The 72,089-nt window shown below is 35.7% G+C and overlaps 4 protein-coding genes across 4 annotated transcripts in view; 3 read left to right on the top strand and 1 right to left on the bottom strand.

The window, feature by feature from the left end:
• The first annotated feature begins 6,816 nt into the window (after positions 1–6,816).
• On the top strand, positions 6,817–24,578 carry LOC130218519 (uncharacterized). Its single transcript, XM_056450723.1, has 7 exons — positions 6,817–6,877; positions 8,411–8,465; positions 9,696–9,889; positions 13,944–14,098; positions 19,935–20,398; positions 22,506–22,714; positions 23,783–24,578. The coding sequence occupies exons 2-7, from the start codon at positions 8,450–8,452 to the stop codon at positions 23,963–23,965; spliced, it is 1,221 nt and encodes a 406-aa protein (XP_056306698.1). The 5' UTR covers positions 6,817–6,877; positions 8,411–8,449; the 3' UTR covers positions 23,966–24,578.
• A 3,673-nt stretch (positions 24,579–28,251) lies between these two features.
• LOC130218605 (uncharacterized) lies at positions 28,252–35,482 on the bottom strand. Its single transcript, XM_056450844.1, has 7 exons — positions 35,422–35,482; positions 34,432–34,481; positions 33,993–34,186; positions 31,948–32,102; positions 31,339–31,859; positions 29,422–29,630; positions 28,252–28,737 (listed from the first exon to the last, which is right to left on the bottom strand). The coding sequence occupies exons 2-7, from the start codon at positions 34,445–34,447 to the stop codon at positions 28,540–28,542; spliced, it is 1,293 nt and encodes a 430-aa protein (XP_056306819.1). The 5' UTR covers positions 34,448–34,481; positions 35,422–35,482; the 3' UTR covers positions 28,252–28,539.
• Positions 35,483–38,601: 3,119 nt separating this feature from the next.
• LOC130218552 (uncharacterized) lies at positions 38,602–58,385 on the top strand. Its single transcript, XM_056450765.1, has 7 exons — positions 38,602–38,772; positions 43,936–43,994; positions 46,465–46,658; positions 48,025–48,179; positions 56,938–57,401; positions 57,495–57,700; positions 58,111–58,385. Exons 2-7 carry the CDS (start codon positions 43,979–43,981, stop codon positions 58,300–58,302), a joined length of 1,227 nt encoding a protein of 408 aa, XP_056306740.1. The 5' UTR covers positions 38,602–38,772; positions 43,936–43,978; the 3' UTR covers positions 58,303–58,385.
• A 3,420-nt stretch (positions 58,386–61,805) lies between these two features.
• The window catches only part of rheb (Ras homolog, mTORC1 binding), a 30,629-nt gene continuing 20,345 nt past the window's right edge, over positions 61,806–72,089 (top strand). Inside the window, exon 1 of the mRNA XM_056451223.1 lies at positions 61,806–62,062. Coding sequence (XP_056307198.1) covers positions 62,011–62,062 — 52 coding nt within the window. The 5' untranslated portion in view covers positions 61,806–62,010. The remainder of the gene's footprint in view (positions 62,063–72,089) is intronic.

Below are 72,089 nucleotides of genomic sequence, written 5' to 3'. Positions count from 1 at the left end.
ATTTTGAAAAACGTTTTTGAGGATCGCATAGGAAAATCTGCTAATACACTCGTCCAAATACGCATGCATTGGACAGAAATACTCAAGCAGGGAAAAACTCTCTCTTCCTCCTTCTAAGAACTTAAAAAAACAGTGTGCATTGCATGCTTTTATATCAGAAACATGTGTGAATGCAGATTGCAGGCTCCCTAACAGAATCTAATTCTTCCAATGGCTAGCAAAAAACCCAGTGAACACAAAACTTTTGCACATGCAATATAAGCCTAGTTTAAAAATGTGCATTGCTGTATGCAATAGGTTCACAATAGCTTGCAGTTTGACATTCAGATTTCATTTGCCTATATACTGTGTGTGTATATGTACAGTGTCCATTCTACAGTTCACCTGAACTCACTCCTGCTGTTCCTAGTTATTTTCATTTTCAAAGACTTGCATAATCTAATCCTGCAGTGCACATCATAAAGTATCTGTTCAGTAAACAACCTGGTTTTGCACTATTGCCTGTCTCCCCACATAGAAACACTTTGATTGACATTCTCCCTTTGTATGTGTCATCAAAGGGGGAAAGCCCCGCCCACTAGTGCCCATCTCATTAGCATAAACAGCAGCCCTGAGTGAGAAGCAGCCGTCTGTCCATTAGCCATTAGAGTGTTTGAGCTGCTGAAGGCAATGTCAGCATAGACTAAGAGGATTATAGATGTGGAGTTTTAGATGAAGCACAAATGAACAGTGCCAGGAGTCTCCATAGACTGACAGAAGCATGAAGCACACACTCACACTGAAGCACACATACACAGCACTGACAACACACACACTGCTGTTTTACATCTGTCACTATACTTATGCATCTGTAGCTCCGCCCTCTTCTAAAAATCTCATTTGAATTTAAAGCCACAGTCACCAAATCACCACAATTAGGATCAAAGCCTAAAAGGGTCCGTTTCAGAGAGTTAAGGCCCGTGCACACGGGACGCTTTTTGCTCACGTTTTCCGGCACAAAACGGCAGGTGCAAAATCGTCATTTTTAAGAAATGCCTCATGCTCGTTTTTTTGTTTTGACGCGCCACATCAAAACCTTCTCCTCCAATCAGATTGCCACTTTTATTTCACATGCACAGAGCTGCTGAAGTTACAGTAAACAGCACTTGAAGGCGCTCAAGTGCAAAACTGTCAATGCGAGCGAACATTGAAGAAGATGCCCAGAGGCGACATGAAGGTGGAGCTGCTTATTGCTCTGTGAACAGTAATCATTTCTTCATTACTAGAGCTGGAGCTGCTACTTGAACCCCGTGCTTGTTCGCCAGTAACTTTAACAACAAGCATGTTAACTCTCTCTCTTCTTCTTCTTCGGTGGGTGTCAGAAGCTTAAAGTTGTGTAGCGCCACCTAACGTCAAGGAGCGATATTGCATACTCTTCTGCTCGACGCCAGTGAAAATCGTTTGGGTTTGAATCCAGAAAAAAAAGTCTTGTAAAATGCTGACGATAAACGCAAACGAAAAGCGTCCGTCCCGGTGTGTACGAGCCTTTAAAAATCATTATCTGTGTGCTATTATGAGCTGAAACTTCACTACACACTCTAGAGCAGGGGTCACCAATCTCAGTCCTGGAGGGCCGGTGTCCCTCCAGGGTTTAGCTCCAACTTGCCTCAACACACCTGCCTGGGTGTTTCAAGTATACCTAGTAAGACCTTGATTAGCTTGTTCAGGTGTGTTTGATTAGGGTTGGAGCTAAACTCTGCAGGACACCGGCCCTCCAGGAACAAGTTTGGTGACCCCTGCTCTAGAGACATCAGAGACGCATGTTACATCTTGTAAAAAGAGCATAACAGGTCACCTTTAGGTCAAACCTGATTTGTGAATATGTTCACAATTGTATTTTATTTCAGTTTGTTTTTGTTCTGCCTCTGTTTTCTGGTATAATTATGTCATTTGTGGTTGTTTTGGTGAAGCTGATTCCAAGCATACACATAAATAACTTTATACCTTTAATAAATGATGCAGAGTTTTGGGCTTTGCTTCATTATGTGTGGGTTTGCTTCACTATATGCAAATTCTCCTCACTCCTGCCTGCGGCTACACATGGGCTTTTCAGCTGCATTCTTTTCATACAACAGAAATGAAGAAATTCCTGAAGTACACTAGAACTTAAAGGTGAAAACGTGTGACACTGTTACATTAGAAATAAGCTATACATTATGTATGATTTCTATATTACAATTTTAATAGGTTAACAGGTCAGTATTGTCATTTTTGGCTATGTTATTCCTCGATTATGTCACACGTGTGTCTGTGTACACATCTGCCAAAAGTTACAATAGTTCGGTCTTCCCTGATCAGTTTGGTATGGTGGCCGAGAGAGCTTAATGCTCTGCAATTTAAGAAAGCACATGCAATTACAAAAAACACCAGCAAATTAAGAAAAGATCCTCATTGATTTGAGAGCAAACATGTTGCAAATCCTCATAATAAGCAAATATATATATATTAAGAAAGCATGCTGCGAATTCTCACAATGCAAACAAATTAAGAATACGTGCTGCATTTTCTCACAACACATGCAAATAGCACTTATTGAGGAAATTACTAAGATAGATAAAAAGGTAGTTGGAATTTTTATAGATTTAAAGAAGGCATTTCATACAATAAATCAGTGTTTCCCAACCCTGTTCCTGAAGGCACACCAACAGTACACATTTTCAACCTCTCCCTAATCAAACACACCTGAATCAACTCATCATAACATCAGAAGAGACTCCAACACCTGAAGTTAATGGGTCAGAAAAGGGAGACATCCAAAATATGTACTGTTGGTGTGCCTCCAGGAACAGGGTTGGGAAACACTGCAATAAATCATAATATATTGGTAAATAAATTAGAAAGGTATGGTATTAGAGGAGTAACCTTGGACTGGATAAGCAGTTATTTAAAAAAACAGGCAACAGTTTGTGGAGATTGGCAACCATAAATCCTCATATCTAAATGAAATTTATAAACAACAAAAATGTAAACAACTCATTGTTTATAATTTACATTAATGATATGTGTAAGATATCAGAGTTGTTTAAGCTTATTTTATTTGCAGATGATACAAGTATCTTTTGTTCTGGGGATAATTTACCGAAACTTATGGAGTTGATTAAAACTGAAATTAATCAATTGAAATTGTGGTTCGATGTAAACAAATTGTCATTAAATATGAGTGAAACAAAGATTATGTTATTTGGGAAATTAAAAAGTAGTCATAATAAAGATTGACAAATTGATAATGAAGTTATAGAAAGAGTATTTGCAATTAAGTTTCTTGGTGTTGTATTGGATCATACAATTAGTTGGAAACCGCAAATAAATAATGTGATGACAAAATTTGTAAAAACTGTAGCAATAGTGTATAAAGCAAGATTTATCCTGGACAATAAATCAATGTATATATATATATAAAACACACTTATGCTGCCATATATGAGTTATTGTGTTGAAATTTGGGGGAGTACATATAAATCTAATTTACGATCCGTATGTACAATGCAGAAAAAAGTAATTAGATAGATAGAACATGTGGGGTATTTGGAGCATACAGATCCTTTATTTTTTAAATTGAAGATAGCTAAGTTCAGTGATTTGGTTAAATTTAAAACTGCACAATTTATGTTTAAAGCTAGGAATAAATTACTTCCGAAATGCATGCAAAAGTTTTTTGTCGAAAGACGAGGGGGAAATAATCTGAGAGAAGATCTCAATTTTAGGAGGTTGAAAACAAGCACAACTTTAAAAAGTTTGTGTACGTTTGTATGTGGTGTGAAATTATGGAACAGTCTAGATCAGACTCTCAATGTCAGGATAATAATCAATTTAAAAAGTTGTATAAATATATATTATTATATATATATATATACATTACAAAATGTAAAGGTACAAATGGAATCAAACATATAATGTCAAAGATGCTAAAAGGATAAAATATGTCTCATGTAAAAAGAAGAGATAAGTAAAAGAAGAAATAGGTTGAAGTAATAGACGAATGATGTATGTGGTAATGGGGTGGGAAAATAATAAGCTTGTGCTTCATCCCACTCCATTTTCGACCATGTTGAAATGTATTTTTTGTTAATGATATGTTGTGTATGATATTTCTGTTCAAAAATAAATAAATCAAATCTAAATAAAAAATAGCACAGAACACAATGGAAAGTTTCAAGGGGACCCTAAAAGGTGATGAACTCGGCTATTTAGGTTATGTTTATTGAGGCCAATAATATACAGAATACAAGGGAATGGTGTAATTGGGATATCAAAAAAAACCAAACAACTCACCTTTTAAACATCACCAACACTTGACTGAGAAATAGTCACGGCACAATAAACAAATTCCAGCTGCATCTGTTGCATTTTAGGGTCCCCTTGAAACATTTTCATTGAGTTCTGTGTTACACTCACCGGCCACTTTATTAGGTACACCGGACTAGTACCAGGTTGGACCCCTTTTTGCCTTTAGAACTGCCTTAATCCTTCATGGCAGAGATTCAACAAGCTACTGGAAATATTCCTCAGAGATTTTGCTCCATATTGACATGATAGCATCACGCAGTTGCTGCAGAAAGGTGCTCTATTGGATTGAGCTCTGGTGACTGTGGAGGCCATTTGAGTACAGTGAACTCATTGTCATGTTCAAGAAACCAGTCTGAGATGATTGAAGCTTTATGACATGGTGCGTTATCCTGCTGGAAGTAGCCATCAGAAGATGAAGACACTGTGCTCATAAAGGGATGGACATGGTCAGCAGCAATACTCAGGTAGGCTGTGGCGTTGACACCCTGCTCAATTGGTACTAATGGACCCAAAGTGTGCCAAGAGAATCTCCCCCACACCATTACACCACCACCACCAGCCTGAACCGCTGATACAAGGCAGGATGGATCCATGCTTTCATGTTGTTGATGCCAAATTCTGAGCCGAGCATCCGAATGTGGCAGCAGAAATGGAGACTCATCAGACCAGGCAACGTTTCTCCAATCTTCTATTGTCCAGTTTTGGTGAGCCTGTGTGAATTGTAGCCTCAGTTTCCTGTTCTTAGCTGACAGGAGCGGCACCCGGTGTGGTCTTCTGCTGCTGTAGCCCATCCGCCTTAAGGTTGGACGTGTTGTGTGTTCAGAGATGCTCTTCTGCAGACCTCGGTTGTAACGAGTGCTTATTTGAGTTACTGTTGCCTTTCTATCAGCTGGAACCAGTCTGGCCATTCTCCTCTGACCTCTGGCATCAACAAGGCATTTGCGCCCACAGAACTGCCGCTCACTGGATATTTCCTCTTTGTCGGACCATTCTCTGTAAACCCTAGAGATGGTTGTGTGTGAAAATCCCAGTAGATCAGCAGTTTCTGAAATACTCAGAGCAGCCCGTCTGGCATCAACAACCATGCCACGTTCAAAGTCACTTAAATCCCCTTTCTTCCCCATTCTGATGCTCGCTTTGAACTGCAGCAGATCGTTTTGACCATGTCTACATGCCTGAATGCATTGAGCTGCTGCCATGTGATTGGCTGATTAGAAAGTTGTGTTAACGAGCAGTTGGACAGGTGTACCGAATAAAGTGGTCGGTGAGTGTATTTACATGTGTTGTGAGAAAATGCAGGAGTTTTCTTAATTTACTAGTGTCTTTTGTAATTGCATGTATTTTCTTAAATTGCAGCGAGTTAAGCTCTGAATTGTGACATTAACAAATAACCCAATGCACTAAGCCAAAAAGAAAATGAATGATTGAATGTAGGATACTTTGGATATATTTTCTTTATGTATCTTGATAATTGGCGACGCAGTGGCACAGTAGGAAGTGCTGTCGCCTCACAGAAAGAAGGTCGCTGGTTCGAGCCTCGGCTGGGTCAGTTTGTATGTTCTTCCAGCGTTCGTGTGGGTTTCCTCCGGGTGCTCCGGTTTCCCCCACAGTTCAAAGACATGCAATACAGGTGAATTGAGTAGGCTAAATTGTCCGTAGTATATGAGTGTGAATGAGTGTGTGTGGATGTTTCCCAGAGATGGGTTGCGGCTTGACGGGCATCTGCTGTGTAAAAACGTGCTGGATAAGTTGGCGGTTCATTCCGCTGTGGCGACCTAGATTAATAAAGGGACTAAGATGAAAAGAAAAAGAATGAATCTTGATAATTTTTTTAATAAGCCACTGAAGTGTTCACCATAGCACACATGGATATTGGTGCACAAGTGATTTGTTTTTCAAACATTTGCTGAATAGCTTTTGATATGTATGGTCTTGGTGCAGGAGACTGTTACCCTAAAAACACATATACACCCCAGGAATGCTATAACAGAAAATTTGAGCAGTTTTTAACCTCAAAATTGCTTATCAATGCATGCCTAAAGGGCACCACAGAGTAGATGCAAAATGAAACTGAAGCGCAAATGGCGTGACATGCCATTCACATTCCTTTACCTTCCGCACGCAACTTAATTTTAAACTTTATGACCCTTTAAAGAAAGCGTGTGACACTGTTGCATAAGATATTAAGAACAGTAGGGTTGTCATTCATGGGGGCCCACACATTCCTTTACCTTCAGCTTGCGGCAACACACGCCTTTTTTGAGCTGAATTTTAAAAACAGCAACAAACAAAAGAACGAAAATGTATATATAATCAGCAAAACCGCTCCCTTCACTTATACAATCAAACAAGTTTTTCCTCTAAATACGCTGGAAATCACGTGGTTACAAATAATCAATGTGTTGAGATTTTTAGATGTGATTTACGTAAAGTTGCAGGTCTGGATTTTTTCTTAGTGCCACGTGTTTCCTCACAGGAATATATAAATATGTATGTCTGGTAGCTGTAGTCGCAGGTGGACAGTTGAAAAAGAAAACTGGAAACAGACTATGTGAGTAGATCAACTTTTGCATTGTAGAAGATGATTCAATAAACAGCTCATTTGTCTTAGAATAGAAAATGACATGCATAATAATAAAAGTGCAGTGCAATTCAAGATAACTAATAACTTATTACAACTTTATGGCTGTGATCTTATTACTTTATATTCTATTAAATACATTATTCCAAAAATCAGACATACAATTAATAATAATTATGAAACTAACCATTAGATTGCATAATGTTGGCATTATGGTAAGTTAAATAGGGTGTTTACATCTATATGTGTGGGTTTATACAGTATATATATATATATATATATATATATATATATATATATATATATATATGACGGGATCAAAAGATAATAGATTAAACATTTAGAAGCATACAATAGGATATAAAGATTAAAATGTATTAAGGACCCCCTGAATATGCATCTCTTTTTAGTTTAAAGTGTATATTGTGAAATGTGCTGCATATGTTTGTAATGAGGCAGGAAACACATGTAGACTGTGTTTAATATAGGTTTATGCATCATGTCATATCACTCAGCTCTTGCTGTCATTTCTCTGGAATGAAAGGATGCCAATAAACTTGATTAAATGTCTTCTGTTTATGCAAGTGTTGATATTAAGTCCTGCCTGTGTTTTCATATACATCAAAACTTCAAAATCTAACTCTAAATACATCTCTGTCAGACACTTTTGTTGAGTATAATTCTAATTTAGCGTATGTTTCACCCACAACACCATTCAGGAGCAAAATAGGTTACTCTGGTGGCTTAAATACATCCCACTCTCACGTTCTCCCTGTGCTCACGTGGGTTTCCCCTACGTTCCCCGGTTTCCTCCCACCGTCCAAAAACATGCAACTTAAGTCAATTGACTAATCCAAATCAGCATCATGCTCCTAGTAAGTAGTTATGTCTTAAAAGCAATCGCTGTCTGTTCATTAGCTACTACAGCAGGGGAGTTCTCCAGATCTACCTGAGCTCAAACTCCCCTCTCGCCTTGCAACAGGAGGGAGCCCCGGGCTCGAGGATCTGATGAGCTCAGGGCTCTCTCCCGGGACAGCATGACAAAGTAGCTGATAATTAATCATCAGCTCAGTGTGAACTCTTGAAATGAAGTATGATTATTTTGCACATGTGTGAAAGAGAGTGAGAGAAAGAGAGAGCAGATACTGGTGAGCTGCTGGGAGCGCTAGAGCAGAGCTCATTAATATTCATGACCATTCCAAATAGAGTCAAAGCCAAGCTTTTCAGTCTTTGTGTAATTCTGTGGTAGTAAATAAGCATATAAAACAATTTCAGGAGAATTTCTGAACTTACCCAAACCACAGACCTACTGTGTCGATATCAGAGAATCAATGCACTATATGGCAGCTTTAAAATAGAGTTATCAGATAACTTACTGAATATGCAAGATATAACTCATCAGTGAACACATTTTTTCAATTGTCTGTTGATTCTACTTCACATCACATCTCTTGACATAAATAAATAAATAAATAAATATATATATTTTTTTTTCCCTATTAGAGAGAGATCTTACAGTTGGAGGCATTACCAGTGTAAACTATGGCTAACAGCAAAGGTAAGAGACTTTTTTTATAAACTCAAATGTTTTCTTAACATTACAATTTCAACATGATTGCATGATAGCTACAAATGTTATGCACTAATATGAAATGAATATTACGATTAAAAAATGTTAGGTGCTGAAACAAAAACAACCCAGGGGTGTCGATAAACCGGCCTTTGATTTTTTGAGTTTTTCATTCATTCATTTTCATTCTTTTTATTTTCGGCTTGGTCCCTTTATTAATCTGGGGTCGCCACAGCAGAATGAACCGCCAACTTATCCAGCACATGTTTTACGCAGCTTCCAGCTGCAACCCATCTCTGGGAAACATCCATACACACTTAATTACACACATAGAATATGGCCAGAAACCCACGCAAACATGAGGAGAACATGCAAACTCCACACAGAAACTCCAACTGACCCAACCGAGGATCGAACCAGCGACCTTCTTGCTGTGAGGTGATCGTGCTATCCACTGCGCCACCGCGTCACCTATATTTTTCTTTTTTGACATGTTGATTTAAAATGATCAGGTTGAATGTACAATGTGCTTCTAGAAATACAATCAGAGGAAAGCTTTACAAATGTCGTGCCATGGGTTATAGTCCAATTGTCCTACAAAAGTGGATCTAAAAACATTCAATTATTCATTTTCCTTCAGCTAAGTCCCTTTATTCATCAGGCATCGCCACAGCGAAATGAACCGCCAACTATTCCAGCATATGTTTCACTCAGCGAATGCCCTTCCAGCCACAACCCAGTATTGGGAAACACCCATATACACTCATTCACACACACACTCATACACTACAGCCAATTTAGTTGATCAATTCCCCTATAGCGCATGTGTTTGGACTGTGGGGGAAACCGGAGCAACCGGAGAAAACCCACGCCAACACAGGGAGAACATGCAAACTCCACACAGAAACACCAACTGACCCAGCCAGGACTTGAACCAGCAACCTTCTTGCTGTGAGCCGACATGCTAACCACCGAGCCACCGTGTCCCCTGCATGCGTAAATTCTCATGTAATAAACGTCATGTGTCATTAAATACATTTCCCTCATGTTTTGTGCAGTATTTAATGTTCCCAGTGCCTTTGCACATTCTGAAATTAGTTTTACTTTTTTTTTTTTCAACACACTGCTATTATTTTGAACAGAACTATAACACAGTAGCCTTTCAGATGTGATGTGTTACTTACTTATAACTGAGTCTCCACTAATATTTGCTTTCAGAGCTCGTCCTCAGTGATTCTGTGGGCTGTCCAGAGTTCATTCAGGATCTTCTTCCATCTGCGGAGCGAACGGCTCTTCTCTATCATCTGTCGTATCTGTGTTTGGGTGGATTTCCTAGATTGGAGAGTCTGATCAGAGAAAGAGCTCTGGAGACTCAGACATTGTTTGCATCGTCTGGGGCCGTTCTGCTGAAGGTACACAGCTCATCACTACATCAAAATCAACAATCAGAAGAGTCCAGTCCTGATTTAAAAGCTTTGTTTTACACTGTATCATATAAAGTCGAAGTCAAAATTATTGGCCCTCTTGTAAAGTATATTCATTCATTTTCTTTTCGGCTCAGTCCCTTTATTAATCTGGGGTCGCCACAGCGGAATGAACCGCCAACTTATCCAGCATGTTTTCATGCAGCGGATGCCCTTCCAGCCACTCTGGGAAAACATCTATGGGAAACAACCATACACACTCATTCACACTCATACACTACGGACAATTTAGCCTACCCAATTCACCTGTACCGCATGTCTTTGGACTGTGGGGGAAACCGGAGTACCCGGAGGAAACCCACGCGAACGCAGGGAGAACATGCAAACTCCATACAGAAACGCCAACTGACCCAGCTGAGGCTCGAACCAGCGGCCTTCTTGCTGTGAGCCGTCAGCACTACCTACTGCACCACTGCGTCGCCCTGTAAAGTTTTAATTATTTTTTTAATATTTCCCAAGTGCTGTTCAACGGAGAGATTTTCTCAATGCATTTTTAAACATAATAGTTTTAATAAATAGTTTCTAATAGCACAATTCCTTGTTGTTGCCATGATAAATAATATTTTCTAAATATTTTTCAAGATACTACACAGCAAATTCACTAGTGTTAAATTTCGAGTGTTGATGTAATTCAAGTGTTCAAATTCTAGAATTAGATAAAAATAAAGTAACCCTCTGAGTGTTGGAAGCTGATTTGCCTCCTTGTCGTACAGAGTTACATAAATTGTTTAAGTCCAGTAAAATAATTTCAAGAACATAACCAAGTCCCTTGAAGTGAAACACCAGATCGCACACCATCAGCAGTCACTCTTTACAAAAGGGTTTGAATCTGGGCCTGTCAAGTCAAAGAAACTGACTGATGTTGACGATGGTAATTTGATTGCAGAACATTTTCAGATTGATACGTTCATTCATTCATTTTCTTTTCGACTTAAACCCTTTATTAATCCGGGGTTGCCACAGCGGAATGAACCGCCAATTTATCCAGCATGTTTTTACGCAGCAGATGCCCTTCCAGCCACAACTCATCTCTGGGAAACATCCACACACACTCATTCACTTCGGACAATTTAGCCTACCCAATTCACCTGTACCGCATGTTGTTTCAACAGAATTGTTTGTATATTTCTGAGGAATGAAGTTTATTTTTTGGTAACAGAAATGGAGACTGCATTTGTGGAACATTTCCATGCATTTGAAGTTTCTGAAAACATGCCTAACGTTTCAGTTGTTACGCCTCATGACTTGAGATTATTTAAGCACTTTGCTATCCAAATGGCTTTTGGTGCAGACTCGTTGTTTTATGCTGTACCAGACTGCTGCGTTGTGTAGATTGTAAGACAATGTTTAATGTTTTGTTTCAGGAGATTTTTTGTACAAGGTCATTGTACAAGTGCCATGTAAAACCCTGTTTAGTGAAGTTTATTTATAAGCTAATGTGAAGAGGATCACGTGCTTATGATTGCTTGCAGCCGGTACCACATTATTCAAATTTATGATTCACCAATCAGACAATTCCTAAGCCACTATAAACACTCTCAGTTCCATATAACAGCTTCGTTTTGAAGAATTCCCCCTCCCACCCCTACTCCTCCTCCTTTCCTAGATGGGCGGGACGGTGGTGGTCAGCACTGTTGCCTCACAGCAAGAACGTCACTGGTTCTAGTCTTTACCAGGCCAGCCGATGTTTCTGTGTGGAGTTTACACGTTCTCCCTGTGCTCACGTGGGTTCCCCCTGCGTTCCCTGGTTTCCTCCCACCGTCCAAAAACATGCAACTTAAGTCAATTGACTAATCCAAATCAGCACCATAGGCATGCTTCTAGTAAGTAGTTATCTCTTAAGAGCGATCACTATCTGTTCATTAGCTACTACAGCAGGGGAGTTCTCCAGATCCACCTGAGCTCAAACTCCCCTCTCGCCTTGCAACGGGAGGGAGCCCCGGGCTCGAGGATCTGATGAGCTCTCTCCTGGGACATCATTACAAACACGCTTTATAATCAGTCATTAGCTCAGTGTGAACTCCTGAAAGAAAAAGTAAAATGTATTCATTGCAGCACATAATTATTGTGTTAGCAGTGAATTGAAATAGTACACTGTAATTATAGAATTAACGGCAGGGGATAATGTAAGTACAAATGAAAAATATTTCAAATGAGCACTGGTGCAGTGTTGAAAATTTGACATAAGAGTGTTAACACATAACACCTGAGTGCAGGGCCGGAGTGGAACTTCTTTTCAGTCCTGGAGTTTCAAGCCTTACACTGGCCCACCCCAGTTCACGACTGACTATATTAAAATAAGGTCATTTCCAAATCCGTTTCTAATGACACTAACACGACTTTTTCAAGGAAACAGCTGCTTTAGAACTTCAAATGTTTTTCATAAATATGAGAACATTAAAGAATAGCTAAATCTCCAACACTATACTTTAAAACATCACAATGTCCTTTCCTGCAATATCTGAATATATATTCTGTGCAAAACTCTTTATAGAGATCCAGTCCTTTGTAACGGTGGTCACACAAATAAATAAAAATAAAATTTGTACACCTATATAAGTAACCCAACAGTATTATATGTCTTAACACTAAAAATGAAATAATATATATGCATACTTCTCAGGTGAAGTTCGAAAACAGGTCGGCGGCATCGTAACGTAACGTGCTGACCACTGAACTTTACTTTCTGTTGATGGCTTAATTTTTTCTCCCCTTTTAGATTTCTGATCGAGTTATGTCAGATTTGTTATTGTTGTGAATCATCAGATTTTCATTAAGCAGGTGCAATATTCATTAATATTAATTATTCAAATTCTTATTTTCACTAAGGTGCCGCTGTTTGGGGTCGAATGATAGTCATCATTGACCTGCAGGCTGCATTTTGCTCACAGGGCTGCAAGAAAAGAAATAAATAGAGCAGGGCTGCAGTAAAATAATGAATAAAAAGAGTGAGGCTATGGTCAAATAAATCAATAGATGAAAAAGTGCGACTGCTTAGAGTGCTAGCAGCTAGGGACACCGGCCCTCGCGGCCAAAAAATGGACCTGCTCACTGGGAGTTCTCCCGGTCCTCCCGATTAGCAAATCCGGGCCTGCCTGAGTGGTGTTCATATGATCCTTTGTGGTGTTAATATTTTACACTATAAGAGTTTGCTAATTAACACTCTCTGAGTGTTGATAATGTTAACTCTTTCAAAAGTGTTATTTCAACACTTTTTTAGTGGGTCCCATATAAACTATGATGAAGTGTTAATTTTAACACTAAGGTAGGCAGATTATCTCAAATATGCAGCGTAGTATTCAGCTTAAAATGACATATAAATGTTTAACTACACTAAAAAAAATTGACTCAACTTTAGGGCAACCATCTTACGCATATTTTTGATTTTACTCAACTTCAACCCAAGCACTGCACTTCAGTCGATTTAAGTTGAGTAAACTCAAGAATGTGCTGAAGCTGGTTGCCTTAAAGTTTTAAGCTGTCAACTTTTTTTTTAACAGTGTAGGTTAATTAGGGTAAAGTTAGGGTAATTAGGCAAGTCATTGTATAACAGTGGTTTATTCTGGACACAAACCAAATCTAATATTGCTTAAAGGGGCTAATAATATTGACCCTATTATTATTAATTATTAAAATGGTTTAAAATGATTAAAAGCTGCTTTTATTCTAGCTGAAATAAAACAAATAAGACTTTCTCCAAATGAAAAAATATTATAGGAAACACTGTGAAAATTCCTCTGCTATGTTAAACATTGTTTGGGAATTATTTAAAAATTCATAGGAGGGCGAATGATTTTGATTTAAACCTTCAGCATAAACATTCGGCATAAACTGCAGACTATCAGATTTCTGTGTGGGTTAGCAACTGCTGGATCTACTATTATAATACTGTTGTGGTATTTTCAATGTTTTTACAGTAATGTCGTAGGTGTGATTTGGCATTTTGTACAATATTAAATGCATGACTGCTGTTTTCCTGCAGTGTGTCAGCACCAGTAATAACCTGGTCAAGTCTCTGTTCCCGATGTTGATGCATGCTGTTGAGAATAATGAACCCAGTGTGGCTGTGAAACACCTGGAGAAAGCCAGAAGCTGGATTCACGACATCATTAAAGACGTTGAAGACATGGTGTACAGGTATCTGTATTATTTAAGCCAAAATTACAATTAGGAGTAATGAGAATTTTTGTGTTGCCATTCTTCAATGGAATCTGCACCATTGTTTTTGAGTTATACAGAAGATACTGTGACTATATAGAGACATTATGAAGATTTAAGCCACACCCACAAAAACAAAATCCAATCAGCTCCACTGATTTTCTACAGTGTTCTTATACCTTTTCCAATGTTAAATTTAGAGATCTTCTGAAAGTACAATCGAGTTTTTTAGATTTTAATATCAGTATGTTTGTTTTTAGGATATCTATAATGTAGTGTGCTCTAAAATATTCACATTTAGAAGAAATAAACCTGATATAAACATCCAAAGTTTGCAGTTTGTCACTAAATGGATCAATGAATTTATTTTGCTTTGACGTCACCTCATATTTCAGTTTCTCTTAAAATCTTCTGACCAATCAAATGCTCTGTAGTATCTGACGTGCCCCGCCCCCTTCTCATTGGCTTTTCATTTAATGTGCTTGATCTCAACCACTCTCACTGGCAGAGATGTGATAAAAATAACATGCTATTGTTTTTTTGTTTTTTTAAAGGGGAGGAGCTACTCTATGTCCCGACACCTCTTAATGTTTCAGTTCAGATTATGTCAAACATTTAATAAAAAAGTGCACATTTCAGAGTACTTCCCAGGACCATTACACCCTCTTCGATTGTTATCACTCGATTGAATGGGCATTATCAGTGGTTATCAGCAGATAGATAAGGGCCAGTAGCGGCCTTCTGCGCCTACCGGTAGGCTCAGAAGGCTGTTTTCATCCATCCGCATGGTTAATTAGCTATACTAATAGAGAAGACTCCAGATCCAGATGTGATTCTGCATTAATGTGAGGGTTGGGTTAGGGTTGGAGTAGGGGTAGACGTTAATAAATATAATCATTTGGAAAATTCATAAATAATATAAATAATTCTCATTAACTTCCAGCCATATGTATGATAACAGCCTTCTTTGGATACCGATAAGCACAGGAGGTCCCTACTGGCCCATTACTATCAGTTGATAACCACTGATAACACCCATTCAATCGTGTGAAAACATTCGAATCGGCTGAACTTTAAGCACTTTTCAAGCACTTTCTTTTGATTTACTTTGGTTAAGTTATTAGTGCATGTGTTGTCTAACAGTAACCATAGAGTAGCATCTAATAATTCATGCATTCACGTTTTTTTTAGAGTGGGTCGACAGCTTATAAAAAAAATACTGTTCCGATTTTTTTTTTTATCTTGTTTACTGTTCAACTCAGATTTTAGACATTGCAGATAGCAGATTTTAGACATTGTTCTGTTTTTGTTATTCATCAGAAACGTGAAGCAATCAGCTTCCCACAGTAATATGAACTTTATCAACCAGTTTGAGTTTTTTAGTTCTGTTAACTACAAAAGAAGATTTACTAAAGTAAACATTTAACATTCTTCAGTATATCTGCTTTTGTGTTCAACAGAACAAATATTTTTTTTTAAAGTTTGAAACTAAAAAAGGTAAAAGTAAATGATGACAGAATTGTCATTTTTGGGCAAACTATCTGTTTAAGTGCTTACTTTAACATTTAGACAAAGACATACCTACACTGAAGGGACAGAAAAGTCCTTAGGCGTTGGAGTGTCTTAAGACCATGTCTGTCAGTGTTTTAATGTCATGCCTGTCAGTGTTGTCACGAATGTCATGTTAATCTGCTGATCATCATCTGACAGACGTAGCTTTCAAACACTCAATTCACACTGCGTTCCATTCAGAAGGGCTCATCCCTGTGCCCTCATTCCTTCTATTCTCAATAGTGACAGTTTTGAATGCACTTCTGCATCATCTTAACGAGACGATCAAGCTGGTGTTCCTGCCTTATATGTGTGTATGTTCATGTTTATGTACATGTGTGAACAAATGCATAGGCGCACAGACACACACACTTGTAAATGTATTTATTTATGGATGAATTGTGTATGCATGTGAGTAAAAAGAGTTAATTTATTTTATAATTATTTAACTTATAACCAGAGCCAGACAGAATCTGCGGACGTTTTTTGCTATTTCTGCTGAGAATTTTGGTAAAAATCTGAGGATTTCTGCTGAATTATTTTGGGAGTATCATAACTAAAACTTTAATATGTGAAATAAAAAATGATCTCTTTTAACTTTTATTTAATGTTTAAATTGTAAATCCAATTAGATCCACTTTATTTGGTAAACAAAGCAAGTCTCTCATATAATATCTCTACTAAAAGACTGAAAATATTACTGTACAAACTGCACTGTGCTTAAATCAGATGAACATTTTCATATTAGTCAATAATAATACTGTAATTAATTTAAAAATGAATAAATACAGATTTACACACATTTACTCAAGTAAATAAACAGAATTAATGATGGGCTAAAAATCTGCAGAATTCTGCGCACTCAGACTCCGTGTGGGCCTACTTATAACTGTGTTTTTATGTATAATCTTATTTATAAATATTACAGCAGTTGCTATAGATCAGTGTTTCCCAACCCTGTTCCTGAAGGCACACCAACAGTCCACATTTTCAACCTCTCCCTAATCAAACACACCTGAATCATCTTATCATAAAATCAGAAGAGACTCCAAAACCTGAAGTTAATGGGTCAGATAACGGAGACATCCAAAATATGTACTGTTGGTGTGCCTCCAGGAACAGGGTTGGGAAACACTGCTATAGATAAAACTATATAAGTCAAACTCTTAGCCTCCTGTTGTCTTTCCGTGAAACCAAAAAATATAATAATAATAATATATATATATATATATATATATATATATATATATATAGTTGAAGTCAGAATTATTAGCCCCTCTGTTTATTTCTTTCCCCAATTTCTGTTTAATGGAGAGAAGATTTTTAGGCATTTTAAAAGATTTTCACATTCCTAAACATAATAGTTTTAATAACTCATCTCTAATAACTAAATTAAATAATAAAATAAACTTCAACTGTATATATATATATATATATATATATATATATATATATATATATATATTTAAATATGGCCATGAAAGTATAACTAATCTATTTAAACATATAAGTACATATTTATAATAAGGGATGCTCCAATACCATTTTTTTAGAACTGATCCGATCTCAATACCAAAAGTCTGAGTATCGATCGATTCTGATCCGATCCCGATACTGTGCTTTTTTTTTTTTCCCCACAAGTAGGGATGCTCAAAATAACCGATTAACCGTTAACGGAAAGGATGCGTTTTTAACCAATTAATGGTATCAGTTAAACAATTAAAAAATATTGTTTTATATGTTTTTAAAGTTTATCTGCATAAGGGGCCGATCACAGCCAACGCTCTTTTTGCTTTGAGACTGAGTGGTGCATCTTTTGAATGGTTTACTAATGTTTTGCCGTTGCGTGCTATGTGCGCTCGAGTGGAAAAAGCATGTTATCTCAGTCGCTCTTTTTCATTCTCAATCAAATGAAAGCAAAGGCAGGGTATCCTTCGACGTGACAGCAGTGTTTGTGTTGTCAAGACGACTATGGCGAACTTTTAATGATGGAGGAGAGACTTGTGGTCGCGGTTTCAAGTCATTCAAAACTGTAACACTTTACAAATCTTGATTATCATAATGCTATTAAACATTACAATTATAACAACATTGACAGAAACACTCACGCACAATACGGATCAGCTGATTATGCGCTCCTTTTTTTCTTGTCATCAATAAAGGCAGAGCGGTGCACCTCGCGTTTTTGGAATGGAAAAGCACCTGCAGAATCAGTAACGTGCAACCACATGTGCCTATGTATTTTGTCAAAGAAGCAAAATGATAGAAAGATATTTCTGGTCACAGTTTGACAGACGAGTTGCGCTGATGCTGATGGCCTCTGTGCTGCCTGGAGCCACGTCATAAACTCAATAAATAGATTGTTGATGTTTTAGTGTTCAACCAACAAACCAACCTTTTTCCATTTGGAAAATTTGAGTTATTAATAGTTCTTATATAATATAATTTTGAAATAGCCTACATAGCCTAATCTACCAATCAATCTAATCCAAAGTTTTTCTTGAAATTTTCATAATAATATCTTCGCACCAAACTGAAGCTTTCATTTTACAGCTTATAAAACATGTATGCAAATTAATGCAATATCATATGTAAACAACAGAATTGTTATATGCTATGTAGTGGCCAATACTTTACAAAAAGTCAACATAGAGCCTTAAGATTCATTGTCATTGTCTATCATTACACGCAGCCCGCGCACACATGAACCGCGAGTGAGACAGAAGAAATAGGTCATAATCATAATTAGACATAATCTTTAAACTATGACTTCTATTAAAACTGTTAAAAGAGGTTTTGTCATTTAATACTAACAGCGGAGCAGTAATTAAATGCATATTTGTATTTGTAAATGCATAATAGCGATTTATTTGTAGTAGCCTGATATTTTTATTTGTAAAGAAGAAAAAAACATGATAGGACAACCAGCCTGTTCCGGTTCTTAAAAAGGATCCAGTCAGTGTTTTCGTTTTGTAATCTAAATTTGTCATTTAGTGAAAAAGATCTAGAGGGGGGGGAGGTACGTCCCTCGCACTTTTAGAGACAGACCATTTAGAAACAGGTGATTAAAAATGTAAACCTTTGGATTTCATACAGCTGACCCCCCCCATTTTAAAATGGCCCCTACACCACTGCGCTGTTCCATGCTAAAATAAAACAGTATTTTAAAATGCAATATTTAATGTGTCACACAAAATAAGCACGTCAAATTTTGTTTAATTAAATAATATTTTAATACTAATCTGTTAACGGTTTACGGTTAATATTTGGTTAACGAGCGGCGGTTGTCCGTTGTCAAAATTAGCCGAAATGAGCAGTTTCTATAGCTCTGGTGCTAAACACAAATAATATATCTTCTTTAGTAAAAAATAACAGACCTATAGGTATACATGACAGACGGCACAATCTAACTATAACATACTTGCTGTTTGAGCATTCGTTGTGATAGTGTCCTTTCCCTTTTAATATTAAGATTTTCTTTGACATCTGCATAGGCTACTATTGACATTGTTGGTAAAATAATCAGCCTTTTATTAAATGTATAAATTTTATTAAATTAAAGCCTGATATTTTCCTGCAGGTTTGATGTAGACTAAACTAAATCGTCTGATGCCAGTTTTACTTAATAATCCCCCTCCAAATCTCGCCGTGAGTGAGACGGAGAGAGTTCAAAACAAGGTCCGCTTATATGCTTCAGCACCAAAACACAATCTGCCCTGTTAAATGCAATATTAATATATAAAATGACAGTGAAATATTCACAGTTTCAGAGTAGCCTATATTAGGCTAAATCATTTTCTGTTAATGACAATCCATATTGCGCCCATCAGTTTCACTTGTGTTAATTTAATCAACTACTTTGACCACAATGGGCCAGGCTTTAAACTATTCGCAGCACTTAAAGTATTCCCCTTGGAACAAACTCAGCCTTAAGGATGGGAGAACAAACTCATTGTGAGATAATCTTACAGAGTGGCGCACGTCACCTCTGCGCATGCAACCGGCACGTGAATGTCAATTTCCTAGCTCTGTTAAACATCAAAACAAATAATTAAAAAATAAATAAATAAATTTCACAGGAGGTTGAATAACTATGACTTTAAGTGCTTTAAGTGTATGTACTGTAAACAACCGTTTTTTTTACCACCTTACACTGCCTTGGTGCTTTAAGAGCTGTATTGTTTACATTATTTGCAATGACATTAAATTAATTCAGTTTAATTCAACCGTCTGTTAACTAATCAGTCATTTTTCTGATATTCAGGTATGAACACCATAACCTCAGCGTGGCGTCGTGCACCAGTGACGTGTTTCAGGAGCAGAGTGACAACGAAAACCAGCTCGTTGAACATTCCGACCATATCAAGAATCTAAACAAGGCCATTCAGAAGCTGGACGAGGAGATGAAAAAAACAGTCCAAGATGTGGCGAACTTGGAGAAAAAAATTGAGGAGAAAAACGCTGAGCTTGAGAGACATCTTGAACACACGTCAAAAAAAAGTAATGGCATGAGTATCATGGCTGCGTTGGTGCCGTTTTTTGGCCTCTTGATTAAGTTCATCGTGGATGCGGCGACGGTTCCTGGTGAAGCTGCTAAAACTCAATCTCTCAAAGCCGATCTGTCCCGACTCACCAATGAAAAGAGGGATCTGCAAAATAAAGAGTGGGACATCCATGTTAAACAGACTGAGCTGGAGCTGGAGCTCGCCAGCGCTAAAATACACCTGGGTGAGAGATTTTACTATTGCAGGTTTTTGTTTTGAATTGTGCATTACTGAAGACACATTTACAAAACTGTGTTGATTACCAACATGAGTCTAAACAGTTCAGCTCACCTCCAAAACTCCCTCAGAGCAGCACAACAGCTCAAAATAAGAGTTTCAGCAAACCACTGACAACATTTCTCATTCAGAAAACATACATTTCATTCATAACCAGGTCCAGACAGCATCTGCGCATGTTATTTGTTATTTCTGCACAGAATTTTGCACAAAATCTGCAGATTTTTGAGGAATGACTTTGAGAGTATTAGTAACTAAAAACTTACCATAAAAATAAATAATAATAACTTTTTCAACTTTATTTAAGATTTTCAATGCAAATCCAATCAGAACTACTTGTATGCCCTTACAAAATATAACTGCAGTAAACTGAAGTAAAACTGCAGTACAACAGCAGTTTATAGAAGTGTAACTGCAGTAAAGTACAATTGCAAAATTGCAATACAACGGAGTATAAACACAGTTCAAATACTGTACAATAAAGTTCAACAGCCGTTGCAGTAAACTAGAGTAAAAACAAGTCAACTCCGTCTTTACTGCACTTGTGCTGCTGTAGTCTAATATGCCAATGCTGTGGTAAGAACTGTACTGCACTTGTGCTCCAAGGGGTTTGTTCTTCAACATCTTCCAAGAATATTTTGTACTTTTCAGGGATGTTTTATAAATTCAAGTAATTTTTAATTAGAATTTTAAGAGTTTATTTGCAAAAATGAATAGTGGAAAATAACTGCAGTGAACTGAGCAGTACAACAGCAACTATAATGTTCAACAGCAGTAAAATCTGCAGTACAACTGAAGTAACAGTAAATAAACTGAGAGGGCCTTTATAAAAAATGACTGCAAAAAGGAATCAAAATAAAAAGGAATACTGCAGTTTTAGTTAACTTCTGTAAAGTGCAGTTTTTTTGGACATGAAAAAATTAAGTATATTGCAGTTCTGCATTATTGTAGTTGTAGTACTTCAGCACCATTGCGCTAGTTGTACTGCATTAAAGCAGTTGTATCACTTCAGTATTGCAGTAGTTGTACTGCAGTTGTGCTGTAGTAGTACTTCAGTTGTATTGCTGTAGATGTACTGCAGTTGGTTGCATTGTAGTACCTCAGTTGTATTGAAGTAGTATTGCAATATACTGAAATAACACAGTTTGCTCATGTCCAAAAAATTGCACTTTACAGAAGTTAACTAAAACTGCAGTATTCCTTTAAAAAAACTGCAGTAATTTTTTTGTAATGGTGGTAAACAAAGCAACTCTCTCAATATATCAATATAATATATCTACAAAAACAGAAAATATTACCATGCAAACTGCATTGCATATAAAAAATGAAATAAATACAGGAATGAATACGGGTTAGTAAGAAAAGAATTAAATTAATGCATTTCTACAATTAGAAGTTTGTTATATTCACACACTGCTGCCACACAACTGTTTAAATCCTTTATAAAATCCATGTCATTGCATATTAGGTCTGCTTTAGTGAGTTATGAGTTAATGGGTGTGTTTAAATGAACTTCTGTATGCATTTATTTATTTATTTTAAAAACTGCATATGTAATTTTACATGTGTCACCTTTATGTCTTGAATGTGCAAAAGAATGTGTGATAAGAGTGAAAAAATGTGCAAGTATGGGTTACTGTAAAGAAACAGGTTAGTAGGGACAGAATAGCAATAAATAGTGATAAATAAACTGACAGCGGAAGTGCATGGCAGAAAAAGAGCATGCATTTTACCTAATTACAATACAATGATTTCAATACATGATCAAAATTGTGTTGTTGTGTTATCCAATACTTAGTAAATGTTTAAAATAACGAATCTGTGATTTGTATGAATGATAAAAGTGGTTATGAATGGTAAAAATGGTGATTCGTTTTGTGTGAAAGCAATGAAATAAGATGAACGGTTTGTCTCTTGTTTGTCTGATTGTGTGTGAACAGTTTTGAACAGTACAGCACAATCCATGACAGAGGTCGAAAAGAACTGTAGATTACATTGAAGAAAACATGTTTAACAAATCAGGTTATAGTGATCAATATTTGCTGTTTGTCCAGGTGTGATTCCCGACCCCGTGCATCTGAAGGACGTGCAGAAATGTCTTTCTCAAATCCAGCAGATTCTGGTCGACCTGAAAAAGTTCTGGGAGAAAGTGGCATCTCTGCTGGACTCGCTGCAAAACAAGACCTTTGTTGCTGAAGATTTGATTGATGAGCTCAGTGACATGAAAGACGACTTCCTGATGTCTATTGAAGTTGCTGAAGAGGTGATGTTTTTAACTCATTATGCTTTATTATTATTATTACTATTGTTATTATTACTCTGGATGGATGGATAGACAGATAGATAGGGAGGTGGATGGATGGGGTGGATGGATGGATGGATGGATGGATGGATGGACAAACAGATAGATAGATAGATAGATAGATAGATAGATAGATAGATAGATAGATAGATAGATAGATAGATAGATAGATAGATAGATAGATAGATAGATAGATAGATAGATAGATAGATAGATAGGCAAACGGATGGATGGATGGATGGACGGACGGACGAACAGGCACACAGATGGATGGATGGATAGATAGGTGGATAAGTAAATAGATGGACGGACGGACGAACAGAAAGACAGATAGATAGGTGGATGGATGGATGGATGGATGAATGGATAGATAGGTGGATAAGTAAATAGATGGACGGAAGGACGAACAGAAAGACAGATAGATAGGTGGATGGATGGATGGATGGATGAATGGATAGATAGGTGGATAAGTAAATAGATGGACGGAAGGACGAACAGAAAGACAGATAGATAGGTGGATGGATGGATGGATGGATGAATGGATAGATAGGTGGATAAGTAAATAGATGGACGGAAGGACGAACAGAAAGACAGATAGATAGGTAGATGGATGGATGGATAGATAGGTGGATAAGTAAATAGACAGACAGACAGACAGATAAGTGGATGGATGGATGGATGGATGGATGGATGGATGGATGGATGGATGGATGGATGGATAGACAGATAGATAGATAGATAGATAGATAGATAGATAGATAGATAGATAGATAGATAGACAGATAGACAGATAGACAGATAGATAGATAGATAGATAGATAGATAGATAGATAGATAGATAGATAGATAGACGAACAGACAGACAGACAGACAGACAGAACGACAGATAGATAAGTGGATGGATGGATGGATGGATACATAGACAGATGGACTGACAGACTGTCGGACGGACAGACGGATGGATGGATAGATGGATAGATGTATAGATGGACAGACAGACAGACAGTAATGTTTTGTCTCCTCTTTCAGTGTTGGGCAAGATTCGGCTCCAGCTGTCAGAAAGCTCAGGCCATCTTCAGCGTTCAGTTTGTAGATGAATATAAATTCCTGGACATCAGTCCGTCTTCACTGACTGCAGCACAACGGCAGCAACAGCACGACTTTATCCTGAACAAACTGAATCACATCAACACTCGAGCTTCACTCAAATAGAGGACACTCTGAGGCTTCTTCACTGTGTCAAATGCTCTTCCTATAGAGCAAACATGTACAGCTGAATTAAAAGCCCTCCTGCATATATTTCTGTTTAACAGAGAGAAGATTTCTTCAACACATAACATGATAGTATTAATAACTCATCTCTAAGAACTGATTTATTTTCTCTTTGCCATGATGACAGTAAATAATATTAGACTAGATATTCTTCAAGGCACTAGTGTTCAGCTTAAAGTGACATTTAAAGGCTTAACTATAGGGTAATTAGGGTAAAGTTAGGGTAATTAGGCAAGTCATTGTATAACAGTGGTTTGTTCTGGAGACAATCCAAAACTGATATTGGTTAAAGGGGCTATTTGTTAAACATAATTTAGGAAATATTTGAAAAAAAAAAATTTAATTGAGGGTGAATAATTTGTCCATCAACAGAATATTTATTTATGCTTGGTAATCTCTATATCTGCTCAAGTATGTTATTCCACCAAATATTCTGTTGTGAACTGATGTTATGAATATTATTAATGTCCTGTTTCTTAATTAAAATGGCTTTGGGTTTCATAATGGTGAACCATATTATATCTGATCATACAATAAAGGCACAAGTTATCCAGATTCTTGATTCATATTTCAGTGTGCATTTTTAGCCAGCAGTTTAGTTCTTTCTGTACCTCGAGACAATGACAAAAGTCCTATTTACATCTGGGGTCTGTCCTTCGTATGTGGATTACTCAGCTGGATTTAGTTATTGACGATTTGACATGATCCAGGATCGTTTCGTTCTTCAAAACTGATCTGAGACTTGTTGTCATAGCAACAGTTCTGGTAGCTCAAACCTGCTTGGGAGCAGCAGCTCATTTCATATAAACAGGATTAGATCGGGTCAGTTCAAGCAAAGATAATACTGAACGTAGGGTAGTGCCGATAGACAATACTATCGTGTATCGACGATAAGCAAAAATATCGGCAAGAGTTGAGACATATGACGATTTTAAAGACGATATTTGGCTCGTTTCGCACTAATGTAGACCTATTACGTGTTTTAATTGCATTATTGAATAAAATTTATATTATTATTATTTTTAATCATCATCATTAATAATAAATTAACTATAAATAATATGACAGCTTCAGCTGTTTACATCAACATCACATGACATCTCTCTGTCTCAGCAGCAGCAGTTGAAGCGCAAGCTGCACGTGAGGGCACAGCCACATCTCAAAGCAAATTGGTTTGCAACTTGCAGACTTTATTTAACAAACAAGTTAAATAAAACCATTTGTAAAAATGAAACAACTGAAGAAGAAAACGAAAGAACCCTGAAATCAGCTCAAATGTTCTGGATAAACACGTGTTGCGGTCGTTGGTCATTTGAGACTCCTTTATAACAACACTCCTGCATGATTCTCTCTTGCTGATACAAAACACAAAACAGCTATTTATCTTTTATATCCGCTATTAATAGCCTATTTAAGTTTTGAGGGGGCCTATAGCATTTCTTTTTTAAGCGCATGCATTGACTGCTCCTTCAAATACACAGAATACACTTGTCTTATCTTATAGTCTTATTTGTGTTTAATTCAATAGAGCGATAAACATGGACATGCGCATTTTTCAGAAAATAACCTATTTATTTAATTTAAAAATATGTTAGGCCTATATTTATTTATATAGCATAGGCTATTAAAATATATTTTATTTATTTATTTAAACTAGCCTATATGAAATTAAATTACAACCTGTATTTTACCATTCGTTTTGGCATTAAAGAATTATTGAAGAGATTATTAATAACTTATCAAGGAACATTTTATTGAGCTCAGTGAAAAGTTTTAGGTCAAACAGACTATTTAATATTAGAGCAATAGGCTATTGTCGACTCGCCGCAGCCATGTCTAAAATGAAACTCTCATCAGAAAACAAACACATACGCCAAGTGCAACATTGTGTTAGATCTTAGCAAATACAAATGTGACTCTTGTACTTGACTGGACTCGAATTTTCCGACTGGCCACGCCACCTGAGTTTTCTTATCGGACGCGGGCGCCAGATCCTCCCTATTCCCCCTGAATGACTTGCGCCAGATCCTCCCAAATCCCTCAAATGGCTGAGACCAGATCGACATTTCCCATGACAGATGTAACCGAATATCTGTGTGTCTTGTGCAATGAATGTTTTTATCTCTTAGTTAAATGATGTTACTACAAAAATTCCCCCATTAACAATAAATAATACATTGTTATTTTAGTTAAACTATAACCACAAGTTAACCATACTACACTAACCATAGTTTAATCATGGCTTTTGCAGACAATTTTCAAAGATTGTTGTCAATCTGCCTTAAAACAAGCCTTGTGCACTTTAACTATGATAAAACCACTGATAATTTTCATAAGTGATTGAAAGATACTAGTCAATTCAAAATCTATTGGATAATAAACAGCTAACTTCCATACATTCATTCATTATTTAAAACAAAGTGGAGGATTTAACTTTAATATTACAAAATGTTAAATGAAGTGAGTTATAATGTGTGATTTTTAAAGAAACTCCTCTGAAAAATATAATATTCACATATTCTTCCCTAATTTTTAGGACATTTTAGTCTTTTTTGGTCTCATTCAGATGTTTTACAAATGATACCAGAAGACAGTCTTGTAAATAGAGTAGTTTTATTCAGCAGGTTGTCTCATGCATGCAGAAATCACATACCAGATTAACAATATTCACCAGTATTTTGCAGGATTTCAGTTTAATTGATTCATTCATTGTGAGGTCTGCTGCGACATGCAAATTATTTGTCAATGACAACATGGAAATAAACAGTCCAAAATACAGGAGAGACAGATAAGGGAATATATATATATATATATATATATATATATATATATATATATATATATATATATATATATATATATATATATATATATAGAAGTGTTCAGTACGAGACTTTCGGTTCGGTACGCACTACAAACTGAACGATTCAGACTAATATCTAAAAAGATAAAAGAGAATAAGTGTACGAAATGTAATGTTTTCAGAGCAACAACGCTCAACAAGGCATCCCAAATGACGTGACATGCTGCCTTCCTCCCCCACCTCCAAACACTACTGCAGTCAGGCACACGCTGCACTAGCTTGCAAAATGGCTATAACATTAATGTATAACCTCCTATAACCAACAGCGGGTCTGGCGTTTGGAAACTTTGGTTTTGGTACATTTATAGCTGTGGATATGAGACAGGGCTCAAAATTGTGACCGTTTTGGTCGCATATGCGCCCGAAATTTTATCTATGCGATGTCAAAATATATTCGGGAGTGCATAAAATTGATGTCATTCAAACAGTTTTCACAGCAAAATGTTCACCACGTGCACAGAATGAGGAGGCATTCACGCCTAAAAACGTTCAGGAATGGTTTAAAACAGTTGACATGTCAACTTGGAGTAAAAAAAAGCCCACAATGCTCGCCCCGCCTTCAAGCTCTTCCTATTGGCCCACTGCGCTAGAACAGAACGAGAATGGATTGGTTAATATCAGCTGTCAATCACTCAGTTCCAATGACAGGGAGCTACAACTGTGAAAATGTAAAGGTCTGGATATGAGAGAATATTAACAACACTGACAGATTTAGTTTTAGAAACCACCAAAGTTACAAATAATAACACATCTGATCAGTGATCATGTAATGAATGTCAATCCAGCATTTACACTTTTCCAAGAGTGGATAAAAGACTTCCAGTGGTTAAAGTCCACTATGAAAATGACTAAAGCATTCACCGTAAAGCCGGTGGGAGTGAATCTACACATTTTAAGCACGAGATGTTCTAACGTTATCTGAAATCCTTCATTTAATCGTCACGATGCTGTCAATCGTGCGACTGACACCGCGTTCTCCATTGCTAAAGAGCATGCATTCACTGAGATGAAACCAATATTGCAGCTCATGAAAAGGCCTGTACTGCTATTAAGATGACGTATGCAAATAATAAGTTATATGTCAATATCATCTGTGCAATATCAGACAGCACCCGTGAGAATGACACAACACAGTTATTAATGTTAACTAATAATAGGGCCGGTAAATTAAAATCAGAGAAATCCTCTGGCTTTTTTCTTTTTTTGCTGTATCAAACACATACCAAACCGTGACACCACTGTGTCGTATCGAACCGAACCGTGATTTTTGTGAACCATTACACCCCTAATATATATATATATATATATATATATATATATATATATATATATATATATATATATATATATATATATACTTCTCTGATAATCTGAAGTGTGCATCCAGTAGTCACCTTACTATCAAATTCTGAATGGAAGTGAAGAGATGCAACTGATGCAGGTAGATCATCATGTGATAATGGCAAATGGTGAATGTACTTAGAGTTCCATTCACACGACTAACATTCTAAAATGAACACACTTTCCTAACGGTCATGAAGTCAATTCAAATTCAAATGTTGCAACTTTTCGAATAGAATTCTGCTGGAGATCAAAGCGAACATGACATTCCAGAAGCTCTTGATCTTCCCAGGTAAATCACCTTCAGCCCTCAGTGTGTGATGGCCTTTTGACTTGGAACATTCGGTTTAATGTTCTCCAGCTTGTCCTTGACGTGGTTGTACTCTTTCTCCCAGTCTTCTTTGGACAGAGATGAAGGGCTGACCTCGAGGAAATTGTAGGCGCCGTTCGCCTGAACACTGAAGATGCCATTGGCCTTCATGCAGCTGAGGCCGAACTGTGTCCAGCCCTGTACACATCACATGACAGGTCAGACAGCTTTATAAATCCATCCCCATGAGCATCAGACTAATACTTTACAGTACTGTTGGAAAGTACTCTTATCAGAATGTTTTCTCATTTGATCCCGTATTTGTTTTATTTTCCGTCTTAGTTAAATGCTGTTATTGAAGCAGTGGCGCTTTGGGTTTTTGCGTGTGACCACTACGGGGCGCTGTTGTTGTACATATAGATATATTCAGGCGTGGTGTGTGTCCCTGACATGATGCAGATGTGGAAAAGTGAAAGTAAAAGATTCTTTGCGTTCTGAGAGAAAAGAGTCCGGGTCTTCATTTAAAACCAGTCTTGGCTATTTTTGAAAATGTGTCTTTGCCTTGCTTCACATACAACAAACAAAACATTCACATAACACAAAATGAATTAAGTATAAAATAAAATATGCATTAGTTTCCTTTCTGTCCTATAACAGCATTCGGATAGTAAGCATTTGAAGGCTTGGTTCAGATGGTGCATCATCATCACACATCTATTGATTTTTGCTTGGATCCTATGCTTTATTCTGCTAACCTTTTAATCCTGTTTAATTTGACTTTGATAACAAATGTGATTCACCCCAAACTAGACCATTATGTTACTCTCCGAAATGCTTTCAGTGCTTTCATTTTTATGAAAAGCTCTGTTCTTCTCATCATACCTGTTTGGCTGCTTCCACAGACTCCAGAAACTCATCCTTCATGTCCTCCAGGAATTCAATATAGTCTTCCCCAGCGAAGGTCCTGTCCTTCAGGGTGTCCAGAAGAACAGCAACCTTCTCCCAGAACTTCTGGAGCTGGATCAGAATCTGCTGGATTCTGGACAGGCACTTCTGGACCTCATCCAGGTGAACAACACTGGGCAGCTGACCTGAGATACCAGATGGAGACAAACTGAAAATTACTCAGACACCTCAGCCTCTTTCACAATTAATTCGCTATAGTTTAAAAAAATCATAGTAAAATATGTCCTGAGAGGTTTAGCACAAAAGCAAGGTAAGGGATTGAGCCTGGGTTTTCAAGCTTTGCTGGCTGAATTTAGCCTTGAATCAGTTGCATGAAAGCAGGCTAAATTATGTTTGTTATGAAGTTTTATTGTACTTGCGTTGCTCTTGTGTAAAAGCCTTCCAATGTGAACAAGGCTGCAGAGAACAATTATTAAAAAGGTACCTCCAGGGGCGGACTTAGTGATTAGGGGGCCTTAAGCAATTCCAGGTATGGGGCCCTATAGCATTTTTGAAAAATAAACTGCATGTTTTATACTTAAAAAAATATATAAAGTATATTTTATATATTTAAAATTTTAAAGGAACTTTTATCTTCCTAATCTACAATTAAAGACAATAAATTAACAAACAATGTTTCAGCCAGACAACAGGATTGTCAGACAAATGCTGTCAAAACTCTCCCTCCTGCACACTCCACCTGCCTCTACTCTGATTGCTGGCAGACTGCTGTCACTACAATCATATAAACGGTCCATTTAAAACAGAGGAGAAGCAGATCGGTTTGATTGTACCATGGAAATACCCTGCGCTCGCTGTGCTAAAACATTTGCCGTCGGTATGCAGAGGAATGATCTGCTGTGTGGCACTGTGCCACCTTGAAGTGCTCTGAGGCAGGGCAGAGACCGATGGCATCACCCGCACCTCGTCAAGAAGAGTAACGTTAGGAACGGCATGAGAGTCTTTAAAAATCTCTAGTAACACCTAAAAACATTCGGTTTTGTGCGAAGTTTGGCCCTAGTGGGGTCTGAAAAGCTGCTAGATTTGCAACACTGACTGCCAGTGTATTTGACAGAAGCGCTGCGTTCACACCTCTCACATGTGCAGTATGGAATGGATGTTTTATTAATGATGGGGGCCCCCGGTTTTGAAAAAAAAGTTAATAGCGTTTAAATCCTAATGGTTATAGACAGATATTACAACATACGATAGAAAATGTATCAAAGAGCTATATGATTAATATAGGCTTCTTGGCATTGGTTGGGGGCCCCTAATTCCCTGGGGCTCTAAGCAGCTGCTATCCGTCGCCTATTGGTTAAGTGGGTCCATCAACACTATTTTATGTCAAACAGTTAACGAGCAATGCTTAGTTTAAAAATGTCACATTGTCAGCGCCAATGGTGTAGTGGTTAGTGCGTCGACACATGCACTCTGGTGCTCACGGCGACCTGAGTTTGATTCCCGCCTCGCGGTCCTATGCCAACCCTTCCCCTCTCTCTGCTCCCTATGCTTTCCTGTCAGTTCTCTCTACTGTCCCATCCAATAAAGGTAAAACCCCCATAAAAAATGTCACATTAGCAACAAAATACACTTAGATAAAACATGGTAAGGTCAAAGTGTCTGAATAGTTTTTGCTAGAAATTTTTCAAAAGGTTTTAGTAATCCACTGTATAAAGAATATTAATGAATAATATGTTACAGGTTACTTATTTTATCATCTGCATTTGCATAATTGTACTATGATTTTCTGCATCATATGGTAAACGAATATATAAAATGTATAATTTTGTATTTTGTTAATGAGCAAACACCAAAATATGCATTATATACATATCCATAAAGCAAGATTCTCACCATTTTCAATTTTTATTTTGGCCAAATTCAGCTGTTGGTCCATTATCTGGTTCTGGATGGTCCACTCCTGGTCTTTCAGATGGCGATGAGCATCTGTGAGCTCAGACAATCCTCCTTGAAGAGTTTGGATCGTAGCTTGATAAGAAGAGGCAGTCACCATATTGCTAATATAACCAAAAATACTTTCCATGAACGGCACCATCATTGAAAATATAGCGACTCCTGGTGCATATGCAGCTGCTGCAGCAGACGTAGCATCAGGTGTTTTCATGATTGGCTCTTCCTTGCTGCCTGTGATTTTGTTAATGAACGCTCGAATTTCTTCATTTTTCGCCTCAATCTGTTTCTCAGAGGCTTCGATGTCCTTGTTTAGTTTCTGAAGGTTTTCTTCCAGGGTGTCCACAGTTTTCTGAAGGGCCTCCATCTCACAGGTTTGTTGCTGCTGTGTTTTCTCAGTCTCGTCCTTTTCTGTGATGATGTCACTGGTTGATTTGGCGACATCACCGTTGTGCTTGTCGTACCTGAATGTGCAGCAAATATCAGTAATATAAATATTCAATTTTGATTCTGGTACTCCATTCAGTATAGTTTTCCAGTTCACATTATTACCTCTTCACGATCTCCTTGACGTCCTTTATGATGTCACTGATCCACTCCTGGGCTTTCTCCAGAAATTTGCGAGCTAACTGGGGTTTGTTCTTCTCTGCGGCCATTTTTAGACTGGGCAGCAGAGATTTAACCAGGTTGTTGCTGGTTCCCACACACTGCACAGATAGAGGTAAGAGAGATTCTCATTGAAGAATCAGCCACAATATTAACAGATCTTATGGTTCATACATTCCAATTAGAAACAGTCTCCAGTTATGTATTCATTGATTCAAAGGATTTGGTCAGAGACCGTCTCCAGTTATCTCCCATGTTACAAAATCAGCCTTCTTTCATCTCAGAAAAATTACAAAGCTGCTATCTATCTCAGATGCAGAAAAACTAGTTAATTTTTATGACCACTAGTTTAGATTACTGTAATGCTCTGTCAGCTGGCTGCCCAGCATCTTCTATTAACAAACTTCAGCTATACAAGAGTTCTTACCAGGTCTAGAGAATATATGATCACATCACCCCAACTTTATCCTCCTTACACTGGCTGCCTGTTAAGTTCTATATTAATTATAAAATATTGCTTCCTATAATGCACTAAATATCGAGGTTCTGTATATATATATATATATATATATATATATATATATATATATATATATATATATATATATATATATGTATGTATATATATGTATGTGTCCATATCGGTGCATCACTAATTCAAATGACACGATCTGAGCAATTCTTTAATTAATGATTCGCTTTTTAATTAATTCAACATACTTTATTGTACTTGTTAGACTGGGCTATGGACATTGCTGTTTACATTAAATTAAAGGCGCAGTAGGTCATCTGTCTAAATCAGTGGTCACCAAACTTGTTCCTGGAGGGCCGGTGTCCTGCAGATTTTAGCTCCAACCCTAATCAAACACACCTGAACAAGCTAATCAAGGTCTTACTAAGTATACTTGAAACACCCAGGCAGGTGTCTTGAGGCAAGTTGGAGCTAAATCCTGCAGGGACACCGGCCCTCCAGAACCGAGATTGGTGACCCCTGGTCTAAATGGTAACCGGTTAGTATAATATCTTTCAAATTCAATCCCTCCCCTGTTGTCCAAAGCCACACCTTCTAAAATCCCGAACGCACGCATTAAGGATGACAGCAGACAACCCACTAGATCATGGCATTCGCCAGTTAGAAAACTTTACAGTATGTTATAATACTAAAATTCTGAAGTAAAAACTGTATTATCTAGCAAGTTTACAGTTATATAGTTAGCAAGCAAAATTTGTCATCAGTCTAACTCATCAGTCTCACTCTTTCACACACTTTGTCCTAAAGCCACTACTGTATGCTGAGTGTTTGGTCGGCGGCATGCAGGAATTACACTTATTACTGAGCCATACTGACCTGCTATTTCAGAGAGAATATTCAGAGTAGTGGTGAACAATAAAGGGAGCACGGCACAGGCTGTCATTGATCAGAAATGACCCAATGTGAATATAAAAGCAACTTCAGCTCAGTAAAGCTAGGCTAGGTGGAATAGTGCTATTTACTGATGTTCTGTTGTTAAACTGAATATAAATCTACGTTATAGATGCTGTAAAAGGCTCTTATGAAACTGAAAATACTCATCATCAAAACTCAATAGACATCAATCTTTCAGGGGGAGATTTCAGCTGAACAACACTTCTGTGCCGATAACCCATGCATAATAACTCAATCTACATCAGCTCTGCGTGACTAATAGAGTGAGTATGTCCTAACAGAAATACTTCAGCCATGGTGTCTTCCTTCCTTCCTGCGTGCAAAAACTCACTCCAATTCAGGAGTTAAAAAAAATGTTGATTTAGGATTTGTTTATATAGCGGACACTTAATTTACTTTAATCACTACTATAGGAATGTGAAGAGACTTTCAACCAGCACAACAACACATGTTTCTGAAGATGATCGCTGGAAACTGGACAATGGAGAACAGGGACATTTAGTATTTTATCCATAAACTGAAGTCTTCTTTTAATAAAGCTGTTCAAAAATGAACAGAAGAATACCTTGAACAGAACGGCCTCAGAGGATCCAAATAGAAGCTGTGTTTCCAGAGCTCTTTCTCTGAGCAGACGTTCCAGCTTTGGATATCCACCCAAACACAGATAAGACAGATGATAAAGAAGAGCCGTTCGCTCCGCAGCCGGAAGAAGCTCCTGAATAAACTCTGGACTGCTCACAGAATCACTGAGGACGAGCTCTGAAACACCAATCCAGTCAGTTCTTCCATTACCAAGTCAAAATATTTACTTTGTAAGCTAATTAAAAAAAAATTACAGTACAATGGGTATTGAAAGAAAGTGACATAGTTTGTCTACTAAAAGACACTTTGATTAAATCCATTTCTCTGAAAATAACTGCACACTTCTGTCAAAATCAAGAATGTAACAACCTTGTAGTATAGTGCATTTAATTATACAAAATCAATCAAGTAAACCCACTCACCTTTACTATCAGCCATGTTCTTTACAGAGATGGTATTATGACAGCTGCACCTGGTAAATGCAGAATGTTTTTTTTAACTATGAAATATGAAAATAGAAAAGTTAAAAGTAAACTACATCATTTTAATTTTAATCATATGTTTGTGCAAAAACGTAAGAGTAGGAGTTTGGTTCGCATTGCCAGCAATAAATCAGACTAGATTCCAGTGCATATTGGGCTCTGGCAGGGCTGCCCCTTGTCACCAATTCAGTTCATTGTGGACAGAATTTCAAAGTGTGGCCTTGGGCTGCAGGGGGTCTGGTTCGGGAACCACAGGATCTCATCTTTGTTATTCGTAGACGATGTTGTTGTGTTGGCTTCATCGAACATGGACCTTCAGCATGCACTGGGGCAGTTTGCTGCCGAGTGTGACACAGCTGGTATTAGAATCAGCACCTCCAAGTCCGAGGCCATGGTGCTCCACCGGAAAAAGGTGGTTTGCCATCTCCAGGTTAGAGGAAAGTCCTTACACTAGGTGGAGGAGTTCAAGTATCCTGGGGTTTTGTTCACGAGTGAGGGAAGGATGGAGCGTGAGATTCACAGGAATAGAAGCATCCAGTAGTATTTACTACATTTATACATTTCTAGACTCTTCACGGCACAAAGAAAAATTTAATTACTCCTCCAGATGCCAAACAGAGTCGGCGCCAATAGCCTAGTGGTTAAGTGCGCCAACATATAGCACCATGGTGCTCACGCCAAGCTGAGTACTATTCCTGGCTCGAGGTCCTTTGCCAACCCTTCCCCTCTCTCTGCTCACAATACTTTCCTGTCTGAAATCTCCACTGTCCTATCTCAATTAAAGGTGAAAAAATAACAATAATAATAAATAAAAATTATTAAAAAGATGCCAAACAGAGAGCTCAACATATGTCCTCATAAAAATATCCTATTCAAAATCATATCCTTCATTTAAAAAAATAACATGCGTAAAGGAAGAGAGGTACTCACTTGTAGAGATGTTGTCTTCCTGTCGTCTTCTGATCTCCCTGCAAAGCCTCATATTTATAGAGAGAGGGAGATTCATGCTGCGTCATGGGTCCATGGGTTGCCAAGTTGATTATGACTCAACCAAATTGGATAAAAACACATGAGATATCAAAAATGTCTGCTGAAATAAAGCATGGAAACTCCCTGACTCTCTAGTACCCATTGACTTTCATTTTCATTATCCCTTTTTCCTTTTTTCTACTATGGAATTCTTTGGCTGCAACAGAAAACAGAACCTTCTAGAGGTTTAAAAGCAAAGGAAGGGGGTAAATAATGAAGCAATCAAATTGCTGTAATATTTAAAGGAAGTTGAACTCAGAATTATTAGCGCCGCTGGGGGGGGGGGGTTAGGATGATTCTATTGCCCGTTTCCACTGACTGTTACAGTACGGTACAGTACAGGTCACCTCTATCAGGCTTGCGTTTCCACTGCTAATAGGGTACCAATGGATACCCTTTTTGGTGGGCATGGTGTACGACAGAAAGTTTCAGTTGACGTCATTCTCGCTAGGGGAAATGTCTACTGTAAAGCTATACAGGTCATTCACGTATCATATGAGCAGCACTTCTCACAAAACAGAGGCTTTACACTGTATACTGTATAAATGTTCATCACTTTCTATCAACATGATTTGATTATAACTGCAGATCAATGATGGTGTGAAATAGCCTACTGTAATGACTGCAGTTATATGAAATAAATGAATGAACATATATGAACTCATACAGACTCTTACAGTCTCTGGTATTTTACCAATTACAGAAAAACTACACATAGCAGACATTTGGTCCTTATTTAGGTTCAAAAACAACACGTAATATAGCCCACAGTCAGAGCAGGCCTCTCATCTGTGTCTGTAATCTTCAGCAGCACATGTAGCCTCTGTTAGACAGTAATTCCATCCTTCCCAGTTCATAATAGTCCAAAAGGTGATGATAATAGTTAAACATGGCAGTGTGGTCATCTGTTAGGTTGCTGAAAAAATCTTCGCTTAGTTTTTTCGCGCTTCACTCCTGCGTTTGTTCATTTATGAGAGGATCGGGTGTCAGAAGCACTTCATTGTGACGCACGTCATTATCATCAGCTCAAGAAGTTCATTATTTCACATATAGACGTGCACCCGAGCGATCGCGAGCTCCCTGGAGAAAGTGAAACCGCTCGCACTTTTAGACGGCCTCGTAAAACAAAAACAATACACAGCAGATTTTGTTCTTTTTGGCTTGGTGGCTGTTCATCAAGACAACGACAAGGTTTGTTTGAGCTCAGGTCGACCATGGCTCATTATTATATGTATATATTATTACAGTATAATGTCTCGGCTGTATTTTTAAAAATAACGGTTCCTATATTTTTATTCTCCTGTGTGTGTATGCGCAAGTGATGCTTCTCTGTACAACAATAGCGTTCAGCTGCGCGTCTGGCTCCGCCTTTTGGTACCCTTTTGTTGTGCTAGGTACCCTTTGCAAAGGGGCCCAAAAAGTGGTATAGTACGGTTTGCTTTTAGGTGCCTTTTGACCATAAAAGCGCATTGAACCGAACTGTACCATACCACTCAGTGGAGATGGGACATGAGGGCCCACCCCGTTTTTGGGCTCCCAGGGATACTATTAGGGGTCACAAGTTAATAGTTAATTTTTTTATGCAACATTTATAAAATGTAATAATAATAATAAAATAAAATAAAAACAATTCTAAAACTTCATATTGGTGTTTTATTTAGTTTTTATTTGTAAGTAAATGTAAATGTACATTGGTTAAAATGTTAAATTTGAGAACTTGACCACATAAAGACAAACTTGTAACAGAACAAGTGAACATCTGCCTATTTCTCAGACAGCTTATGGGCTGTAATGATTTAGACGCAAAATCTAAAGCTCATGGCAAAAAAGCTTTAGGAGTGTGTCTGAATCCACTGAAAAATAAGGTTTGCGCCGCAGCGCATGGTCTAACAGGGTTGAGCTTATCATAATGAGTTCTGGGTTTGTTTTAAGAACAAACCAATCAGAGTCTCGGCTCTCATTCCCTTTAAGAGTCAGTTGCGTCGCTCCATTTGCTATTTACATGGTGGACTTTGTAAGTGAAAAAACTGAACACTTCACTAGTAAGAAAACAGATAAACAGAGCATCTGCAGCACGAGGATAAAGAACGAGTCTCCGCCATTCAGCCTCTTTACTTTACTTTTACTCTTTACTTTACTCCTTTACTCCTTTACTTTGGTGGAGTAAGTAAACGGTGGAAACTCACTCCACTGAAGACATCCATTAGCCCACATATTTAATTTCCTTTGATAAGCGCAGAAATTTGCTTCAAAACTATTTCTAAATTCAGTTCTAATCTCCAGAAAAGCAATAAATGAACAATAATAATGAAGTGTGGTCAAAAAACTGAGTTATATCCAAACACACGTCCTGTTTTTATGACCCATATGGTGATGCAGACGTCTCCAAAACCCCACAGGTGGACAAATCTACTCTTGTTTTTAATAAAACAAATATAAATATGCATATAATAAATACTACTACTACTAATAATGATGATAACATTATACAAAAGCAAGTTGTCGTGAATAAACTGAAAAATAAGGCATGAAGGCAGTTAACAAGCCTAAAACACCAACTATTTTATTTGCTGTAACTTTTATTAAAGCAAACAGCTGAATGCAACCTACACTAACAAACTTATTATTATTCAGTCACAAGATCTGAACACCATACTATAAAGGACAACAGCCGCATATAAGCATTTAAATATGGATATAAATGTTGACACTGCAAAAAAATGCTTTTCTTACTTAGTTTTTACTTCGTTTCTTGACCAAAATATCTAAAAAAAATGTTAAATAAAACAAGGAAATTAACCTGCCAATGGGGCAAACTAACCTTATTTCAAACCAAAAACAGGCTTATTTCACTCACCCCATTGGCAGACTACTGCTTTTTTAATGAGAAAAACTCACTTCATTAAACAATAGAACCACATATGGACTAATGTAATGTATGCCACATGAAACTAGTATTAACTATTGTTACCTGATAATAAATACTGGACTTTGTACTTTAGTGTTTCATGGGATACATTCTGTGAAGTATTAATCCAGAACTTAACTGGGGGTTTCCATACTTTAATTCAACAGATACTTTTAATATCTTGCGCATTTTGTCCTAATTGGATCGATTCCCCCTCATTTCAGGGATTGGAAATCACGTGGTTTAAAGAACTTGGCAGCCTGGGGACTCATGACACAGCAGGAATCTCTCTCGCTCTATAAATACACGAGGAGATAGACAACAGGAAGACAGCATCTCTACAAGTGAGTAACTCTCTTCCTTTAGGCATGTTTTTGTTTTTTAAAGAAAGGATATGATTTTGAATCGGATGTTGTAGAATAAGATTGTCCTTTTTTATTAGGACATATGTTAAGCTCTCTGTTTGGCATTTTAAATAATAATTTATTTTTTCTTTGTGTCTTTAAGAATCTGGCAATAAATGTAGATTCTAGTTAGAGCTGCATGATTAAACGAAAAATATTGTGATCTCGACTTCCCGCACTATCTTAATCCAGCATTTCTACAATTCAGCCAATTACTAGCAAAAAGGCGGTCGCATAAGTCTTCACATTGTTTTATATAGCCTAAGTTCCTCAGCAACTTGGACACAGTCAGACGAGATATATCCAGCTGCAGAACCACACACAATCTAGCACACACGATCTAGGCAAACCATATATGGTAACTTAACTCCTTAGCATTATCGCCACCTATTGAATTTCACAAATATGATTTCCCATTTCATTATTATTATATAGTAACGATCATTTTATCACCTCTGCAGTTTCTGAACCCAAATTATGTAAATAAAATAATAGGTTAAAGACACTTATGACTTTATTCACGTGTCCACATACACGTTCAGGATCTGAATATTATCGTAGTTGGTTAAAATCACTTTGTTGTAAAATATAAAAAGCAAACAATAATGTGTCACATTTAAATGAATTACTATAGTTAATCATTTCAATAATATAAACTGATTATCTCAACTGATTATCTGATTATAAACTACTATCTTTTACTAAACTGTCAGCTGTTAGTTATATATATATATATATATATATATATATATATATATATATATATATATATATATATATATATATATATATATATATATTATTTTTATTTTTTTAATTAATTATTAATTATTAATAGTTAATTTGTTTTTATTGCTAAATTTTGGTTTAAAAACAATATATTGCTTACTATAAATTACTACAATATTAAATGTGGGAAATCATTAATTAAAAAGTTATTAGAAAATTAAGCAAATACACACTACTAAATCGCTTGAGAAAAATATTCATATAGTGTTATACATATATTACATGTAAAAGATTTTTATATTAAATGTATTATTTCCTTTAACTTGCTATTATTTCCTTCATTATAAATGAATCCATTATATAAAACAAACCTGTCCAATTTAGATCGTTCAACAAGGCCAGCAAACGAGTATCTGCCATATTATTGTCAGATAATAATGACTGATCATCTATGATGACTGATGGAAAACTGTTCAGTCTTTTATAATGAATGGCGGTCGGAAAGAACGCTCCCCATTCGCCCGTCTCGATCGCAATATTTGTTAAATAAAGTAAACACTGTTGTTTATTTTGTACAATATTTATTAACCATATATATCAAAATATGTCGATGACGATGTCCAAGAAGACGTTAATAACATTAACATCCGTCGTAACCATATATGGTATGCCTAGATTGCGTGTGCCAGATTGTGGTTGGGTCAGACCACAAATGGTGTTGAAAGAGTCGCATACTGTATTTATAAGATATAATGCACCCAAAAATATAATTTCTGTCTTTATGTAATGATGTGCCGCAAAATCACACGAGCCCATGAGCTCTCTGTTTACCTCAGAGAGGACGCACCGGGTGATGACCGTTGTCTACTTTAGTGAACAGAACCTGCATATGCTGTGAATAACTGCTAATAAAGTTGTAAATAACGTTCAGTTTGATGCACATAGCGTTCGGGAGCCACATGCGTGTTTTTTCTGACACTCGGCAGTGAAGGTGAAACCGAAACCGAAAGTGCTCACATCATTTAAACGATCCCGTTTTAGAGTTAGGATTACAATAAGCATCTGATATGTTTTTCTTTCATAGCGAACCGAGTGTTGTGTGTGAGCCAAATGTTTAACAGTGTCAGTAACTACTCTAGCCTATATAACATTGAGTATAGGGGAGAGCGGGGCACAATGTAACCCTTTTTGGTTTTGGTCAAATAATAAACAAAGTATTGGGGTTAGACAAACCATTTGTTTTTTTACCAACAAAACACAAGCCTCTCCTACAAATGAGCACTGGCTGTATGATCGCCGGACCTATGATTTCTGTGCAGTGTTGCCAAAAGTGCCAGGAGTATAAATGTTACTATTTACCCCACCTGCGGGGCAAGTTGTAACAGACAGAGGGTTAGCTGTAACATGCTTAAAAAGGCAGATTACGCACAGTTAATTTAAATTCAGTTTACTTTAAATATTAGCTTTATTTTCTCTGTACATAGCTCAATTTATTTTTTGTTCTACATAGCACAGTATGTTTATTTATTGATTGGATGAACACATTGGGTTTATTTGGATTGTTATCCATTATTATACAATGCATTTATTTGTAGTATTAGCAATAAAATATTTTTTGTCTATCAAAAAAAAAATTCTATTAAAAATCATTTTATTTAAAAGGTTCTCAACATTACACTCAAAATTAAAAAAATATTGTGTTAGTTTAATTGGTGTTCAACAGTGTGTGGCTTAATTGTAACACCCTGTTACAACTAACCCCGCTGTGTCGTGTTTTCTTCAAAACCGGCTGGCAGTCACTGTGTGTTTCTTACATCTCTCAAAATGGTTTCATCTTTTAGCCTAGAAGACGCTGATCACAACAATATAAGATTTCACATTCAGACTTTCACTGATCTTTTTAAAATAAAAAAATTGACTATAATAAAAAATACTTTTATGCTACAAGAATGGTTTCTCCTGTGTTTCTCATCCAAATTTCGTCGAACTTTTCCAATAATTGGCAGGAAGACGTCTGCCGACACTGTGATGAAAACCTCTGAAGCATGCCATGCACTGAAATAAGTGTTGCATGCAAAACTGTTGCAAACAATTTATTTGTGTTGAATTTAAACAAACAAATTAAATTTAATAATGTTCAACTTATTTTTTTGTTTAAATTCAGCCCAAATAAATTGTTTACAACCACTTAATGTAAAAAAAATGAGTAAATCCAAGGAATCATCTTTGAAATAATTTTTTCAGTGTGGTTAACCCTGAGCAAATACCTTAAACTCCGTGTTACATTTAACCAAGCGGTGCCCCACGCTCCCCTAAAGCATGAGGGAATCTGATAATGACTAATGTTTCATTTCACCAGTGAAATAAAATTGTCTAATAATGTTGTCAGTGACAGATTGCAAGCATATGTCTCAAACATAACAATTCAACTTCAGAATTATGAATAGATGTATTCTGATGTCTTCACTTTACTGTGCATTAATGACCAGGACACATTTAAAGTCCACCAATCAAAGGCTATAGACAATTTAACATGTTAACAAACCCACACATAGGCCTGATATTGCTACTGTTTTTTAACCATGTTTTTGAGAATCATAATAGCCTACTCATAATACCATTTATTTTACATCTACAGATTCCTGAGAAAATTCTCATTTTAGCCAGAATCGTGCAGCCCTAATTTTAGTGGATCCTTTTTAATACTGTAAATTACTTGTTACATCTGTGCTTTTCTTCATGAACAGAGGTTTTTGTTGACGATGCTGTAATTATAAAAGATGTCCCTATTAGGATCACATTGACATGTTTTATAAGACAATATACCTCACTCATATCAGCATTAGTTCAGTTTGCCAAAGTGTTGCGGGTGGACTATTATAAGTAGGGCCAGACAGAATCTGCACACATTTTGTTAAAAATATGTGCATTTATGCAGAATTTTTGGGGGGAGTATCATAACTAAAACCTTAATATATGAAATAAAAATAATACCTTTTCAACTTTTATTTAATGTTTACAATGCAAATCCAATTAGATCCACTTATTTAGTAAACAAAGCAAGTCTCTCATATAATAAATGTACTGAAAGACAGAAAATATCACTGTACAAACTGTTGTAAATAAATCAATATTTTCATATTAGTCAATAATATTAATAAATTAATTTAAAAACTGAATAAATATACACACATTTACACAAGTAAATAAACAGACTCAATGATAGGCTGGAGATTATGTGTGGGCTTAATTATATGCCTCTGAAAGCACCACACAGTTATCTGACAAATGTGATTTCAAGAATTAAAAGACAACATTACGCCCTGTAAGACTTGAGATAGCTCAGACTTTGATATCTCTATATAGACAATATAAGCATGGAGTAGAAACACAGAGACTCCACACCCCATCAGAGAATGAATCTCCTTTCCTTCATTCATATCTGAACTCTCTCCTGCACTCTCCTCTTCACCTAATGCACTGTAACCAGGAGATGACACTGACAACACAGGGGGGCAGATCCACATGCAGGTTTGTTAGAATGGTCAGGCAAGCAGTGGTCAATACAGGGGCAAACAGATGTATAAGAGCAATCCAGAGTTGTAGTCAAAAGCAACAGGCAGAGGATCAAAAACACAGAAAAACAAGACAAAGGAAGTGTCACTAAACAGAAAACAAGACTCAGCAACCGTGAGCGTTTCTGTGCTGTATATATGTGTGTGTAATCAATACTTGAGCAGCATCAGCAGTGTGTATGTAATCAGTCAGGATCTGGAACCGGTTGTGTGTGTGGAGCATGACTGGTTCTTGTAGACCATTTACCAGCAGATTTGTGCTTCATGTGAGTGTTTACCAGCGCCCTCTGGTGGTTAGATTGCTGGTGATCATGACACGCACACACAAAGATCCTCTCAGAGTATAAATGTACTGAATCAATGCTAGTGTCTTCCTCTATCGTGTCTGATATCTTTTAAAATGTCTCTGTGCGTCTGGTACAATGGTCTCATTCCCTCAGAAATAGGTATAATCAAAATAATAGATTTATAACTTGAGGTTGAGCCACTGCTAAAGGTTTACCGCTATCTGGGAGCTTCTATTCAAATGAGCTTTTGCTCTCTGTAGGCAGAAACTCTTCAGATCTAACATCCCATGCAAATTCCTATTGTTGTTTCACACAACCTTTATTGGAGGAGATTCTGTCTTGGTCTGAGTATTTTAGGAAAAGAGTCAAGAAAGTCAGGGTGCGATTCTGTAGCCAGATCAGCCCATGGTATACATTTAAAGTCCAAATGAAGTGCTCAGGGGGAGAATTTTAACTTTAATTGTCTGTTTATTCTGCTTTATTCAAATCTACTGCCTTCATCTATTTTCTAGAGACTGTATTGAGGCTTTAGCAGCGTCCACTCATTCGAACACCATGGCTGACAGCAAAGGTGAGACACTTTACATTTCACACTCATTCATTCAGCTCTAAATAAAAGTGTAGGTAATACACAGGAAGGTAAAGGTGCATTTATGCACATAAAGCAGATTCATACAGAAAATTATATCAATACAAATGCCTCAAAACTGTTCTGAAATAAAGAGAACAAGTTATTTACCAATAGTCTAAGAATGCATGGATTCATTCATTCATTTTCCTTTCGGCTCAGTCCCTTTATTAATCTGTGGTCGCCACAGCGGAATGAACCGTCAACTTATCCACCATATGTTTTACACAGCGGATGCCCTTCCAGCTGCAACCCATCACTGGGAAACACCCATACACACTCATTCACACTCATACACTACGGACGATTTTAGCTTACCCAATTCACCTATACCACATGTCTTTGGAATTGTCAGGGAAACTGGAGCACCCGGAGGAAACCCACGCGAATGCTGGACAATGCATGGATAATGCATTAAATTGTAATAATTTCTGTATTGACTTAAATTGTTTTACTCAACTCAGTAATGTTCATAAAAAGTTTACAGAGGTTCTAAGCAGAAATGTATATTCAACCCTGGGATCCAGCTTACAATACAGCAGGGAGTCTCAATTCTCACTAGTGGGCCTCAGCTATCCTGCAGGTGGGCCACGAGATATCTTAAAAATAACTCTCAATATTATACTATAAGTTTTGGATTTCATTATTAATGTGCTATATAAAAATGATCGAAATAACTCACTTTCTCCTGTATTCTGATTGATTACTTCAAACAGTGCAAAAACGATGTTATGATCTGCAATTCGTCGCCTTAGAATTATATGCTTCAAAGTTTTTGCATTCCATATAGCAAACAGTGTGTGTGTAACATTTGTTTATTAAATAAAAAGTCTTAAAATGTAAACAAATTATAAAAAAACATCCCATAATATAAATAAGTTGTCATTTAATAAGAATATGTCAATAACTCAGATAAAACCTTATAACTCTAAGGTGACGAATTAGTACACATCAGTCTGTTCATTCACAAACTATACGTGAAGTGAAAGTGAAAGTCTCTCTTTGTGTATTTTTGTATGAACTGTTTAATAAATCCACATAGTTGTTCAAAATAATATCCTGTGAGTGTTTTGTAACAGAAGTGCACCACTACAGGAGGATCTAGCGAGGCTCAATGGTGTTTCTGCCATAGAATGTAAAATAAACCTGCATATGAGCTTCAGACATGCTCTAGCGGAGCTGTTCACTGTTACTGTCAGCGATCTACCAATAATATCCAGCTGTAAACTCAACCACCATCAGATCCACGCGTTTCAACAGATTTAGGGTGTTTTACTGTATTTTACATTTGTCTGCATATTTTTGAACAGTGGATATTTATTAGTAAATATTCAGTCAGTCCAGTTTAAAGCAGAAGGTGGTCCTTTGCAATCTCCCTGTTGATCTGTAGTTCTCTTTAAGTCTGTGTATGTTATTTATATATATATATATAAATATATATATATATATATATATATATATATATATATATATATATATATATATATATATATATATATATATATATATATATATATATATATATATATATATACAAAGCTATAGATAGGGCCAGACGGAATCTGCGGACGTTTTTTGCTATTTCTGCGGAGAATTGTGTTAAAAATCTGTGGATTTCTGCTGAATTATTTTGGGAGGATCATAACTAAAACCTTAATATGTGAAATAAAAGTAATACCTTTCTAACTTTTATTTAATGTTTAAAATGCTAATCCAATTAGTTACACTTTATTTGGTAAACAAAGCAAGTCTCTCATATAATATCTCTACTAAAAGACAGAAAATATTACTGTACACACTGCACTGTGCTTAAATCAGATGAACATGTTCATATTAGTCAATAATATTACTGTAATTAATTAAAAACTGAATAAATATAGATTTACACACATTTACTCTAGTAAATAAACAGAATTAATGATGGGCTAAAAATCTGCAGAAATCGCGGGCAGATACCATGTGGGCCTAGCTATAGCTGTCATATATTGCATAGTTCTAGTTTTATATAATAACATTTTTATTAAATTATATATTTTTATAAAATACTGATTATAGAAAATAATATAAGGCACAATATATGTATTTGTTAATAAATAAAGGTTTAAATAAGCATTTCATACAAATATTTTAGAGAAATTGTCACACAGGTGGGCCTTCAAAAATTAGTCTGAGAAAGAAGTGGGCCCTGAAGTGAAAGAGGTTGAAACACGTACATATCTTTAAAACACAAATTACTTGCATCAAGATTGTGTGTTCACACTGCAGAAAAGGTCAACTAAGTTTTTGGATTTTAGTTGAAAACTGCTTTGTAAGCACACAAAATATCACCAATAATTAAACTCAGATGATTGTTAAACATCAGTAATGTGTGTGTGTGTGTGTGTGTGTGTGTGTGTGTGTTTTGGTGTTTCAGAGCTCATGCTCAGTAATTCTGTGGGCAATCCAGAGTTTATTCACGAGCTTCTTCCAGCTGCGGAGCGAACGGCTCTTCTCTATCATCTGTCTTATCTGTGTTTGGGAGGATTCCCGAAACTGGAGAGTCTGATTAGAAAAAGAGCTCTGGAGACTCAGAGACTGTTTGGATCCTCTGAAGATGTTCTGCTCAGTGTGAGGCACAATCTATTACGTCGAACTGTCAATTGGTGATGGGCGTCACAGTGGTGCAGTGGGTAGCACGATCGCCTCACAGCAAGAAGGTCGCTGGGTCGAGGCCTGGCTGGGTCAGTTGGTGTTTCTGTGTGGAGTTTGCATGTTCTCCCCGTGTTGGCGTGGGTTTGCTCCGGATGCTCCAGTTTCCCCCACAGTCCAAACACATAAACTATATGGGACTAAATTGGCCGTAGTGTATGAGTGTGTGTGTGAATGAGTGTGTATGAGTGTTTCCCAGTGCTGAGTTGCAGGTAGAAGGGCATCCGCTGCGTAAAACATATGCTGGAATAGTTGGCGGTTCGTTCTGCTGTGGCGACCCCTGATTAATAAAGGGACTAAACTGAAAAGAAAATGAATGAATGAATGTCAATTGGTGGCAAAACATGTCACAACAGTATCCTACATTAAATTATGTGAGGATAGGCTTGTTACTAGAGTCATCAAATAAACAGGATTGCTGCGTTCAGTTCATCAGTGACTCTGATAAAACAAATATGCAAACTATAATTTAAACCTTGAATTAACCTACAGTGTGTGAATCATTGGTTTTTGAATGCACAGTATTAATTTTAAACTCAAAGTAAAGCAGTGGCGGATTTAGATTTACGTAGGTTTTCTTTGTACGTAGGTTTGTCTTGTTAGAGGCGGCTGCATATAGACACCCTCTACCCCCTCAGCACTTCACTTTCATTTGCTGGGTAACCTTGAAGGTCATCCACATTATTCTGATCACAGCATCAGTTTCAGAACATAGTGATAAGTATGAATGTAATCAGATTTAGAGTGAAGATCAAGTATGTCTTCAAATTGTAAAACCAAGAGATTACATAAAAGATGAAAACAAAATTTGCCTGAATATAGAGCCCTGCAGTACACCTCAGATTATTTCTGACCGACACAACAACCTTCTTATTTATCAAATAACAAACCAGTAGAAAACAGCAAACCAATTCAATTATGCACAGCTTATAATGAAAAATCAGGGGTCACCTCAGTGGACTGAACTGCAAATTAATCTGGCATATGTTTTATGCATTGGATGCCCGATGATAGTGCTAGCCACTGAGCCACCGTGCCGCCATCCAGTTCAATTGTAATTGAAGTAATCTACAGATGTCACAATGTTATGCTGTTTAAATTTATTCCTTTATTTTCTTTTCGACTTAGTCCCTTTATTATTCAGGGGTTGCCACAGTGGAATGAACCGCCAATGTATTCAGCATGTGTTTTACGCAGCAGATACCCTTCCGGCTGCAACCCAGTACTCGGAAATGCTTAAATTCGTTAAATGACTTAATTTGTGGATGAATGCTCTTTCTTGTAGTGTTCCAGCACTAGTGATAACCTGGTGACGTCTCTGTTCCCTATGCTGATGTACGCTGATGAAAATAATGAAGCCAGTCTGCCTGTGAAATACCTGGAGAAAGCCAGAGCCTGGATCGATGACATCATTAGAGCCATGGATGACATGGTGAACAGGTGAAAACATTAGCAATAATATTTATTTGTCAGCATTTGTCTTTCAGGAATTACATGCCAGCAGAATATGCAGAACCTGATTTTAAAAAGTACAACATCTTCGCTGATCCTTTTTTTAAGTTTTTGAGAAAAAAATTTATTAAATGACATTTAATTAGTTTCGTTTTTTTGCAGGATGACAAAACAGTTAAACAAAATGCAATTATTTATACAATATAAACACAGTTAAAAGACCTACACAAATATGTTTCACTTCCATGACACATTAACAAAACCAAAGAAATAAGTGGCTCAACAATATATCATTTCCATGCTCCACACACTGTAAAAAAAAAATCTGTAATTCTACAGTTTAATTCCCGAAGCTGGGGTGCCGAAAAAAATGTAAAATAACGTACAGAAATTAACTATAAAATAACAGATATTAAATTACAGAAATTTACCATAAAATAACAAACATTAAATTACAGAAATTTACAGTAAAATAACGAACATTAAATTACAGAAATTTACAGTAAAATAGCGGACATTAAATTACAGAAATTTACCATAAAATAACAAACATTACATTACAGAAATTTACCATAAAATAGTGGACATTAAATTACAGAAATTTACCCTAAAATAGCAGACATTAAATTACAGAAATTTACAGTAAAATAGCGGACATTAAATTACAGAAATTTACAGTAAAATAGCGGACATTAAATTACAGAAATTTACAGTAAAATAGCGGACATTAAATTACAGAAATTTACAGTAAAATAACGAACATTAAATTACAGAAATTTACCATAAAATAACAAACATTACATTACAGAAATTTACCATAAAATAACGAACATTAAATTACTGAAATTTACCATAAAATAACTAACATTAAATTACAGAAATTTACAGTAAAATAGCGGACTTTAAATTACAGAAATTTACCATAAAATAACAAACATTACATTACAGAAATTTACCATAAAATAACGAACATTAAATTACTGAAATTTACCATAAAATAACTAACATTAAATTACAGAAATTTACAGTAAAATAGCGGACATTAAATTACAGAAATTTACAGTAAAATAACAAACATTAAATTACAGAAATTTACCATAAAATAACAAACATTAAATTACAGAAATTTACCATAAAATAACAAACATTAAATTACAGAAATTTACCATAAAATAACTAACATTAAATTACAGAAATTTACAGTAAAATAGCGGACATTAAATTACAGAAATTTACCATAAAATAACTAACATTAAATTACAGAAATTTACCATAAAATAACAAACATTAAATTACAGAAATTTACCATAAAATAACAAACATTAAATTACAGAAATTTACCATAAAATAACAAACATTAAATTACAGAAATTTACAGTAAAATAGCGGACATTAAATTACAGAAATTTACAGTAAAATAGCGGACATTAAATTACAGAAATTTACAGTAAAATAACGAACATTAAATTACAGAAATTTACCATAAAATAACAAACATTACATTACAGAAATTTACCATAAAATAACGAACATTAAATTACTGAAATTTACCATAAAATAACTAACATTAAATTACAGAAATTTACAGTAAAATAGCGGACTTTAAATTACAGAAATTTACCATAAAATAACAAACATTACATTACAGAAATTTACCATAAAATAACGAACATTAAATTACTGAAATTTACCATAAAATAACTAACATTAAATTACAGAAATTTACAGTAAAATAGCGGACATTAAATTACAGAAATTTACAGTAAAATAACAAACATTAAATTACAGAAATTTACCATAAAATAACAAACATTAAATTACAGAAATTTACCATAAAATAACAAACATTAAATTACAGAAATTTACCATAAAATAACTAACATTAAATTACAGAAATTTACAGTAAAATAGCGGACATTAAATTACAGAAATTTACCATAAAATAACTAACATTAAATTACAGAAATTTACCATAAAATAACAAACATTAAATTACAGAAATTTACCATAAAATAACAAACATTAAATTACAGAAATTTACCATAAAATAACAAACATTAAATTACAGAAATTTACAGTAAAATAGCGGACATTAAATTACAGAAATTTACAGTAAAATAGCGGACATTAAATTACAGAAATTTACCATAAAATAACTAACATTAAATTACAGAAATTTACCATAAAATAACAAACATTAAATTACAGAAATTTACCATAAAATAACAAACATTAAATTACAGAAATTTACCATAAAATAACAAACATTAAATTACAGAAATTTACCATAAAATAACAAACATTAAATTACAAAAATTTACAGTAAAATAACGAACATTAAATTACAGAAATTTACCATAAAATAACTAACATTAAATTACAGAAATTTACAGTAAAATAGCGGACATTAAATTACAGAAATTTACCATAAAATAACAAACATTACATTACAGAAATTTACAGTAAAATAGCGGACATTAAATTACAGAAATTTACCATAAAATAACAAACATTAAATTACAGAAATTTACAGTAAAATAGCGGACATTAAATTACAGAAATTTACCATAAAATAACAAACATTAAATTACAGAAATTTACCATAAAATAACAAACATTACATTACAGAAATTTACCATAAAATAACAAACATTAAATTACAGAAATTTACCATAAAATAACAAACATTAAATTACAGAAATTTACAGTAAAATAGCGGACATTAAATTACAGAAATTTACCATAAAATAACTAACATTAAATTACAGAAATTTACCATAAAATAACAAACATTAAATTACAGAAATTTACCATAAAATAACAAACATTAAATTACAGAAATTTACCATAAAATAACTAACATTAAATTACAGAAATTTACCATAAAATAACAAACATTAAATTACAGAAATTTACCATAAAATAACTAACATTAAATTACAGAAATTTACCATAAAATAACAAACATTAAATTACAGAAATTTACAGTAAAATAGCGGACATTAAATTACAGAAATTTACCATAAAATAACAAACATTAAATTACAGAAATTTACCATAAAATAACAAACATTAAATTACAGAAATTTACAGTAAAATAGCGGACATTAAATTACTGAAATTTACCATAAAATAACAAACATTAAATTACAGAAATTTACCATAAAATAACAAACATTAAATTACAGAAATTTACAGTAAAATAGCGGACATTAAATTACTGAAATTTACCATAAAATAACAAACATTAAATTACAGAAATTTACAGTAAAATAGCGGACATTAAATTACAGAAATTTACCATAAAATAACAAACATTACATTACAGAAATTTACCATAAAATAACAAACATTAAATTACAGAAATTTACCATATAATAACAAACATTAAATTACAGAAATTTGCAGTAAAATAGCGGACATTAAATTACAGAAATTTACCATAAAATAACAAACATTAAATTACAGAAATTTACCATAAAATAACAAACATTACATTACAGAAATTTACCATAAAATAACAAACATTAAATTACAGAAATTTACCATAAAATAACAAACATTAAATTACAGAAATTTACAGTAAAATAACAAACATTAAATTACAGAAATTTACAGTAAAATAACGGACATTAAATTACAGAAATTTACAGTAAAATAGCGGACATTAAATTACAGAAATTTACCATAAAATAACAAACATTAAATTACAGAAATTTACCATAAAATAACAAACATTAAATTACAGAAATTTACAGTAAAATAGCGGACATTAAATTACAGAAATTTACAGTAAAATAACAAACATTAAATTACAGAAATTTACCATAAAATAACAAACATTAATTTACAGAAATTTACCATAAAATAACAAACATTAAATTACAGAAATTTACCATAAAATAACAAACATTAAATTACAGAAATTTACCATAAAATAACTAACATTAAATTACAGAAATTTACAGTAAAATAGCGGACATTAAATTACAGAAATTTACCATAAAATAACAAACATTAAATTACAGAAATTTACCATAAAATAACAAACATTAAATTACAGAAATTTGCCATAAAATAACAAACATTAAATTACAGAAATTTACCATAAAATAACAAACATTAAATTACAGAAATTTACCATAAAATAACTAACATTAAATTACAGAAATTTACAGTAAAATAACAAACATTAAATTACAGAAATTTACCATAAAATAACAAACATTAAATTACAGAAATTTACCATAAAATAACAAACATTAAATTACAGAAATTTACCATAAAATAACAAACATTAAATTACAGAAATTTACAGTAAAATAGCGGACATTAAATTACAGAAATTTACCATAAAATAACAAACATTACATTACAGAAATTTACCATAAAATAACAAACATTAAATTACAGAAATTTACAGTAAAATAGCGGACATTAAATTACAGAAATTTACCATAAAATAACAAACATTACATTACAGAAATTTACCATAAAATAACAAACATTACATTACAGAAATTTACCATAAAATAACAAACATTAAATTACAGAAATTTACCATATAATAACAAACATTAAATTACAGAAATTTACCATAAAATAACTAACATTAAATTACAGAAATTTACCATAAAATAACAAATATTAAATTACAGAAATTTACCATAAAATAACAAACATTAAATTACAGAAATTTACCATAAAATAACAAACATTAAATTACAGAAATTTACCATAAAATAACAAACATTAAATTACAGAAATTTACCATAAAATAACTAACATTAAATTACAGAAATTTACAGTAAAATAGCGGACATTAAATTACAGAAATTTACCATAAAATAACAAACATTAAATTACAGAAATTTGCCATAAAATAACAAACATTAAATTACAGAAATTTACCATAAAATAACTAACATTAAATTACAGAAATTTACAGTAAAATAACAAACATTAAATTACTGAAATGTACCATAAAATAACAAACATTAAATTACAGAAATTTACAGTAAAATAGCGGACATTAAATTACAGAAATTTACCATAAAATAACAAACATTACATTACAGAAATTTACCATAAAATAACAAACATTAAATTACAGAAATTTACCATATAATAACAAACATTAAATTACAGAAATTTACCATAAAATAACTAACATTAAATTACAGAAATTTACCATAAAATAACAAACATTAAATTACAGAAATTTACCATAAAATAACAAACATTAAATTACAGAAATTTACAGTAAAATAACAAACATTAAATTACAGAAATTTACAGTAAAATAGCGGACATTAAATTACTGAAATTTACCATAAAATAACAAACATTAAATTACAGAAATTTACAGTAAAATAGCGGACATTAAATTACAGAAATTTACCATAAAATAACAAACATTACATTACAGAAATTTACCATAAAATAACAAACATTAAATTACAGAAATTTACCATATAATAACAAACATTAAATTACAGAAATTTACCATAAAATAACTAACATTAAATTACAGAAATTTACCATAAAATAACAAACATTAAATTACAGAAATTTACCATAAAATAACAAACATTAAATTACAGAAATTTACAGTAAAATAGCGGACATTAAATTACAGAAATTTACCATAAAATAACAAACATTAAATTACAGAAATTTACAGTAAAATAGCGGACATTAAATTACAGAAATTTACCATAAAATAACAAACATTAAATTACAGAAATTTACCATAAAATAACAAACATTAAATTACAGAAATTTACCATAAAATAACAAACATTAAATTACAGAAATTTACCATATAATAACAAACATTAAATTACAGAAATTTACCATAAAATAACAAACATTAAATTACAGAAATTTACCATAAAATAACAAACATTAAATTACAGAAATTTACCATAAAATAACAAACATTAAATTACAGAAATTTACCATAAAATAACAAACATTAAATTACAGAAATTTACCATATAATAACAAACATTAAATTACAGAAATTTACCATAAAATAACAAACATTACATTACAGAAATTTACCATAAAATAACAAACATTAAATTACAGAAATTTACCATAAAATAACAAACATTAAATTACAGAAATTTACCATAAAATAACAAACATTAAATTACAGAAATTTACCATAAAATAACAAACATTAAATTACAGAAATTTACAGTAAAATAACGAACATTAAATTACAGAAATTTACAGTAAAATAACGAACATTAAATTACAGAAATTTACCATAAAATAACTAACATTAAATTACAGAAATTTACAGTAAAATAACGAACATTAAATTACAGAAATTTACCATAAAATAACGAACATTAAATTACAGAAATTTACCATAAAATAACTAACATTAAATTACAGAAATTTACAGTAAAATAACGAACATTAAATTACAGAAATTTACCATAAAATAACAAACATTACATTACAGAAATTTACCATAAAATAACGAACATTAAATTACTGAAATTTACCATAAAATAACAAACATTAAATTACAGAAATTTGCAGTAAAATAGCGGACATTAAATTACAGAAATTTACCATAAAATAACAAACATTAAATTACAGAAATTTACCGTAAAATAACGAACATTAAATTACAGAAATTTACCATAAAATAACTAACATTAAATTACAGAAATTTACAGTAAAATAACGAACATTAAATTACAGAAATTTACCATAAAATAACAAACATTAAATTACAGAAATTTACCATAAAATAACAAACATTAAATTACAGAAATTTACCATAAAATAACAAACATTAAATTACAGAAATTTACCATAAAATAACAAACATTAAATTACAGAAATTTACCATAAAATAACAAACATTAAATTACAGAAATTAACCTTAAAACAGCGGACATTACAGAAATTTACAGTAAAATAACGAACATTAAATTACAAAAATTTACAGTAAAATAACGAACATTAAATTACAAAAATTTACAGTAAAATAACGAACATTAAATTACAGAAATTTACCATAAAATAACTAACATTAAATTACAGAAATTTACAGTAAAATAACGAACATTAAATTACAGAAATTTACCATAAAATAACAAACATTACATTACAGAAATTTACCATAAAATAACGAACATTAAATTACTGAAATTTACCATAAAATAACAAACATTAAATTACAGAAATTTACCATAAAATAACAAACATTAAATTACAGAAATTTACCATAAAATAACAAACATTAAATTACAGAAATTAACCTTAAAACAGCGGACATTACAGAAATTTACAGTAAAATAGCGGACATTAAATTACAGAAATTTACAGTAAAATAGCGGACATTAAATTACAGAAATTTACAGTAAAATAGCGGACATTAAATTACAGAAATTTACAGTAAAATAGCGGACATTAAATTACAGAAATTTACAGTAAAATAGCGGACATTAAATTACAGAAATTTACAGTAAAATAGCGGACATTAAATTACAGAAATTTACAGTAAAATAGCGGACATTAAATTACAGAAATTTACAGTAAAATAGCGGACATTAAATTACAGAAATTTACCATAAAATAACAAACATTAATTTACAGAAATTTACCATAAAATAACAAACATTAAATTACAGAAATTTACCATAAAATAACAAACATTAAATTACTGAAATTTACCGTAAAATAGCGGACATTAAATTACAGAAATTTACAGTAAAATAGCGGACATTAAATTACAGAAATTTACCATAAAATAACAAACATTAATTTACAGAAATTTACCATAAAATAACAAACATTAAATTACAGAAATTTACCATAAAATAACAAACATTAAATTACAGAAATTTACCATATAATAACAAACATTAAATTACAGAAATTTACCATAAAATAACAAACATTAAATTACTGAAATTTACCGTAAAATAGGGGACATTAAATTACAGAAATTTACAGTAAAATAGCGGACATTAAATTACAGAAATTTACCATAAAATAACAAACATTAAATTACAGAAATTTACAGTAAAATAGCGGACATTAAATTACAGAAATTTACAGTAAAATAGCGGACATTAAATTACAGAAATTTACAGTAAAATAGCGGACATTAAATTACAGAAATTTACCATAAAATAACAAACATTAATTTACAGAAATTTACCATATAATAACAAACATTAAATTACAGAAATTTACCATAAAATAACAAACATTAAATTACTGAAATTTACCGTAAAATAGGGGACATTAAATTACTGAAATTTACCGTAAAATAGCGGACATTAAATTACAGAAATTTACTAGAATTTAACTAGAAATTTAAATTTAAGGAAATTTCTGTAATTTAATATTCGTTATTTTACAGTAAATTTCTTTAATTTAATATTCGTTATTTTACAGTAAATTTCTGTAATTTAACGGCTGTTATTTTACTTTTTTTCCAGCACCCCAGCTGCTGGAAATAAACTCTAAAATTAGGGATTTTTTTTTTTTTTTTTTTTTTTTTTTTTTTTTACAGTGCAGGTTCAGTCTTACTTTCATCTGTATGACCAAAAACTATGCAGTATCATTATAGAGAAAATCTGTTATCACATTATTAACAGAGACGCACATAAACAGACATAAATAAAAGCACAAAAATAAAAATTACTTAGATACTGCTCACTCCCGCTAGTCTGTTTTTTGACTTGAGATGACCTGACTAAATTGTATTCAGGTATGATCAACAAAACCGGAGCATGGCGTCATGCACCAGTGATGGGATCGAGGAGCAGATAGAGACCGCAAAAAAACAAAAGAAACACTTGGAGGAGATAAAGAGTCTGGAGGACACCTTGAACAAGCTTGAAGAAGAGCTGAAAAAGAATACTCAATCCATAGAAGAAATGGATAGAAAAATTGAAGAAAAAAATGCAGAACTGCAGAATCATATTCAAGGTGTTTCCAAGAGCAGGCGTGATATGGATATTGTGGCCATAGCGGTGCCAATTATTGGACTCCTGGCTAAATCAATTTATGAGTTAGCCACTGTTCCAGGTGAAGATGCTAAAACTGAATCTCTGGAAGCTGACCTGTCCCGTTTCTCCACTGAAAAGCAAGATCTGCACAACAAAGAGTGCGAGATCCAAACCAAACAGACTGAGCTTCAGCAGCAGCTGGCCAACACCAAAGAACAGCTGTGTGAGAGAGTTTTCCATTAGCTTAAGAAAAGAAGCAGAATACAAGTTCATTAAATCAGGTAAGGTAAATATCCACTGTATGCTGTTTGTCCAGGTGTGATTCCCGACCCCGTGCATCTGAAGGACGTGCAGAAATGTCTTTCTCGAATCCAGCAGATTCTGGTCGACCTGAAAAAGTTCTGGGAGAAAGTAGCATCTCTGCTGGACTCGCTGAAGAAGAGGACCTTCGTTAATGAAGATCTCCTTGAGGAGCAGGACATGAAGGAGGAGTTTCTGCAGTCCATTGAAACTGCAGGACAGGTAACAGAAGTTGATGATGTTTGATTATTTTTGGATAACTCTGGTCATCAGTGTATTGGTAGGGTTAGATGATGGTGCTGTATGAGATCTGTACTTCAGATTTCTGAGTGGCATGCTTATATTATTTTGTATGCCGTTGAACATTTGTTATGACATCGTCTTATATTTAGTCAATTTAAGAGGTAAAACTTAATTTGATAAACGAACAACATGAATGATTAAAAAGAAAACAACATAAAGAATGAAATGGGGGAGTTGATGATGCATGTGTGTATATGATGACAAAATAAGGTTTTTATTATCAGGATAGCTTTCCAACAGTTGATCAATGTATATGAGAGACCAAATCTGATACAAAACAGTGAGCAAGCCTTCGTTTATTTTAATAAATGCATGTCTTTCTCTTTCAGTATTGGCAGAAATTTAGCTTCTGCTGTCTGACAGCTCAGGGTATCTTAAGCATTCAGTCTAGAGATGCTTATAAATTCCTGGAGACTGATCCATCTTCACTTTCACCAGAGGAATGGAATCAGGAATACCAGTCTGTCATGGAGAAGCTGAATAAGATCAGTCAGGATTCACCATCCGCCATCACTGAGTGAAGCACAGAGATTTGAGGCTGCTTTGTTCTTTGAAATGCTATATTTGTAGAGCATACAACATTATAAAAATATCTGTTAATGAAGTTTCTGTATTTTGTATTGTTTGAGTTTATTTCAAGTTGTGAATTGCATTATGGGATGTTGATCTCTGCTTCGAGATACGGAGAGTGAGCGGAGCTACAGACGCCTGCTGGCACTTTGCTTAGACCTGACAGATCTCTTGTCAGTTATTTAATGCTTTACAATCAGTATATCTACTCAAGTTTGTTAATTTCACACACACACACACACACACACACACACACACACACACGCGCGCACACACACACACACACACAAACCTGTTTGATTTTCTTTCTTCTGTTGAACACAAAGATATTTTGAAGAATGTTGGGACCTGTAACTATTGACCTTCATAGCATTTGATTTTCCTATAATAGTTTCAGCACTCTTGAAAATATCTTACTCTGTGTTCAACAGAAGAATAAAAATCCTCAAACTGGTTTGGAAGCACTTGAGAGAGAGTAAATAGTGAGGACATTTTCATTTTTGGGGAGAACTGTCCCTTTAATTGGAGCTGATCTCTGGTTATAACTGCTTTGGGTTTCATGATGGTGAATTATATTATATCTTCTGTTGAAACAATAAAGACAGAAGTCATACAAATACTTTACTAATATTTCAGTGTGCATTTTTACCACCAGTTTGGTTCTTTCTGTGCCTCCAGACACTGACAAAAGCTGTATTCACTACTTATTTCTCTCACCCATTTGTACTGACATTTTGGAGACAATTCAGGGTAATTTATCCTCCTGCAACCACTTTAAATCATCTCGAATGACAAAAACAGTGCATGTTAAACACATTTAAATAACATAAAATGCTAACATGTAAATGTAACTCCTTTAAATGACATTTTCTAATTTTCTCACTATGCATTACTTTCTCCCCATCTCACCGTGCCCGATGGCTGGATGTTTAAAATACAAAGGAAAGATATCTAAGATAGTATATTGGATAACAACCAGTGGCATAGCGCAAAATTCGGAGGCCCCCCTGCACGGATTATTTACAGGGCCCCTGGTGAAGAACAGGTGTGTGTGTGTGTGTGGGGGGGGGGGGGGGGGGGGTAATATGAGTGCTCGCTAACTGAAGAGCGGGGTGGGTGGAGGGGGGTTGGTGGAGTCATCACATCTTGTAGAGCGGAGGGGGGGGGTGGAGATGTGGATGGTGGTAGGTAATATATAAGGGATATTATTATAATCCCCAAATTACTTAATATGTTGATCTGGAGCTGTTTGACTGTAAATAAATAGTTAAATAGTCAGTAACATGTTTTATTATTATTATTATTTACAATAGAAAAAATAAATAGTATACATTAGCAGCAAATACATTATCAAACAGTTCAGCTTAATAAAATTAATATTATAAAGAAATAGAATCAAGTTATCAGATCTCATTAATCTTTTTTTCACTGTGAAACTTACACATTCTGATTAAAGAGCAACGCATGGATCTCTCATTTATTTAGATTTTTCTTTTGACTACATTAAATAACAGAGGTGTCACTTTAAAACTGCACACATCTAACATAATAATGAAAGCATTTGACTGCTTTCCTGTTTATGCTCATTTCAGACAAAATTAGTTGTGTTTTAAAAAACCCCATCAAGATTGCCATCTTTAGATATTATTATTATTAATATTATTATTATTAATATTATTATTATTATTAATATTATTATTATTATGTGTATATTTCTGATCAAGCACGCACCCAAAACCCAGACTTTTGCTCCACTTCAAATCGCCTACAGAATTTGGGAAACAGCATCTATTCATCAGTATGAAGCGCATCAGCTGACAGTCACGCACCGCTATATGACTAGGTGCGTTCGACATGAAGCAAGTCTACAGCCGGTGATCAACAAGATTAGACGAGTGCAGGCGGGGGCAGAGTTGAAAACGGAATTATGAATTAACTATATAACAAACGCACAAGAGAAATAAGGGGAAACAAGAGAGTAATATAAACATACAAATTAATAGGCCTATTAAATACAAAGCGGAATGAACCGCCAACTTATCCAGCACATGTTCTACGCAGGGGATGCCCTTCCAGCTGCAACCCATCTCTGAGAAACCCATTCACAACGGAATTTAGCCTACGCAGTTCACCTGTACCACATGTGTTTGGACTGTGGAGGAAACCGGAGCACCTGGAGGAAACCCACACTAACGCAGGGAGAACATGCAAACTCCACACAGAAACACCAACCGAGGCTTGAACCAGCGACCTTCTTGCTGTGAGGTGACAGCACTATGCACTGCGCCACAGCGTCGCCCAAAATTATCAATAAAATGTAATATAACATGCTTTCCTTAAAAAGTAACACATTTAATAACATATTTACATTTTGACATTCGATTTTTACATTAAAACGTTACTCAAGAGCAGTGGTCTCAAACTCAATTGCTGGAGCAGTGGCCCTCCAGGACTCAATCTGAGACCTATGCTTTCCCCCTAACACTAACAAGTTATTATTTACCAATTTTATTTTGGAAATCTGTCATAGTCAAGGGCTGACATGGTGGCTCAGTGGTTAGAACTGTGACCTCACAGCAAGAAAGTCGTTGGTTCGAGTCCCGCCCCCATCAGTTGGTGTTTCTGTGTGGAGTTTGCATGTTCTCCCCGCATTGGCGTGGGTTTCCTCCGGGTGCTCCAGTTTCCCCCACAGTCCAAACACATGCGGCACAGGGGAATTGATCAACTAAATTGGCAGTAGTGTGTGTGTGTGGGTAGGTGGGTGTTTCCCAGTACTGGGTTGCAGCTGGAAGGGCATCTGCTGTTTAAAACAGATGATAGAATTGTTGCTGATGAATAAAGAGACTAAAAGAAAATGAATGACTGAATGTTGTAGTCAAGATCAGCTCCATCTTATAACTTCATTATTTCTGCACTGTTATGAATTGTCAATTTCTCAATCAGTTCCAGAAAGTAAACTAATTTACACTTCATTCCTTCTTCATGTAGGTCTGTTTAGGACTATTTGCTACAGATAATGTACACATATTTTTATTGTCATGCCCTTTTATAAGCAAGCTTTGGTATTTGGTTTGGTATTGGTAAATTTACGTGTCTGGATATAATTAAATTTATAACTAAACAAGCTTTTCTTTCTGTGGAGACTGAGAAAATCTTTAAAAGTAACAGATACATCTTGGATATTATCATTAATAAATGAGCCAACATGTTTCCAAAATTGTACCATTTTAAAAGCAATCGTTCAATTCTCAAATCTACAAACGCGTGTCTGCGTGTTTAATCCGGCGTCTTCTCACTGACAACAACGCTCATCCATTCACATGCGCTCTTCTACAGCACTACAGACGCGCTCAGCCAATAGTCGCACGATTAAAAGCGACAGCTCCCGCCTCCCAGGCTGCGCTCAGCCAATCCCGCGCGCTCATCCTTGCATAATTAACGCAGGTTTGCGGTGAGCAGTGACGCAGAGTCTGAGACTTTCCTCGTAATTTAGCACTCAAAAACCGCTTCATTCGGAGGAACGGATTTAATATTAAATCTTACATCAGTGTTCAGCACGAAGACGCGCAATACCGGCTCAAATCCATGTGATTTCGCTGTCTTTTTGGTGTGGATTTTGTGGTACATGTGGATGTTGATGCGGTAGGGAGTAAATAAAGATGCCGCAGCCGAAATCGCGAAAGATCGCCGTCCTGGGCTACAGATCCGTCGGTGAGTGTCTCTGCCTGTGTTTTTTAATGCATCCTTGAGCACGATGCTTTGTGACACTCGATCATGCTGAATTTCTCCTTTCTGTTGGTGCATTCACTGATGAACTTGATGCTTCAGTGTTCGCGCTGTCCTGCAGATGCGCACAGGCCTCAGACTCACTGTCTTCATGCATGTGCGGTGTTTTATGTGTTTAGTTAATGCATTGGCTCTATTTTTGTGTTCAGTTCATGCATTTGCAGTGTTTAGTGTATTTATTGCCTCATGCATGCATTGGTCAGCATCTCTCAGGCTGATGACTGAGGCCTGCCTTCATTTATTGGAGATTCGTGATGTCTAATATGTGATGTGATGTCAGTGATTAGCATCGGTATACTTCAAGACAGAGGCTGTGTTTCATGCATAAATACACCATTCACCATTCTTATCATGCAATATATACCTTTAAAATATGATCAGGGAGATATTAGTTTCTAAAAATTCACAAAAGTGATATACTGTTATTTTATTTCAATCCTTCTGTCTGTTTATACTATGATATATAATAATTATTATATTATATTATTATTATATATATAATTATTATTTTTCTTTATCTGTGGACTAATTGTTTTTGAGACATGGTGGCTCAGTGGTTAGCACTGTCGCCTCACAGCAAGATCGGTGGTTAGAGTCCTGGCTGGGGCAGTTTGCATGTTCTCCCCGTGTTGGCGTGGGTTTCCTCCGGTTGCTCTGGTTTCCCCCACAGTCCAAACACATGCGCTATAGGGGAATTGATGAACTAAATTGGCTGTAGTTTATGTGTGTATGGGTGTTTCCCAGTACTGGGTTGCAGCTGGAAGGGCATCCGCTGTGTAAAACATGCTGGAATAGTTGGTGGTTCATTCCGCTGTGGTGACCCCTGATGAATAAAGGGACTAATCCGAAATAAAATGAATGAATGGTTTCATCCATCCATCCATCCATCCATCCATCCATCCATCGTTCTATCGTTCTGTCTATCTATCTATCCATCAATCCATCCATCTATTTATCCATCTATCGTTCTATCGTTCTATCTATCGTTCCATCCATCTATCTATCTATCTATCTATCTATCTATCTGTCTGTCTGTCTGTCTGTCTGTCTGTCTGTCTGTCTGTCTGTCTATCCATCTATCGTTCTATCTATCTATCTATCTATCTATCTATCTGTCTGTCTGTCTGTCTGTCTGTCTGTCTGTCTGTCTGTCTGTCTGTCTGTCCATCTATCGTTCTATCTATCTATCCATCTATCCATCTGTCTATCGATCGTTCCATCCATCCATCCATCCATCCATTATGTTTATATGAATTTTTTAATGATATATAAAAAAATACAAAAAATATATCAAATAAAATATAAAACTTTCTTTTAGAGTTTTTTTTAATTATTAAATTGTCAAAAAGATGCCATTTTTGCCAAAAATAATTACAAAACTGTTTAACTTTAAGGAATGAACAGGTCTGTATTATAATCCTGACAACTTTTGTGTTTTTATCATGTTTATTTAGATCTTCATTAGCCACTACCAATGTATTTCCTGGGGTCCAACAAATAAAATGACAAATTTACATAAAATCATCATCAAAACCTAATTTACATTAAAATAAGACAATAGAAACAAATACCAAAACAAAAAATATACAAATTTACATGAAAACATACAATAGACACCAATACCACAACCAAATAAAGACAAATTTACACTAAACCATAATTATAGAAACAATACAGTAATACAATACAATTTGAAATGGGTTTAAAACATCAAAATTATCAATAAAATAGTACTATAGTACAATTTGACTAAACGCAAAAATAATACAACATACTTTTGTGTGAAATTAACATGTTCTCCCCGTGTTGGTGTGGGTTTCCTCTGGGTGCTCTGGTTTCCCCCACAGTCCAAACACATGCGCTATAGGGGAATCTATCTATCTAATATGTTTATGTTCATTTTTTTAATAATATCTGCAAAATATACAAAAAAATATCAAATAAAATATATGGACCCACCCCTCAATAACAAGATGTCCAGCATTTGTCCTATTTTGACTGCTACACCATCATAAATTGTGAAAATGACCCATTGATAAAAGCTTTAAGACCAGCCAAATCATCTGTTGACCGTCACATCACTGTGACTTCAGCTAATCAGTTCTGGCCGATGCAAACTATTCTTTTTAGTGAGTCCAACATACACAAAGCATGCACTCAGATGTAGGTGAGGCCATCTTTCACTGTTGTATTGTTGGTAAATAGAGAACACATTTACAGGTAACTTTTATTCTCAATCTTGTTTTTAAAAAAAGTGTGAAGCACCAAAAGCAGCCCATATTCAAATTAATTTGGATTAAATAGTGCTTAAATGTCACTAAAATGCAGCGTCCTCATAATTTAATAGAAAAAAAGGTGAATTACTGCAAAACAGTCCACATTTTGAGAGAAAAGAAGCACCCCTTACACAGGCTGGCTACAGGCTTGAGATAAACTGAGAATGTTCAGCTGCTCTCTTGTTTTTCTGTGTGTGTGTGTGTTTGTAGTTTTCACGGTTTTCACTGTATAATATTTTTCCCATGATGAATATGTGGAATTACTGCATTATCTCTGAATTGTTCATAGTGATTCTGACAGTATGAATGACCTTCTCTGCTGCCGTCGCTGCATACTGCATGTAAAAATGCAGTTCAAGATCTAATAGAGGTGAAATGGAGATGAAGTCTTTGAGTAGTTTTGATTTTGTTTTTGATATAGATGCCTTTATGCTTTAGTAATGGGATGTAAAGCGCTGATTTCCTCTGGTGGATCTGAACTTTGGTTCCTCTATTGCGTCTCATGCTGATGTGATTGTGTTGCGTCAGTGGTCATTTAGAGCAGATGTAAACGCATTTACACTGAACATGCGTGTGTGTGTGTGTGTGTGTGTGTGAAACCTCGGAGAACATGTGAATGTCATCAGGACACACACAAGCTGCTTTTCATGCAGTCGTGAGCAAACATTCAGCATGTGAGGATTTTAAAACTTCCAATTCACAGTGAAGTAAAATCAGGGTTTATGCAGCAGTATATACCAACCCAGGCTCATTCCGAAAACGTAGTCCCGCGGACGTTTCTGGAGACTGCAAATTATGTAGCCGGAGATGTGTATGGCCGCATTTAATTTTTTAAGCGAACGCTGCGGCGGTGGTATGACGCCATTCCTCTCAGCGTTTACTATCTGACCTCTTACCTTTGTGTGGAGGGCTTTCCCGCTGCAACCAGTTTGTCCGGTTAGCTCGTCCTGTGCATCGGCGGACTTGAGACGCAGAGAGCAGCTGACCACGACGACGACGACGACGACCGGGTTCGAGTCCAGGGAAGAACGGTTCCAGAAATCAGGTTAAGCAAAAACAGAATCCAAGAAATAAAGTGAACGAGTTCATAACAGGGTGAGAGTGTGGTAAAATCCGAAAACGTGGTAAAAATCAGACGAGGGCTTTTCTTTTTCTGGACGGCTTTTGTAAATTGTTGGTTGGGTTCAGGGAAGTGGGCGGCTGGGTCAATCGGTGAAATTGGTTGGGTTCAGGGAAAGAGGAGGGTGGATCGGCCGGCCGGTCGCCCAGTCAATCATTCAGCCAGTCGGACAGACAGACGATCTTTGGCCTCTGGTGGGTTCATGCGAGAACGGCACGGACATTTGAGAAGTGAAAAAGCGCACACAGCGGCCACTCGCAGATTCGCAAAAAACAAAAACCGCAAAAATACGTACCTCCCGGGACGTATTCTCATGGTCTCCAGAAACGTCCGCGGGACTACGTTTTCAGAATGAGCCTGGGTTGGTATATACTCTATAATATAGTGATTGTTAAAAAGCCTAATAGAAAGCACTCAGAATGAGTTATAATAGCAGACAATACTCCTGTCTGCATTTATGTTTTCATTTGATATGATCTAGATTTAGCTAGGATTTTAGAAAAGCCGGTCACACTTCACAATTCAGGACTTGTCTTTTTTTTTGCATGTAATTTAATGTTTACTAAAATGAATTTAATATTTCTACAGCATTTATTAATCATAGTTCAACATGAGGCATTATTAAGATCCACAGTTGTTTTTAATGCACTGTGAGATAACGTGAACTAACGATGAACAACTGTGTTTTAATTAACGTCAACAAAGGTCAATAAATACTGTATTGTTCTGTTCATGTTAGTAAATACATTAACTATGTGTCCTGTATTGGAAAGTGTGTAAAATATATGCTGGTATAGTTGGCGGTTCATTCCGCTGCGCAACCCCTAATAAATAAAAGTCTAATCCAAAGGAAAACAATTGAATGAACTATATAAATTATATTAAAATCTTGATTCTGGTTGGCTGCCGAGCACTCTAAGATGTTTGGTTATTGTCAGATAAACCCACAGCTGAAGTAGGTCCGGCAGGTTTAGAGCGCATTACAGCTCCATATCACTACACTGAATGATTAGAGTTATTTCACAGCTACAACAGTCAAAAATTACATCAGGACACAACAGAAGGAGGAGGAGGAGATGTGGAGAACACTAGTGCTGCACACAGGAGACGTTTCAGGAGGACAAACACCTCAACATCTCATTCAGAAGCTGTGGTATAAGCAGAATAATGACCTCCGGAATGGTGGATGATTAGAAAATAATACACACCTGAGGTATAACGGACACTCCGCTTCACCACCTCAGCTGTGCATTACTGTCTAATAATCATTCAGTCTGTCGTCAGTTATTCTGTACAATAGAGTCCAGCAGAATCCGACGCGAAGGCTTTGATTAGCACAGACTAGTGAAGGTTACGCCGCTGCCATATACTGAGCCCAGAGCCAGAAACGGCAGCAGTGAGCTGAGCCGGAGCGACTGGAGGTCAAAACATGCATTCATCACGCTATCTGTGCTTCAATATCACATGCATCTGCTGCTCCGAGGACTCAAACTTATACGAGAGCTTACTGCGTCATTAAAACAAGGAATAACTGACTGCCGTTCAATTATTAGAAAATAATACACTCCTGATCTGGCCGTGATGTAAAACCAGTTATTCTCTAATAATTGACCATCCTGGAGGTCATTATTGTGCTTCTCTGGTCTCCACTGTTCAGGTGTTGTTTTTGTCAGGTGTTTGTCCTCCTCAAATGTCTCCTGTGTGTAGCACTAGAAGGGCTGGGCGATAAAATCGATATCGGTATTTATTGACCGAACACCATTGTCAATATCGATTTAAAAAGTTTGGTATGTAGTTTCAGTATGAAGGCTATAGGTATATTAAGTGAGTAAGCTGAGTGTGCCTTGAAAGCAATTCCAATAAGCTTAGGGTGTCAGTTTGTCATTTCCAATGGAGGCGCGCAACGTGTTCAGCGCTCACATGGGAGTGACGTGTTCATGGTGTGCAAGTAGGGTTGAGTATCGTTTGGGGTAATTTCGGTGCTAAATCGATACTTTTAAAACGGTATCGGTGCCAAAACGCTGGCTGAACCGATAGTTTTGAGCCACAAAATTATGGTGGATGACTCTAGAAAAACCTTTTTTTTATAGATTTGAATTGCATTAATATATTTCCCCTACTGAAAAAACCAGCTTAAACCAGCCTAGGCTGGTTGGCTGGTTTTATCTGGTCGACCAGCCTGGTTTTAGAGGGGTTTTGGCCATTTCCAGGCTGGTGGCCAGCCATTTCCAGCCTGGTCTTAGCTGGTCAGGCTGGAAAATGACCAGCTAAAACCAGCTTGACCAGCCTAGACAGGCTGGGAGCCCAGCCAAAACCAGCTATGTCCAGCTTAAACCAGGCTGGTCAAGCTGGTCTTAGCTGGATTTAGCTGGTCATTTTCCAGCCTAACCAGCTAAGACCAGGCTGGAAATGGCTGGAAACCAGCCTGGAAATGGCCAAAACCCCTCTAAAACCAGCCTGGTCAACCAGCTAAAACCAGCCAACCAGCCTAGGCTGGTTAAAGTTGGATTTTTCAGCAGGGTCCTTTGATCTTTTGTTGGTTAGCATGAGTTTAAGATTTGCATTGTGAGATTACATTAGCTAACTACTAACCTGTGGAGGCTGTCATCAAAATACTGAACTCCTTTTGTCTAGGGTTGGGGCTTGTGACTGTGTTTACATGGTTTTCAGTGATCTAATGATTTGCCTTAATCTGAATAAGACAATAATATGATCAAGGTGTTTACATCAGTTTGAATGTTCCTTTCATGATCCTGTCTTACATGTTCTAGTCAGTGGTGGTTCTAGACCAGAGAAACTGGGGGGTAAAATGTTATATAAAATGTTATGCACTGACTGTCACCATGGGGAAGATAAAAAAGGAGATATTAGAAATGAGTTAAACTATTATGTTTTAAAATGTGTTGTAAATAAATCATGTGTTGAAGACTGAAATCAAAACTGAATGAGTTGAATATGACTTACATGAGCGTGACTGAAAACTACATCTGATCAACGTGTTACATCTGTTCTGTGGTAAATGCCGACTGTTTGTAAATTCAAGACTGCATTTTCTAACGTAAAACTATGTACACTAGATTTCTGATTAATAATGGTCTCTGCATAGCCGAGCACTTCTATATTAAAAGTTTTAAAATCGCTATTACCTGTGTCAATTTGGGCATCAAACTCTGACGAATGCGAGGAACTAGGCTAATGCACGCAGCACCGTAATGACAGAGAGAGCAAGTTCGCGAGTGACACCTAGAGCGTGCAGAGAGAGGCCTCGGTCATATCTCCGCAGTCTGCCACCGATGGCTGATCTCGCTTCTCTGTGGCGTTTTGACACAAAAATACGCGTCTAAATTTAGGCAGGCCAGAGGGATGGCCAAGCTTGTTGACACGGGGACTGATGGAAGAGTGCTCTTTTAATAGAATTTGATACCGCACGTTAAATGGGAAGAAGGAACCCTCTGCATTTCGCGACACAAGTGTGTCATTAAGTTTGACGTGTTTCCCCCTTACACGCAGCTTTTATAAAGCATCTGCTTCACATTGTCAGAATCCTTGCTTGTAAAATACGCTTTAGAATGCTTAAAAGCAAATTTGATGAACGCGATCATGCGTGTTGATCTGTAGAGAGTCGCTCTCGCTCACCGAATGCGCTGTACTGCGTGCGTCCGTTCCCTACGCAACAAGAACAAACGCCTGACATCACCTGTCCGTATTCCTCAAGGTTGTTTAGAATTAAATGTTTAGAGATGGTGACAGCGTGTACCTATGTGTGCCTTTGATGCACCCCTTGATGCTTCTTGCGTTCTTGTCGCAACACCAGTGGCACCGAAATTAGGCACCGAAATTCATATGCTGATTTGATCCGGTACACACCGGTTACAAAGGTACCGGTGCTATAATGGCACTGGGTTTCGGTACCCCTACGTGCATGTGGCGGACACATGACGCATGCGTTTTCCAGTCGCACCAAGTTGAAAAAATCTGAACTTTTCCGAATGCCGTGAGCGCACTGCAATTCACGCAAGTAGAACAAACTAATTTGCTTCACACTTTGTATGGAATATACACATTTCAGTAATAACGGTAGACTAATTACCTGAGATAAGCACAGCGCACCCAAACACTGCAGTGTTTGTTACTTCTCTTCATAAAGCAATGGGTTGTCATCCTCTGAGAAAACGGTCGCCTACTTACGAGAGACGCCATAGAAAATAGTGACGGAAACCACGTGCTCGCGCTAGTCACTTCGGGTCAGAATAACAACACGCGAAAATGAGTGCCATATAACAGCAGTGAGGAGATCGTAAATAAATAAGGATGTAAGAAAGTCGCCAGAGTGGCTTTTTGGTTTCTTTTCTTGTGCATCCCAGCCACCAGCACCCCATTTAAACGATTTAAGCATAGTGGTAATGCAGTCATCCAACTTCACACTCTGTAATGTTGCAGTGTGTGTCTGAATAATGATGGCTGGTTCCTTTACTTGAAAGCTCAGAGTTGATGATCATAATTAGTGTTGTTGACAGAGTTTGAGGGTTACTGTATTATTATTATTATTATTCACACCTCAACAGATGTTATTACCTTTATCATTGCACACACTTTGTAACATGCTATTTATCAAGTTTAAGAGTCTCTTTAACACTTATTTTATTATAAACAGATTAGATATTTTGTTTAAATATTTTTGTTTTGGACTATTAAAACTTTGCCATGGTAATGTTGGTGAATTAAAATAAAGTGGTTAAATAAAAAGTCATAATATTCCTTAATGTTCTGTTAAAATATTCATTAATAATCGATATCGAATGATCTGAAACATGATATCATGGTAATTTCTTATGCAATATCGCCCGGCCCCAAGCACTAGCTTCTTCCACATCTTCCAGCCTTCTGTTGTGTTGTAATGTGTTGTTTGACTGTAGTAGCTGTGAAAGAACTCTAATGATTACAGATGCACCGAAATGAAAATCCTGGGCTGAAACCGAAAAAATTCTGGATCCGTTCGGCTGAGATCTGAAACTGAAAATGCCTCGTAATAACACTCATTTGCTCCAATTCTCACACACACACACACACACACACACACACACACACACACACACACACACACACACACACACACACACACACACACATACACTATGGACAATAGTAGCTTCCCGATTTCCCTAAAGCGCATGTGTTTGGAGTGTGGGGGAAACCGGAGGAAACCCACACCAACATGGAGAGAACATACAAACTCCACACAGAAACACCAACTGACCCAGCTGAGACTCGAACCAGTGACCTTCTTGCTGTGAGGTGACGGCGCTACCCATTGCACCATTAAATAATATAAAGTACATTTTTCTAAGACTTTATTTATTTTTTCTAAGACTTCTTCAGTTAATTTCAATAACTTTAATTAATATTCATGGAGAGAATTTGTTTTTACTTTGACTGTGATGCTTGCACTATCTAGTCAGTGATTTGCTGCTTGGGTCATGTGATTTTAGTCTTCACGGTCAACAAACCGTGCAGTGCAAGGCATTGAAATGAATGGGTTTTAAAACGCGTCGCTGTCCACTGTTAGGCACCGTGTCGCAGTATAATCTCTTTTTTGGGCTTATTTTCCAGATGGTTTCCCCCAAAGTCCAAACACATGTGCTATAGGGGAATTGATGAACTAAACTGAAGCTAGAAGAGCTTCCGCTGTGTAAAACATATGCTGGAATAGTTGGCGGTTCATTCCACTGTGGCGACCCCCTAATAAATAAGGGACTAAGCTGAAGGCAAACGAATGAATGAATACTGAAAATATATATATTAGCTAGTATTCATTAGCTCTGATCATTATAAGTACTATAAATGTTAATTTAATGGAACTGCAATGCGCTCAAAACCTGCCGGAACTACTTTATCTGAAAATAACAGCACACCTTAGAATGCTCATCAGCCAATCAGAATCCAGCGTTCAGCAGCATTGTAGTACACTGCTCATTAAACCTGGGTGATGTTGTGAAGTGCAGCATGTGTGGGAGGCTGAAGGCTCTCTGTGTGTCCACTTCAGCGGTCAGTGACTGAACGCCCACATCTGGGGTCAGAACTATATGTTCCTGGTGCGTTTGCTCCTGTTTCAGCCTCTATTTATAGCGCTGATGAGGAAGGATGCTTGAAATCTGATGCTCTTTCATTAAAATGGAGGGAAAGAGGGCTGCGGCGGCTCTCTAATGGCTTTATCGTTCATAAACGTGATCTGGCGGTGGAATAGATCTGCTTTTTATAGCCGGTGATGTTTAGAAGTTGGCTCTCGTTATTCACATTACTGTCTTATTGTGAATGATTCTTCCTGTTAGTATATTTGCACATTTTGTCATTTGGCTTCAAATTAGCCTTCATTTGAAACGGCTTTCTTCAATGTCAACAGCTCCATTCAGAAAATATATATACCTGTGTGTGTGTGTGTGTGTGTGCGTGTGTGTGTGCGTGTGTGTGTGCGTGTGTGTGTGCGTGTGTGTGTGCGTGTGTGTGTGCGTGTGTGTGTGCGTGTGTGTGTGCGTGTGTGTGTGTGCGTGTGTGTGTG

This window comes from Danio aesculapii, chromosome 24, assembly GCF_903798145.1.
Source record: "Danio aesculapii chromosome 24, fDanAes4.1, whole genome shotgun sequence".
Lineage (NCBI taxonomy): Eukaryota > Metazoa > Chordata > Actinopteri > Cypriniformes > Danionidae > Danio > Danio aesculapii.
The sequence above is the reverse complement of the archived record's forward strand: the minus strand, read 5'-3'. Positions and strand labels throughout refer to the sequence as shown.

Coding starts and splice junctions, on each gene's coding strand:
- LOC130218519 (XM_056450723.1), top strand. Junction 14,099..19,934: donor GTTGAAGACATGGTGTACAG/GTATCTGTATTA, acceptor TCTGATATTCAG/GTATGAACACCATAACCTCA. Junction 20,399..22,505: donor CAGCGCTAAAATACACCTGG/GTGAGAGATTTT, acceptor CTGTTTGTCCAG/GTGTGATTCCCGACCCCGTG.
- LOC130218605 (XM_056450844.1), bottom strand. Junction 32,103..33,992: donor CTGAGGCCGTTCTGTTCAAG/GTATTCTTCTGT, acceptor CTATCTGTGCAG/TGTGTGGGAACCAGCAACAA. Junction 29,631..31,338: donor CAAAATAAAAATTGAAAATG/GTGAGAATCTTG, acceptor CTGGTATCTCAG/GTCAGCTGCCCAGTGTTGTT.
- LOC130218552 (XM_056450765.1), top strand. Junction 46,659..48,024: donor CTGAAGATGTTCTGCTCAGT/GTGAGGCACAAT, acceptor TCTTTCTTGTAG/TGTTCCAGCACTAGTGATAA. Junction 48,180..56,937: donor ATGGATGACATGGTGAACAG/GTGAAAACATTA, acceptor AATTGTATTCAG/GTATGATCAACAAAACCGGA.